The sequence below is a fragment of the Phalacrocorax aristotelis genome, chromosome 5, assembly GCF_949628215.1.
Source record: "Phalacrocorax aristotelis chromosome 5, bGulAri2.1, whole genome shotgun sequence".
Taxonomy (NCBI): domain Eukaryota; kingdom Metazoa; phylum Chordata; class Aves; order Suliformes; family Phalacrocoracidae; genus Phalacrocorax; species Phalacrocorax aristotelis.
In genome coordinates, this window is record NC_134280.1 from 14,955,391 (window position 1) to 15,027,479 (window position 72,089).

A 72,089-nucleotide genomic window follows, 5' to 3' on the forward strand; every position below is an offset into this window, starting at 1 on the left:
ACCAGGATAAACTCTGTAGGTTCAAGCCTATGAGACAGATTATTCCCTGGTGAAACCTTCTGGAAAACGTGATGCAATTTAGAAAATATGTTACAATGTCTTTAGACACATTTCCTACACTAATCAGCTAGTCACTAGTTACTAACTAGTGATGGTAACATTAGTGACTAACCAATAGTCACTAAAGTAACCATCGCTTACAGAGTAAGAAGGACTAGATAAAGTTTTCCCGAACTTAGCATGAGCCAGAGCGCAGGAGAGAACTGTGCAGGACATTGCCCACATCCCTGAAATTGTCAAAGGGCAAGACAAAGGCTGCTCACTGACAGTGGTAATGAATGTTTAAAACCAATAGTTTCCTTGTGTCTCTCCCAGATCCAAATGAAAACAACAGCTCTGTAGAAAAAATACGAATCCCCCCATTTAGGGTTTTCGCTGCCTTTGAGTGTCAGGACAAGCACAAGCCCTCCTTTGGGCAGAGGTGGTGCTTCTTCCATGGCCACTTGCTAATTTTCCTGTAAGAGCTTCTAATGCGCTGGTCTGTAGGACACTTTGCAGGCTGCGGCAGCTCACAGGGGTGAAGGCAGGCTCGAAGGCTGTATTTGCGGGTCATTAGCCGCCGGGCAGGGCAGGGCAGGGCAGGGCAGGGGTGCGGCGGGGCAGGGTGGGGGTGCGGGGGGGCAGGGCAGGGGTGCGGCGGGGCGGCAGTGCGGCGGGGCAGGGTGGGGGTGCGGGGGGGCAGGGCAGGGGTGCGGCGGGGCGGCAGTGCGGCGGGGCGGGGCGGGGGTGCGGCGGGGCAGGGCCGGGGTGCGGCGGGGCGGGGGTGCGGGGCAGGGTGGGGGTGCGGGGGTGCGGCGGGGCGGGGGTGCGGCGGGGCACGGCAGGGCAGGGGTGCGGCGGGGCAGGGCGGGGGTGCGGCGGGGCGGCAGTGCGGCGGGGCGGGGCGGGGGTGCGGCGGGGCGGGGCCGGGGTGCGGCGGGGCGGGGGTGCCGCGGGGCGGGGCGGCAGTGCGGCGGGGCGGCAGTGCGGCGGGGCGGGGGTGCGGCGGGGCGGCAGGGCGGGGCGGGGGTGCGGCGGGGCGGCAGTGCGGCCGCAGCACCGCGCGATGGCACAACACGCACGGGAGTGCGGCTGCCGCCGCCGGCAGGGCAGCGCAGGCAGGGGAATCCACCTGCTTCCGTCCCCTGCTTCAGCCGCGGTTCGTCAGGCTACGGAGGGGAAAACGGTAATGAAAGAACAAGGAAATTTCAGTCTTCCTAACTGGGAGAGGAAGAATAGCACTAAAACTGTCGGAGAGGTGGGGAGCATCAGCTGCTACGGAGTGCGCAAGTGACCAACATGGATGTTCTGGATTTAAAAGCAGGACTGAAATCAGAAGTAGCAATTTTATTTCCTCTTCCATCAGGACAAATCCTGGGAGGCTGAATTGATCCCTGCCTCCGTCAGAACTCCTACTTGGGAGAGAACTTGCTAGCCAAATGACTGTTTGGTGGTTAAGGCAGGGGGGTTTGATTGACAGCTGGCACTCAATCAAGCATTATACTAATCCCATCAGTCTATCGAGAGGCAGACAGACAAAAAAGGCAGAGGGAAAGGTAGATATTACAGAAAGCTACACGCCAGTGACTCTAAGTTAGTAATTGGAAAATAACTAGCAAAAGATGTAGAACATTCAACCAGAAAGTCTTGAAATGCTCTTGCTTTTACTCATGGATTTTTTTACCTTGCAGAGAAGAAAGGTAGAAGGCATCTGTCACCGATGAGATTGACTTCTGGGCATAAGGCAACATCATCAGAAGAGTGATTTCACCTGCCTCCCCGCTAACCTTGAGATGACCAAATCACACTCAGTTTTCCTGACTTCTTATAGACAAGATCTGCACATCAAAGATGGCCTTGCTATCTAATTGTTAGGAAGCTAACAATTGTTAAAGATGATCAAGGTGAAATATTTAATACTAAGTAAAATGCAGGGTTGTTCATTCTGCCTAGTGTAACAAGCCATTCCTGAAGCTTCTAAACATTTAATGAAGTGTCTCTTCTCCTCCTTCATACTTTGCTTTCTGTGGAGGACAGCCTCCAGCAGGGAATGGAACTGGGAATGTCGAAATCAATGGTTTCTCAATAATTTCGATCTAATTAAACAGGTACAAGAGGTTGAGGCAAGTTCTGAAGAAAACTGGTGCTCTGATGACCCTACCTGCATCACACCTTGAAACTTCATACTCTCTCCTAGCCTCTGAGAGAAGCCAGTGCTGTTTTTGATCCTGATGCATGATCAAAGCACCATGAAGCCCAGTGTCACGCTCCCACAGTGACAAGGTGAGAGCTCCTGTTTGTAGGGTGCATCATTTTTTCAAAGAGCATAGTCTTCCTTCCTCATCCCCGTGGATTTACTGAGAGATCAGATAGGAACAGCATGCAATTTCTGCAAACGGCACTGTGACAGCAGGGGAGTCAACTCTCGTTGTTGCTGTAAATCTCAAAGCCTGTGTGTGTACCCAACTCACTGCTCCACTACCACTTTCCATATGTGAAGAACCAGCGTTGCATGCTCTCTCCCTGGGAAATGAGACTTGTTACTAGCAGTAACCTTTATCTCTGTGTAACATTAGAGCTGCCAGGAGAGGATGGCAACCCTTTCAATTCCTGTGCTTGCGCCTTCCCTTGGCAAAGCGTCAGTCAAACCTGGCATGTGCTCCTTCTGCTGCGGTTCTGGTGTACTTCACAGGAGGCACAGAATTACAAGGTTTACAGGATGATTTATCACTGCAGACAGTATTTTCATACATTACCTCCTGTATTCCTCTCCACTTAGTATGAAAGAGAGCAAAAGCTCCTATCTGCTTATGATGGACATGTGACTGATCCTCTCACCTTGCTTTCCTTAAATTCTTCAGTGACCTTGATTTCACACAGATCACTAAGGCTGTTATGTTTTCTGTTTCAAGGCTTGTCTGCCTGTGCCAGTCCTGAAAAGCTTTCAGCTCTGTCTCTTCCTTTTTACCAAGCACCAATCTATTTTTATGAAAATAAAAGTCCCTTTAAAGTAAATATTTTTATATATTTGTAAAAAATGTAACAGGGATTATATAATGCAGGTATTAGCAGGGGACTAAACTTTGCCATGCAGGAAGTTCCTTTTACATTTCTGTGCAGATGACAACTCTTTGTCAAGCTGTATTGTAATCGGACCTTCATCCTGAATCTGAAATTTGCTCCATCCAAAGTACAATTAATTCTTAAGTTCTTGAGCCCCTCATATCATACTCACGTTTTCATTCTATTGAAAGGGTTGAAAACTCATCCAAATTACTTCAGTTCTGTAAAGCTTGGCCTGTCTAATGCGGCTGGCTCAGATTCTGAAACAGGACAACATTCTAAAATTTTGGGTTGATAAGAAAGCTTTAAATAAAGTTACAGTAAATTGATAGCATGCTTATTTCCACTGCATCTAATGTTTGTCTATATACAGAGTGAAAACTACTGTTGGTAGGAAAGGCAGAGTCCAGCTGTGCAACGGGACGCCCATTGCTGTGTGATGGATGGACACTTCAGGTGTTCCACCTCCATGTTGCAGAAAGTCTTGTGTGGGCTGTCAGATATGACTCTTAGGGTTATGACGATCTTGCAGAAAAAAATCAGAGCTTCTGTGAAAGATTCTCTCCCCGCCCCCCGAAAGCCCTGGGAACAGCATTTCAATGGACTTGGTTAAAAAGTACACATTCTGATTTGTCCTTTCTGACACACGCCACATTAAGGACCTGTCCCTGGGAATGATGTTTCATTATGAGATTCCCACCTTTTGAAGCTAAAACTCAAATGCAAGTAGCTGATACAATGAATGTTCCCGAGCAAGAACATAATAATAGAAAAAACAAACATTAGAGATCCAGATGAACTCATACTACTCATGCTGTGGGTTTTGAGCCTTGAAATATTTTGTTATTTTAAAGCCCCCACTCTTGAGCCAAATAAGCTTCAACTTTCACTTGTTTTTAAAGTTCATTTTACACAGCTGTAAAGAGAAGCTGTAAGAATGTGACCAAATACAGCCTAGAAGTTACAAGACAAAGCAAAATGCAAATGGAAGGAAGCCAGAAAGGATTTGCTTTCAGAAACTACTTGTGTGATTTTAGTACGGCTGGAATTGGCAAAGCAGCTTCAAATATGGAGGTGCTGGCCAAGGCACTATGAACATGTGCTTTCCAAATAGTCATGTCTTGGAGAGGAGATTCCTCACGGACCGGCATGGGAGGACTCTGTCTGGAAGGCAACAGCTCTGTTGGAAAGTTGATGCCTTGGCAAGCAAATGGCCAATCTAACCTGATTTCCACATCTCCAGAGGCCAACCAGGGATTTGCTTTGGCCCCACCAAGTGAAGGAGCAAGTGGGTTTTTCACTTTGACATCTCCAGCAGCAGGACTCCAAGGACCACACAGGTCCAGCTCAGTGCATTTCCCTCCCATACACATGGGCAAAGGTTTCTTCTTTCCCTTCTTTGACTCTCCCAGAACAGAGTCTCCGGGATAAAATCAAACCAAATATGGTTACTGGGACTGCTGCTTTCTGACTAACAAAGAAAATCCAAGCTAGAAGAAATTCTTTCCTCTGTCACTTCAAACTACACAGACTATCACTTCTAGAAAGCTTTGGTGGCAAATGAGGAACAAAAAACCCACCTGTCACAGAAAGTAACCAAGAAGGGAGAATAGTTCAGTGTACAAGTTTACCATGTTGATGGGTTAAGAAAGGACCATCCCTTTTTTTGGCACCATAGGCTGATTTTCTGTTAGCTCAACAGGAGGCCTGTCAGGAAAACTGTTAAGATGGACAGCAAATAAAAATACCCAATCTTATTTTTAAATCTCCTGAGTTTCAGGACCTGATTCACAACATGTATTTGCCTGCAGTTGGTCACGCTTTATTCTGACACATCTCTGGGTCTGATCTCCTTCCCCTGCTCACTTTGGAAGTTGGGTCTCTGCCTGCAGGCTAGGCTCAGGTGCCCTTAGTCCCTATCTTTACGCTTCCTTTCCCTGCCATAAAATTGTCCACTCTAGTCCTGGAGAATGTAAGCAAGATGTGGCAAAGGCCTGCAGTATCAGACATTAAAATTTAAATAAGGATGTCACCGTTGCAGCACATGGCAATTCGGCACCTAAGCAGAGCGGGAGCAAGAGGTACAAGTAGGGCTGAAAATAGCCCCCGGTCACTGGATCACATTGAATCTGAGGCATCATACACAGAAATCTTTCACGCCATTGCTGTAAGAGTCTGCCTCCTTCCCACCTGCTACAGCGTGAAGTATCTCAGCAGAGCTTTACTGGCAATGAATATTACCATGTTGTTTTGAGCCTCAGGCCAGTGCTGTAAAGGTCAATGTAAATAGCTTCTTAGTTACCCCTCAAAGACTTCGATAAAGCACTTCAATAATGAAGTTGCTCTCATTTGTAGCCTCTTCCCTTAGAAATTCAGGCCCATGTACCAGCCTGCTGTAGAACAGAAATGTCACTGACACCTGGCAAAACTGATGAGCTCTTCATGATTCTGAATCAATTCTGTGTTGTATCATGGCAACCTTCACCGATAAACCCGCAGCCCCCCTTCCCCTTCCCTCTAAAAAAAAGGAAAAGGAATTTGGCTTAAAAGTTTATAATATCTGTGTTTCTTGGGAAAAATAATCCCCTCCTTTACAGCATAAGGGAAATGCAGCAAGATCAGAGATAGCTGTGTCTGTAAGGGAAGGCCAAGAGATACATGCCATGTATTGCTGTGCCGAGTTAGAGCTTCCTCTTGAATAGCTGTGTGGTTTTTTTAAAGCTTCAGTGGTGGAATTTCTGTATTTATGATCTGATCGGTGACTATGACCCATTAAACTAATACCCAGCGTTGCTCACTGGAAGAAACCTGGGAAGTTAGCCACAAAGCTGTTTAAAAAGAACTGTTGTAAAGGCTCAGACAAGTCACTACTCAGTGACTACTCAGTCACTACTCAGCATCTTTTGTCCCCCTCTTCCTGAATCTTACTGCAAAGCGTGAGGAGTGGGGAAAGGCTTTAAGGCTGCCTGACTGAGGGAATGCCACATTGGAGATGCTTCAGGTTTTTGTTCGTATTCAAACTAATCGACCTCAAGCCCAACACAGATGTTTAATGCTTGACGTTTTATAACCAGGGACTGAAATACAGGAACTATGTTTATCTAGGATCAGCTCTTTTGAAATAAGCAACTGATCTGTTTTTATGATGTGGAATGGGAAGAACTCTAAGGAGATGCTGTTGCGCTTGGAGATTTGGGTACCTTGTATAGAAGGCTGGTAGGTATTAATGTGGATAGATACTTATCAGTTCTAGCTGCAAAACTGGCTATTTTATATCACTGGTTATTCCTGCTTTTAGCTGCAAAGATTTATTGGAAGACGTATCTTTTTCAAGGTATTTTAGATATTGCCAATTCTAATGCATGCCAGAAAACAGAACAGCAGATATATGGAAAATAAAAAATAACATCAAAAGCAGAAAACCATATTAGTGCAAGATTAAAGGTGTTGCTTTAAATTTTAAAATGCTCAGGAAATGTGAAATATGCATAAACAGAAGAGTTAAAAGTGTTAGACAGTTAAAAAGAAACTGGTTTTGTCAACATTTGGACAAAAAAGGAACAAAATTTTAATGAAAATAAACTTCATCTTTCTGTAGCTCTATAGAATTAACTCTATCATGTCACACCTGCACAATACAGTCTCTACTAAATATAACCATCTCAGTGCAGTCTGCAAATGGATTAATATATTAGTCTGATAACACCCTCCTATGACCCCCCCAAAATGTGGAAATCCTAGTTGAAGACAACCTGTAGGGAAACTGTAAGGTAAAATCCATGTGCATTGGAGACCACAGATCTCCATGTTGAAGGGTCTTTAAACATCTAAGTCAACATCTGTAGATCAGAGGTTACTCCCTGGTGACTGTGCCCTGTTTGGAACTTGGGCCACCACCTCTCAGGTGACATCTCTATCTCATGGAGGCTGGAGTGTAGCAACTGAAGCAAAAAAGTAGATGTTTAATTCTGTGTAGTTTCCCTTTCAGTTTCCAGTCCTCCTCACTTTCTGATTCTTGTGCCCTTTAGGGATGAAACTAAAAAGCTTTCAAAATGCTTCCTAAACCTTTTTTTTTTTTAAATTTACATTTCAAAAGTTCATGGGAAGATGTTGACCTCACATAAAACTTGATAGTACTGAGGGATAAATCTGAAGACGACTAATTCCACAAAAGTTAATAATGAGATGAATTAGTCCTAAATCTCTGACAGTGATGCTAAAGTATGCTTCATTAATGTTATTGACTGTGATTAATGGAGTTAACAAAGCTAATGAGGTTTATTTACTTCAATGTATACACTATTTGTAGGCTTCCCAAACAGCAGCATGATGGTAATATCTAACAGCATTTGGTATGTGCAAAGTAATTAAAAATACATTTGAAATATCTTTTAAGAAAGAGAAGATGAATGATCTGGTTTAAGGAAAAAAAAGGAAGTAAATGAGAACAAATAGTGGAGCTGAGTAAATAATTCAGAATGAATAATTTATTTCATATATTTAGCCCTATTTTTTTTTGCTCATGGGATCCACAGAAGCAAAGAGATTTCCTCAAACCTATTTATCATACGAACTTGATAGCTTAAAGAAAGCCTATACAACAGTGGGACCAGAAGCACTGGAAGCTCAGGCTTCATTGTGAAGGTGTGAAAGGCTGGGGAAGTCAGATTGTGTTACTTATGTTCTCTCATTAGCTAAACATCCAAAGATTCCAGCACCAGTAATTCTCAACTTGGCAGATAAATGCCAAGTATTATCAGTATTTATTGTCAAGCCTAAAAAAGCCTCTCGCTGAGACTGGATCCTACTGCTCCAGGGTATTTGCAAATACATAACAGAAATACCATGTTTGTCCTCAAGGCTGTCTACACTGATAGGGTCAATCCTAGGATGCCTTCAAATCCTATATCCCGGTCTGCTCAAATATATCCAGTAAATCCCTTTTCTCTCCAGGCTCAATCCCTCTTTTGAATTCACGGTTCTGCTCAGTTGCTGCTGATGTACATTGCAGCATATCTGGAGCTTTCACCCATTCTTCAAGCCTCCAGCTCAGGCAGAACACTGCCAGCAATGACAGAAGTCTCTGTTCTGATTTCTGTTTTACACCTCATTTTCTAAATCTGCTACAACTAAGTTAAATGACACCTAGAAGAAAAAGCAAATAAATATGTAGACTGATCCTTTGAACAGCTCTTCAAGTCAACGTGAGATATACTTATGCAGTACTTAAGGCGGGGGGTGGGAAGCCCTAAAACACCAGGGAGAATAACCTCTAAATGAACCCTAAATACCAGCACAAACTCAGAGTCTACAGGCTAAAGCACTAACCTTCCCCTTCAAGGTGACCCTAGCGAGAGTCCTTGTGGTTATGGCAGTTTTCTCAGAGGAAATAAACTATGGGAGCAAAATTTTGGAAAAAAAAGACCAAAGCCTGCATGAAGCCGAGCACTTTTATTTGCTAGTGATCTTAGCGAACGTTCATGCTCTCAGCATCTCTTGGGCACCAGGCTCAATAGATGTACAGTGAAGGTAAACAAGGAAGCTCCCGTAAATACTCATCTGCAAAAACCTTGGAAATTCACTTGTTAAAAGTGCATGTGGGCATAAAATTGGACATATATGGCATGATGATGTAAGCGGTACGTGAGGAGGGTGAAAGTGAGTAATGGAAAAGGCATACTGCATTTGCTGTATGGTCTACATTTATAGCTGCAAATCATGATTACCAACAAATGATGAAGTGGTCTATTTGGAGAAAAGAAACTAGAACAAATGCAAAACAAAGACAACAACAAAAAAATCAAGGCTTCATTGCATCAAGATCTTTCTTGTTCCAGCTCACTCTACTCTAAACAATTACCTTCCAAACAAATATTAAGGCAGACATATTTCACTTTGGTTTGAATCAAGCAACTGCACTCAGCCGCCCGAGGTGGGTACTTTCCTTATAATATAAATCAGACCACATTGAAATCAATGGGAGAATTTCCTTGGCTTCAAAAAAGACAGGGCTGCTTGCCTGTTATTAAAGCAACTGCTCCATTTGCTCTGCACGTCTAAGCCTACCCCATCTCTACACTGTGGGAACATTGGTCAATTGACCTCAGATGCCAGGCTGCTTCTCTCCTTGTACATGACGTATCTTTTGTCAAGGGACAGTGCAAATCAATCATTTCTTCAGGTCATGTCACAGACTTTTGAAATTGTCCTGGGTAGCTATCAGTTCCCCTAATCCAACTAGTTCTTGCCTGGAGCACAATCAGCCTGAATAACAAAGGTGGTGTGAAAAATCTGTGCTGAATTTCCCCTCCCTATGGAAAACTGCATTTTAAATAAAATTCAGTCTTAGTTAAAAGTGTTTCTTTTGTGTGAAAACCTAAACATTTTCCCATAAGGAAACTTCTGAATTTGTATTTTGAGGTAGCTTACATAGTAAACTGAAACAGAATTACAAATTTCAAAATCAAGAGAGCTTTCTTCCCAGGTTTCAATAAGAATTTTTTTTTCCTGCTTGATCATTTGCATAGGTGACCCAGGGATATTCATGGTCTCAAGGAGCTCAGTGTCTACTAGGAGTTTTGCAAGTACCTGCAGAAGCACAGGTGGGACTGATGGGCTGTACTGCTGGGGAGGAGCTTGTGTGGGGAGGGATGATTCAGCCTCCCAGATTGAGGCACCTACATTTGGTGTTCTACATAAAAGTGTCTAGATGTGTACTAGGTGTCTGAGCTCTCACTGCAGTCAATGGGAATGGGATTCAAGTGCCAAACATCTCTAAAGTCTCCACATGCCGCTTCTGAAGGGCTTGGGTAGCCCAAATCCCTGGGTCATATCTGCCAGGCCCACGGGGTGTCTTAGATACCCTGGAGCATTTTGAATAATTCTACATTTTAGGGCTTTTGAACTCAGGCTGCAAGTAATCACATTGAAGATGATAGTAAAACAGACATCCTATATTTTATAGATTGCTTCACCTATATTACATACATTACTTCCGCTTGTAAAAATGGGTAAAATAGATTAACGTTACCAAATGCAATGCACATCTCCATCCCTGACTCCAGCCCAACTCCCAGACCTTCATGAACGATGGTAGTGTTTGGGCAGATTGTAAGAAGAATCAGCATTTCTAGAGGTTCACTGTGAGGTTTCTACAGTAATTTGGGATTGCAATGGCCTGGTATGCGATAAACCAATTACAATATGGTGGTACACAAAGACAAGACAGACAAAGAAACAAAGTGCAGGGAAGCTAAGCTGTGATTTTCCTCCCTTTTTGGCCCCTTTGGTATGTGTTCACTGTTAATCCACCCAAAGCATTATTAGATCTCCACCATCAGGTGTTTCTGACCTGGGCCACTGTGATGTCTTTTGCACTATCCGGAGGCCCTGCCATGCTCTACAGCCTGTTTACTTACAAGGTTTTTTTTTTTTCGGGTCCCTGGCCCTCTGCCCATTCTCCCTTTATAGCTTCTGCAGCAACAACATGTTGGAGGTCATTGTGAAAGGAACTGGTCAGAGCAGGGCATGTTTAATAACAGATTTCAGGAAAACAGGCTGAAGTTTTTAAAAAGCAATCCAAGATCTGATTGATTTATCTGGGTCTGTCAGTGAGCTTCTGCCTTCCATGAATTTTTGCTAAGACAGGCTTTGCACAATTTAAGGGACAGAGGCTGTAGGCAGCTACTGAGATTAGTAATGAGAGAAATTTCTTGGTCAGTACGTGCATTTTTTTCCTTACCCCCTTTTTTTTTTTTTTTTGAGGTTGAAGTAGAATGAGTCCCCTGGTCTCTGCTGATGGCAAAGGACAGCAAGATCACTCATGGCCCATTCCTGCAGAGCACCCGTGCCACCTGCAATAAGGCTTCCCATCATATTTCCCCAGTAAGAAACCTGGTACTTCTGGCACTGCCAACCCTGTTGTTTTCATGGGTACTTCAACAAAGTTTAACACTGAAATGCAGTATTTCATCTGGAGAAATGTGCAGCAAAACTTCGTGGTGGGTTGTGCAGATGCTTCAAGGAATTTACATGAGCTTAATCTCATTAAACTCTTACAAGATCCTACAAACTGCACCATGGGGGAACTTCTCTGCTGGCAGCCTTTTATATTAAAAACACATCTTTACAGAAAGCCTTTCATTTGAATCCTTAATCACATGAATGAGCTGACTTTTTTTTTTTTTTTTTAGCACTCAGACAGTATTGCAGCCTCTTGTCCATCCCTAGCCTTGGGGACCACACAGCTCAGCAGAGGCACAGTGCAGGACTCTAAAGTACAGCCTGTGCGTCTGTGCTGTCCTTGTTGGGAGGATGGGTTTTATGGCAATGTTAGCTTGTTGTAAGGAGTTGAAGGGACAGCACTGATTTCAGGAGGCAGGAAAGTGCTAACAAAAGCCCTTGAAATCCCCCCCCACCTTGAATGAAAATCTTGTCCACATTATTCCCCTTCTGTCACTTAAACTCCTCTACCTGCTCTAGTTGAACAGAAAGGAAAAAGCTGTCTTAGCATATAGTAAAAAGCGTTTTCTAATTGAATAGGAAAAATGGTGCCTTATTATGCTAAGTGAAGACCTTCTGGTTGGGTACAACCTTTTGCTCATTTTGCAAAGGGAGAAATGAATCCTCCAGGTGCATCTCAGTAGCACAGTGAAGCCTTAAAAGGTTTGGCACCTACTGCATGCAGATTTTCAGAGGGACTCAGAGATAAGCATCTTCCTTGCAATGCTTTTAGGTAAATACTCAGTAAAGCACTGGACTGCATCCAGACCTTAATTTGGCACTATGGTTGTGGCTGGTACATTCTGAGCTGGCTGTGATGGTTGATGCTGAGCTCTTGAAAATTTGGCCTTCTGTGACTTGCCCAAGGTCACAGTGGAGGTCAGTGGCAGAGATAAGAAGTAGACTCAGATCCTGAAACAATTTGATCCTGGCTATTAACCAAAAAATACATTCTCCTTCATTAGGCACATAGTGCTGAGCCCACAGGAGGCACCCAAGATAAAACCTGAAGCAAAAGATCCCTATTTTGGTCTGGTCATCTCTAGCAGAAAATGAATTGGGCGCATATATACAGAATCTTCTGTTTCTTCTTTAAGGTTTTGGCTGATTAAATGAAAGCCATGTGAGAAAACCTGCCTTAGGCCACATCATCTTTTAGATCTGTGGAAGGAAAAAACCCTTATAGGTTTTAATGAGCTCATGAGATTTTACCCTCTGTAACCATTAAATCCATCACTTTGCAACAATGAAGATAATTTACGATTGCCTCAATTGTTTCTTTTATTTATGGGACATTTTTAGTATGGAATTTAATCAAAGAGATTAAATGTCATACTACCTATTACCTTGCTGTTAAGATATTAATCCTATAGAAAGACATATCAAACTCCGGTTTAATCATAAAAAGAAAGAGGTATGATGGCAATGCAATTGCTTTAGGATTCATGATATTTTAACTTGTTTAATCAGGGCAGAAGTTGAGATGTCACTGCCTCTTGTAACATCCATGTTGTTTTTCAGAATTGGGAATGGATATGAAAATAAGCAGAGTTAGGTCTTGATTTAACAAAGTGCTTAGCATACACTTAACTTTAATGTGCTTGCCTTGACTTCAGTGAGACTTATGACAGTGTTTAAGAACTGTGTAAGGCAGGATTAAATCACCTGCTTAATTTTAAGCATCTGCTTAAGTGCCTCTTGGTAGGTAGGGCTTCAGTAAGCTAAGTTACATATTTGACAGGTTTGCCAGCTTAATAGTATAATTTCAAAGCTAAGAAAAAGGAATAAATATGCTGCCTATATTTATATCTCACTTTCTATACAAAATGGTTTCCCAAAGCCCTTTATGAACCATAAACTGAACTACATGTCAGCAATTGATTTCAAAGCCTTTCCTACAGTAAGAGCATAACACTGAGAAGAAACGTGATGAGAGAGAGCACAAAGACAAAAAGTTCAATATACACTTGTAGAGCTATTTTAAATTGAGGGGGAAATCTGAGAACACAGGAGCATAGGAACATGGTGCTAATTTGTAATTTTAATCTACTGATGCACTTTTTAAAAAGACCTGGGTCAGGTTTCTTCAGGAACAGTGTGCTATTTGCCATCACAGAAAGTAATCATCATCACTGTATTATTAGGAATAAAAACTCAGTGGTGACCATATCTGAGATGCACTTGACTTACAAGTACCATATTCTTTTCACTGAAAAGTGAGTAGACACTGTATTGTCCAAACCAGGAATGGGTAAGCCCAGTTGACAGGCATTTACTCTTTGTCACACCAGTGATGTACTTTATGGATAGTTCTAGTTTCCAAGTGCTCAGATTAGTCAATTTATTGTGGTTTTCCACAGCTGGCCAGACCTCCTTTTCAGAAGTTGTCAGGTAGGTCACAGTTTTCACCACATCTCCTCTCAGTTCTATCCTTTGCTTCTTCCCAGATAAGCACTCTTCATCTGTGCTGACCTAGACTCAGGCAAATGTGGCCTCCTGGAGACCATGCACAAAAAGCATTCAACAGCACCTTCAGAAAACAGGTCAAGTGGCAGCTGCCCAAAGTGTAACCTACAGATTAAAACTTTCCTGAAAGAACATGTAGCCAAAGTAAGCTTTGTATGTGTATAGGTTGTGCTAAATAGATAATTAGTTTTATAAATCCAGTCTGACAATACCAGCCAAGAACTCTTCCCCTAGGAAATCCTCAGGAGCCCCTCTCCACCCAACACTACACAGGTAGATTGACCTTGTGCTGAGACCTAGTAGTTAATGGGGTCAGAATTTTTTTTTAAGTGAAGGCCAAGAAGAATTATCAGTACCTACCCATGATATGTATTAATTTGTGAATCCCTCAAACTTCCCAGGGAGTAGGCAGGAGGATTTGAAAGGTTTTCAGATGAAAACAAGACTGATGTACCACATCTGTAACACATTACCATCTGCTGAATGGCTGTCTACTGAGGATGACCTTGACATTGCTTGAGCCACTCCTGACATCAGCTAGGTTGAACCTGACTGGATTAGAGTCGAACAAGTAATGGACAAGTGCTCCCTGTTTGCAGTTCCCTTTGCTCCTCCCTGCACAGACTACAGAGAAAAGGTTTTCTAGGACAAAGCCCCAGCCACTGTCTAGCTTTACCCTGGCTTTCCAGCCTCATCCGGGCAAGGAGCACAGGGACTATCTTGCCATGTCATCCAGGAAATGCACAAAAAGCCTCAACAAACAACATCATCTGGCAACAATGAAATATTCAGACAGATTTGCAGATGACAGTGCCTGTGTCTGATGGGAGAATATTGTTTGGGAGAAGTCATTTGCACAAGCCAGTGAATGATTGATGTGAGGCGAATGAAAGATTGATGTGTGAAAATGCAAAGCACATCTGCCCTAATTGAAAGTCCTAGGCTCCCCAGGATTATGGCAGGGAAAAAAATTCATGCCTATGAGATTCACCCTGTCATCCTGTCCTCCAGAAATTTTCTAATCGCTCATCCTACCTCTTATTTTAATGCTGATAGCTCCTTGATGCCTTCATCAAGATTATCATGGAGTGACAAAACCGTGCATACATAAAGGACTTGGTAAGAAGTCAGGTTGGAAGCAGAGTAGTTCTGGAAGAGGAAAGCAGCGAAGTGAGGGAAACTGATAACAAAATCCAGGGCTTCTGGTTTGTCCTTTAGCACTCAACTCACTAGACAGTGTCACAGATGTCATACAAACCAAAACACCAGAATGGATTTACGACCAACAATTGATTACATAGAGGCAGGAGAAGCTTACTATACTCTCTTATGTGCTTTGCTTCCCCTGCTCTTAATGCTTAGGAAACTCAGAAAATTCTAAGAAATAATTTGAAAATCATGCCTATGCATGATCTGTGCAATTCAGACATGCCAAAATGGCATCAGATAGGTTGTTCCTGTGGAATTCTTTGCAAGGCCAGAAAGATATAGTTCAGGGACTTATCAGATAAAAAGAAGCCCAACATAGGCTTCCTTTTGCAAATCAAAAGGCTTTAAAATTTTGGAGGTTTAGTTGCACAGAGCTTGCAAGCTTCACAGTCAGATCCCACTGACAACATATCCAGGACATGACCAATTGAAGCCCCCTCTGAACAGCTGTGTTGCCTTTTACAGCCAAATCATGCCCAGTACATGCCTTCTGGTACACACTAACACATAACAACACATTAAACAACAGTGTGTTCTTGGTCTCCTTTTCTTGCCACAGTCTGAACATCTCCCTTCAGTGCTTCCACTTCCACTCACTGACCTCCTCTAACAGACACCAGCATCAAGTGCCCTTTTCAGCACACACACAGTCTGGCACCTTCGAGGCCAGGAGCACCATTGGGAAACACAAGTGAACCTGCCCTAAAGCATGAAGTTACAAGCATTAACTCTCAGCCAGGGTACACTGGTAGTTCACACCATTCCTTGCATCCAGAAGCTAACTAAAGAGAGTGGAATGTATTTAAAACATTTTAAATCTCATTGTTTTCCTTCTAACTCTGCTGGTGGCACAGAGCACCAGCAACTAAGTAGTTAATGATACTGCAATAATGGGCACAAACTGAATCACTAGAAAGCTTCAGTCTCACCCTGGAATGGATTTGCTACTATTATCAATATTTTCTTCTCCTCAGAGCTATAGGATTATAGATGGCAAGAGACATGGTTCTAAATCCTGGAAGGGACCTATCCATCCACAAAGAAGAAGTGCATGGAGTCTGGACTTCCCTCAACCTTGCAGACTAAGACAGACAGCAATAAAAAATCAAGTCAGAAATAATTGCATACATGATTTTTTGTAAAGTAGTCAGTAATCTCAAATAATTAGCTTTTGGAAAACTACTGGGAGACTTTCCCGATATCATTATGCAATTTCCAGTAATGCCTGAGCGCTCTGTTTGAACCCTCCCTCCCCAGAGCAGACTCTGCACAAGCACACAACAAAAGCATAGAACAAAAAAATTTCTGGTCCCAGTGATCTTTCACTGGACAAGCTTTGTCAGACTGGATCCAAATTTTAAATCAGTTTTTCCCCAAAGAAGCCCATACACCACACCCAATGTTTCAAAACAAAGTAAATGCCTTATGGCAATTCTTCATTTTTGTTCTGCTAGCAAACTAAAAATAAAGGGCGTAGGAGGTCGCAAGGCAATGGGAGAAGGTTTAAACATCTTTAATTTATCTGTAACATGCACATTATACTGTGATCCAGGGAAAAAGTTTCTATTCAGGTTGCATTAGGGTGACGTAGCTGTCATTGAACTGGTTGATTTGGGCACCGAGCAAGTACTGATTATATTCTTGCAGTTCAGCAGAAGTACCATTTATTTGCATGGTCAAATAATAGAAAGTGACTTTATCCCTTCCCTGACCCTGCTTTGAGCAAGGGGATTGGACCAGAGTCCTCCAGGGTCCCTTTCCAACTTCAGTGACACCATCCCATCCATAGTAAATGCTCTGTCTCCAGTCTCTAAAATAGGCTTTCCCTTCCAAGCATCCTCTGGAGCCCCCATAGCTCGGCTTCTGTCTCAAGACAGCTCAGCCTTTGATTTTCCTGTGCTTCCGGTCTCTAATTTCACAGGTTAAAACCAGAGCGTTTATTTTCAATGCCACTGTTTTTGAAGGGGCTTTAGAGTGCCTGAGGTGTTGCTGCTGCAAAAGCTACGATTGTGAAAAGAAAAAACAAACCGACTTTGGGGAAATGGGAGCTATCCTTGTTCTCCCATTGAGGACAGCAGTTCTGTTTTAGGACTATATTATCTGTTGCTTTTTACACAGCAACAAAAGGAGGACTGTCATTGTAGCATCTGCTCCTGATATTGGACTGTTATAAAGTGTAAATCCAAGCTGAGTACGCTATAAATTGTATTATATCATTGCTCCTCCTGACCCTATAGTCAGCCAAGTTTCCTATTACACAAAGACCCTATATTCAGGATTTTATAACCTGGCTATAAAAGTTTAGTCTAAGCTGAAAGTTGGCATAAAATACCATAACTCCAAAGAGAATGTTTTTTGCAAACTTGATAATAGCTTGTAATACACCTCAACAATATTTTTCATCAAAAGAATATGGAGTGTTTAAAAATCACTTCACCTCCCATAGAAGCAGTTACCAGTGGAATTGCCATAATAGGTTGGGTCAAACAGTGCTTCTAGTTAATCTGCAAAGGAAAGGCTGGGCTTTGGTGCTTGGTTTGTTAAACTGAGAGGAAAGAATCAGACTTTTTTCTTTTTTGGCAGTAGACTGTCACAGTCATTATAAACTACTTTTAAAGATTTTTAAGTTCCGAGCTGGTTCTAACTTTAGCTATCAATACTTCAAGAAACAGAAGCTGTAAATTAAGGAAAAAATATATTTGTATTTTTAAAACACACTGTGTACGAAGTAGAGAAAGGTTTTAATTGAATTTTCCCCTTTTCCTACTTGCAAGCTTCCAGCCTTTAAGTTTCATCTCAGTTCAAACATTTAGGTCAAATCTGTTTCCTCCCCCTTCTTGATTTTTAGCTCAGTTGATTTGATCACCTAAATCCCTTATTATTGTTTGTCCCCTTTTTCTGCACAGATTAACATAACTTGAAGCACCAGCAGATGAATACAGGAATTCCAATGTTAACCCATAAAAAACAGACACCACCCAATTTCTTCTCAACAAAAATAGGTTATTGGGAGCATTTGCCATAATAAAAATCAAAATATCCTCAATACATGACCGAGGGTGAATGACAGCCTGTCCTGTTGCTCTGGATGCGAATGTCCAGTGTCCCTAACAGTGTCACATTAAATAACTCAAGGCACAAAGTGGGCTCAGATTGGGGTAAATCTAACCCAGGCCAGCTTTGGGGGCTTATATTGGAGTGAGACATTATTTCAGTGCTAATCACTTTGGTTTTGATTACTTAATTTTGAAATTCTCACCCCAAAGCTCCTGTGATGGAAATACTCCTTGAAGAAAACCGTCCAGGACATAAAGCTGTGATCATTCAAGGGAGAAGGATGCTCAGGGACACCAGCTTTCCCTGTCTCTTGCTTACACACGTGCCTCTTGTGGAAGGAAGCAAAAGCTGTATGTACAGCTGACAAGATAATCTACCATAAAAGCTTCCTAACTTGATAAACATCCTCCTCTCCCAGGAGGATACATTGTTTCTTTGCTGTTTTGGACTAATGAGTGTTGATTGTGATACAGATCTTAACATGACCTAGTCACCAGCCAGGTAAAACTCTTGTCAATTTTTTTCTGTACACATGGAAGAGGCAGAATTAAAACCTTCCTGAGACCTAATGATCCACGAGGTAAATGGGAGGAAAGGGGAGGAGGAGTGATTAATGTCCCACTGTTTAGCATCACCTCATTCTTTACAGAGAAACACCTCTTAGCATACAAGTTTTATAGATTATGTTGTCATCCAACACCTCAGTATGCACATCCCCGGTGCCTGTGGTGAAATCTAAGGTTTCCTGTTCAGTAAAAATCTCCTAAGTTTTACTCCCTGCAGCATCCAGAGCTGTTTCACATAGTATTTCCACCTGGGCTGACGCAGCTCCATGCAGGCTCCAGGCTGGCAACACAGCAAGACAAGCAGGAGAAACCTCCGAAAGATATTTGAACAACCTCCTCTGAGCTGTGTTAGGAGGACGTGAGTTAGGCTTCCCCAAACCTGCTCTTCAATGCTGGGGGATATAGATGGCTCAGCAGCACTGAAGAAAGGCCCTACCTTATGGGGCAGTCCAGCTGTCTCTCCTTATGCGTGAAGTATACAGTCTGCTACAGTCTCTGATAGTCTGCAAGGCTGACAAGGGCTGGTAGCCATTTGACATATAAAGTATGCAAAGGGAAGTGAACTCATTGGTTCCTGACTCTTCAGTGCCTGCAAATACTTATTTTCCACTGAGTACTGCTATCTTTAGTCCCTTCCCAAGATAAAAAAATAAAAGGAACAAAGTTTGCAGCAAGTGGCATCATGTCCTGCAGCATAAGCTTTAAAACACACTGGGAACAGACTGCCTCTGAAGATTAAAATCCTTTGTTATTTACTTAAAATTCTTTGCTCTGGTGTTTTTCCTCCTCCATTAATCAAAATTATTTCTGAATGTCATCACAATCTTAAGGGCATACCTGCACTACTAAAGAGAACATAGTGCAGCTTTTTACCAGTTAGGAATGACTGGTGATCAATGGGGCAGAGTCTGGATGGAGGCCTGTCACTAGCAGTGTTCCCCAGGGGTCTGTGCTGGGTCCAGTCCTGTTCAATATATTCATCAATGACCTGGATGAAGGGATAGAGTGTAACCTCAGTGAGTTCACTGATGACACCAAGCTGGGAGGAGTGGCTGATACAACAGAAGGCTGTGCTGCCATCCAACGAGACCTGGGCCAAGGGGAACCTCATGAAATTCAAGACCAAGTGTAAGGTCCTGCAGCTAGGGAGGAACAACTCATGCACCAGTACAGACTGGGGGCTGACCTACTAGAAAGTGGCCCTGTTGAAAAGGATGTGGGAGTGCTGGTGCACAGCAATGTGCCCTTGTGGCCAAGAAGGCCAGCAGTATCCTGGGGTGCATTAAAAGGAGTGTGGCCAGCAGGTGGAGAGAGGTTATCCTCCCCCTCTACTCTGCCCTGGTGAGACCACATTTGGAGTACTGTGTCCAGTTTTGGGCCCCCCAGTTTAAGAAGGATGTGGAACTGCTTGAGCAAGTCTGGCAGAGAGCTACCAAGATGATCAGTGGACTGGAACATCTCCCATATGAGGACAGGCTGAGAGACTTGGGTTTGTTCAGCCTGGAGAAGAGAAGACTGAGGGGGGATTTCATCAATACCTTTAAGTATCTAAAGGGTGGGTGTCAAGATGATGGGACTAGGCTTTTTTCAATAGTGCCCAATGACAGGACATGGGGCAATGGGCACTAGTTGGAACACAGGAAGTTCCACCTCAATATGAGAAAAAAAAACTTTCCTGCAAGGGTGCCAGAGCAGTGGCACAGGCTGCCCAGGGAGGTTTGAGTCTCCTTTCCTGGATGTGTTCCTGTGCTCCCTGCTCAAGCAGGGGAGTGGGAAAGATGGTCTCTAGAGGTCCCTTCCAACCCCTACCATTCTGTGATTCTGTGACTGTACAGACACCACGAGCATGTGCCTTGCTTCTCAGGCCAGGCAAAATGAGAGGTGAACTCGGCTAAGCTGCTGTTAGCACTCTAACAACTCCAGGGGTGGCTTTGGGTACACCCAGAGATGGACTCCTGGGTCTGGTGTTTTAAAGCTCTTGCTTGGGACTCCACTGTGAAAGGAGTAGTAGCCCCCTTATCAGATCAAGCCCAGGAGTGGTCAGATGTGATGCAATGAAGTCATTAGACAAGAATCAAAGATGGATCTGCAGCAAGTGCAACCCACTGCTGTCCTTGGCTACCTGTCCTAACTGCATCCCAGTTAACTGCTGGCATAAGAGGTGGCTGTGCACACCCTTTCTTCTCTTTGTATACTTACCTGAGGGACGAGGAAGCCACAGGTAGTGCCACAGTTTCCTCCTGCCCATCCTGTGGGATGGCGACTGCTGAATGCGTTTTCCTCACTGCAGGCACACAAGGATGGGCTTTATTCTTTGCTCACTCCTTAGCAGTGGCTCCTCCACTGTTCTTTGTGCTGCCATAGTCAGTCCTTCCTCCCAATTTCTCTTTGTCCTGATATCAGGGAGCAGCAAGGGCAGGGTTGCTTTACAAGAGAATGCAAACTGGGCACTAAGGAAGAGCACAGCATTGGTGATAATACAGTCTACCAACAATCCCAAATAAAGCAAGATGATACATCAGGTGCAGAGGCCATCCAAGGAATCCACACAGGAGCAAAAGTAGACAGAGACAAGGCTATAGCATGGGTCCAAGGTCCATACATGGGGCTGGAGACAAGCTATCTGCAGCACAGGGCCAACTCTGTCTGGAAAGCAAGTTCTGCAGCAGGGCTGAAAACCAGCACATCCACAGCCTAGGTTAGAGGAGGGCTGAACCCCCTGGCCTGAGCTTAAATAGAGCCCTTGGGCCCAGGAGAAGGGTGTGGATGTGGGTCCCAGGTGAGGCTACTCAGGGTCATTAAGGCCTATTAATGTCCTGACACCTAATTACGTTTTTCACACTGCTGGGACTGCTTCTCCCTCTTCTGTGCACTGGGGTCCCAGCAGTAGCTAGGGCATGATGATGTTATTGCAATGCAAATGACAAAGCAGTTAATCTATGATGTGAATTAAATTCATGTCAGGTGTTACTTGATGGGTGCCCACACAACCTGCCAGGAGGAGTGTAGCTGCTAATTAGCACCCACGTTGGCTGTTGGGGTAAGGACGCCAAATATGTGAACAGAATATAGAGAATAAACTACCCATGCTGGGAAGCTGCAAGTTGACACAGTCTTTCCCATGCTAGGTTTTCTGTGGAATAACAACAGATATCATCAAAAGACTTGGGAACTCACAGGGCTGTAGCATTCCCAATACAGGGGACTCTGAAATAAGATTTTGGATTAAAAAAATAGTAAACTTTACCGGAAAAGGTACCTTAAGAGATAGGTGTAAACTATACAGTATCATTTAGAATTATTACAAAAAAAAAAGGCAATACAAGAAAAAAAAAAGGAAACAAACCTGTTTTGGTCATTTATACTGGGTAAATGTAAATTTGAGAGAACAAATGTTCTCTGTAAATGACCACAGACCATTAGTTCTCTGTTGCTCTGTAGCCTGATTCCACTGGCAATGCGGGTAGTTTCTAGGCTTCTAACTGTATTGATTTTCTTAGCAGAAAAAGCCCAAGGTTATCTAAACAGTTTAGTTTCTTGCTTCTTTGTGCTGAATTAATTATTTTCTTTCTGCCTGAATATAATACTCTATGTTGCACATATAGCTTCGATCCATAACCTGAGCAGAAATTGTCCTCAGAATCAGCTAACAATCAAGGCTGGTGTGTGCTTTGGTGATTAACAGATCAACACTCCCGTGACCAGAACAGATTTCCATAAAAGCCAGTCAGAGGGACAACGGGTCAATTACTGGTGGCGTCAGTGGGTGCATCTCCTGAATTTGGCCAAATTTATTTACTTCTTGAGCTGCATTCAGCCTTGCAGCACTAGCAAAAGGGACCCTTTGAAGGTATTTCCCACCAGGGCAGCTGACTGGTACTGACTTTGCTGAAATGCTTTCAGTGCTTTCATCCCAAAAGCAGAACAAAGGAGAAACAAGAGGAGTTTCCAGGTCAGGAACATAATAATTTGCATACTAGGTCATCACGTCTGTGTCAAATCCCTCTCGTACCTGAGATTTCAGAGGGAAGTAAAAATCTCCTACCAGGGCTGGTACATACAGACAACCTGGGTTGTCTCACCACATGCAGCACGATTCCCCTGTAGCTCAGGCAACCATAAATCATCGGCCAAGCTACTGCCTTGGAGAAGTCATTCAGGGCAGAGTAAATCTACTTCTCCAGGGAGGAGATGAGCTGGAGCAGCTGAGGATGGGGCATTCTTGTGGGCAGAAGGGTTTGAGACTCCTCAAACTCTGCTCAACATCTCTGGCCCTGCATCCCTCTTTTGTCTGGGCTGGAGCCAGAGCTGTTGGGAAAGCAGGTTTTGGAGCTGAACGTCTGATGGTACAGAGTACAGGGGGGGATTTGGCTGCTGAGCAAGGCACATAACCCTGAACAGCTCTTTTTCCTTGCCCCAGGAGGAGGCTGAGACCTTTTCAAGTCAGCTCCTGATATTCTATCTAGCTTCACTGTCCACTGCAAACTCCTCTCCTCCTCCCTGTGACCAGCAAGACTGTTGCATGCCATATGTGAAACACATAAATGGAGGGGATCAGTCATGCTTGGGTGCTGCTTGCCACCCCACTTCACATCTTGTGACCTGTGCCTGCTTAAACACCAGCAAGCAGCCACTCCGTTTCAACACATCCGGGCCACGTCTCCACTGCTGCTAGAGCCTGCTGTAATTACCATGGAAAAGCCCAGCTTGTGAAGGATCTCTCCCCATAGCCAAGGCCCTCAGAGGTGGCCTTTTTATGGACTAATAAACAGATTCTAGATTAATGACCACAGTCCTGCAAGACTGGGGAGAAATCACCACAGGCTGTGCAGGGTGAGATGGGGCAAGCTGTACTCTGGCTGCTGGGGGGAAGAGTTATTCTGCTTTCCATGTGTGTTATAATCAGGGAGATATTAAACCGGCTCTCTTCCAGCATTGTCACGGATGCTGCTCTGATCTGCTGCATTAAGTAATTTGTGCTTCTCCCCCAGAAAAGAATTTATTTCCTCTCTGTGCTGGTGTCAAAGCTAATATTAGCGAGTGTTACTGAACCATTTTACATCTGCTCTAACAGCAGCTGCTCCACAGGAGGGTGACTTGACAAGAGGACAGGGCAGAGGAGAAAAGTCACATTAGGCACTTAACAGAAGGGGTGGGAGGGAAGGGCTGGACACTGTGGGGCAGCAGGAGGGGGGTGTGCAGCTCTCAAGCACCGGGATGAGAAGGATATAAATACAATATAAAGAGCCCTTTTCCCATAGGCGTGTCTGAGCTATGTGAAATGCCTGATGTGGGAGGGGCCTGGCTGTGTAATTGTCACCAGGAGGCCTGCGAGGATAAGCCAAATTAGCTCTGCACAAAACCTGCCTGGGAAGCAGTCTGGCAAAGAAAAGAACAATTTGTGGATTTTCTTTTCACTTGCACTTGGAAAAAGCAAGCTCAGACCATCCTGATCCTGAGACAAATATATCAAAGTTCATGTTTGCGCTTCAGCAAAATATAGGGGGCCACCAGCAGCCAGCAGCTCTGCAACCAGATAGTCCTGCTCCTAAAGGGGGACGAACAAAACTGGGGAGCATCTCTTAGCTGGACATTAGGGTGAGACAGACCCCAGCTAGTACAATGTGGTGCAGGTCTGCATGGCACTTAGTGGGGTTGCAGATCTTTGCGCCAGGGACAGTCCCCACACTGCTGTTTCCCTCCATGGGGAAACCTGGTGCTGTGTTGGCCGATAGTGGGAACTCTACTGTTAACTTACTTCAGTGATATGAAGTGACTTTAAAGGGATATGGTTCTTGTGTTTTGTTCTTACCATATTTCAATAGCTCAGCAGGTAGGTGCAGATGAAATGGAAAGCCATTTGTCTACAAGCCAGGGATTAAACTGGGAAATTAAAGAGGTTAAGAGTGTAGCTATATTTTTTTTTGTCCACCCTAAACTGCCAGCCAGAGCTGGAGGCTGTAACGGCATCTCTGGCACAGGGAGGGGGCAGACCAGTGGAAAGCCACATGGTGGTCACTCTGCACCCAACCTCAGGAAGAGTTTCAGGTTTATCAAAAGCTCTAGAAGTTTTCTCTTCCCAAATATTAGGGATACGACAAACTTCCCTCTCACTTCAGTGTTCTGGCCCCTTACACAGGCCACTCACACTGTGGCTGCCAAGAGCAGAAAGGCCCCACTGGGGTACATGGGCTCCAACAGAAATTGCATTTTCTGCTCTATGAAGCTTTGAAATTTCAAAACAAGTTTTCCATCTCTGCAGAGATGACACCAAGAAACAATATGAAACTGGTAATATTAAACCCTGCATATAAGTGCATTTTACTCTTTTAAATCCCAGAAATATTCATCAGCAGAGCTGGATGTGTGCCCCTCGCCTTGCATGCAGACTCGGAGTCTGTCTTTTGGCGAGGATGCTGCAGGGGGTGCTGGAGATCGCAGTTTCCCTCCCACCCAGAAGCCAACAGCTCCACCGCCAACTCAAGCAGTATGTGCTGGAGACTTGTTTACATCTGAAAAGATTTATTTATGTTGTAAAACTATCTGCTGGTGAATAGATGAAAAGAAATATGTGAGGCAAACCATAATCATTTAATACTTATTCCGTTTATTTTCTATTCATTTAGCAGTGTTGGCATTCTCATCATAATTAAAGGGAGCTGGGTGGCTTTCTAATGCTTTTCCACATGTGTTTCTTCCTTCCCTTTGAAGGTGCTTGGCAGATTTAGGTCATACATTTTCTTCCTATCATGCAGCATGGGGAAGAGGGAAAAAAATTCCCAGCACCAATCTTTTCTAATACTTCTACATTAGTTCTATCCAGCAGAGGTTTGCTCTGCCTCAAGCTAAAGAAAATCTATTAGGCTTTTTAAAGAAGCAAGTCAAAGGGGATGCATCCAGGATAAGGTCACGCAAAGATGTGCACAGCAGAGAATGATAGTGCTCAATATCATTGCTTTGGCTGTCAGGAAAAGTTCACCCCATGGGATGCCAAACTCCACTTAAAGTTCCTCCTGTCTTCAAATGCCTCTGCAAGCTGCAGGTGAGCAGTTTGCACTTTTTCCTGGCACTCACCTGAGGTAGGTGGGAAACAAAAATTTGAGGACCAGATGTCCTGTCTCAGCAATGCGAACTGTGAAAGGGTTGATACTGGAGCCATCCAAAAGTCACTTTGCTGCTGTCTTGTGGGCCATTTTAGAGTATGCTTTATAGTGTACACATATTTAGCAGCTAATGTTTGTTCAAATTATTACAGGTAGCTTTTTACTTAAAAAACAACATGTGCAGATCACTGGGGCACATGTTTAATTTTAAGCAGATGATTTATGGTTAAGATGGGTGGTTAGACGTCTATCTTCACAGCCACTACTAGGGATTTTCGTTCGGAGTCTGAGATAGCAGCCGAGTCACTGAAGGTTTCTGCTACACATGGAGACAGTTGCATCCAGAACAGCTTCAGAAACTCAGATCCTTCAGAGCGTGACTCAGTCCACACAAGACACCACCACTTTGTGGAAGGTCCTATCTGTGCCAGCTGACGGTAGCAGGGCGTGAAGGTGACAACTCAGTTAGATGCCTCATGTCAGAGGGAATGAATCCAGAAAGTGCTGCCGAACTGCATCCCGCCTGCTTTTTTTGTCTGGCAGCTGATGCAGTTGTGAGTTCAGCGTCAACCTCAGCATGTCTCTCTGATGCTATCACAGGCAGGTACCAGTGGCTGCTCTTGCCTTAGTTTTGGTAGACCCGTAAGAAGAGAAACAGTCCTTTTGTCTGTCTGGGGAATGAAGAAAAGACAGAAGGGGGAGATGGGAATGCATACCTTTCTGCCATTTCTCCTTGGTGCACTCCAATCCAGCTCCACAGCAGGTCAGGGCAATGCCACTTTCAAAACACCCCCAGCTTTGGCAAGCGATACCTTTGCTCCTACTCCTTTCCTTTGGCTGTCCCTTCCCTCTCCAAATCTTGGAGCCCTCACACAGCTGCTTTGTTGGATCTTTAACCTCCTTTTATTTCAGGTGCTGCCTATACGCTTCTAAAGCACTGCAGCGAGAGAGGAATGGGGAAAACTGGTTTCATTTTGAAATCCTGGTCTGTAAATGCCTTTTACATAGCAGCATGCCAGGAGAGAAAATAGAACTCCAAAGAGGCAGGATATGTTTTAGAAGTGATTCCACTTTCCCCAGTTCAACAGCTCTAGAAGGTTGGAGCAAGAGGGTGCTGGGGGGGGGATAACCCTTGGTGACATAATGCTGCCTGGCATTTTACAGTCAGCATCAGTTTGGACACCAGGTTGGATTATACAGTGAACACTGCATGGCCACTATGGACTGAAAAATTAAAGGCAGTGGCCAAGAATACCATAAGCAGTGGTGACTGAGGGGTCTGGCACCAGTAATTTAAAATACCACAAAGTGGGATTTCCAAAACCTGAATCCCTGAAGTGCTCAAGTTACCAGGAAGGGTTTACAGTTGCTGTTGGCTGGCCAGCCCTGACCGCTGACTCTAAACACCCTGCCAACCTTCTGCCCTCATTGGAGTCACCAGCCATGGCTTGGGGAGACATGGAGAACTGCTCTGAGATGCACACAGGGCCCATGTCTCATGCAGCCTGACTGCAGCCATGCTGCCACTGCCCTGCTGTCCTTATTTCAGCTGCTGAGCTCTGCTAATTGTTCTCCAGAGGAGTCCGATGGCAATGGGGTGTGCTTTGCTAAGATAACGGCAGTTATACTAGCTGGGAGCAAATGACAAGGGCTATCAATCCTCATGCTTCAGGGCACAAACTGAATACCATTTCAGGCTAGGAATAAGCCTGTGCAAACTGTTCTCGACAAAAACAAAAGCATGCAAAATTCACTTGCTTCCTTATAAATTCTCAAACCCAGATTGGCCCTGTCAAGATGATTGAGATTTTGGGGCACAGGAAGGAAGTTAAGCTGAATCCCATCATAGTAGAATCCCCTGAGTCCTTAGTTTCCCTGTGTTTCCTGTGCCTTGGCTTCGGGAATGGCTGCAGAGGAGAATGGGTTTTGGTTTGCAAACCTGGCATTGCCTGGGAGCGAAACTGGGGTGTGGGGGACGAACTCTGTGTGGTTAGCAATGGAAGAGTCAAAATATCGACTGGCAGTGCTTCTGCCCCTCTCACTTCTCCAGCTTGGCTCATAAAATAAAAATTTTTCATTGAATCATGTCAATGGCAGAGGGTATCCTAATTGCCTCTGCTTCCACCCAGCAGTTCTTATTCCAAGCTGACATCTCCCAGCAGCTGATTCCAGTGTTGCTTAATCTAATAAACTACAGAGAAATCCCAGTACCTTTTAAAAATCTTTTCTTTGGAGATAGCTGTATCTGATTCTCTAATAAGATTCTATTAAGGGAAGCCTCTGCTGTGCTTTGTTAAGAAATTGATGCAATTTGATTTTTATTACATGAACAGAGTAACATGGATAGTAGTTGTCTCTGATACAGACAGTCAGTGCAAAAAGTATTGTGCTACCTCATGCAAACCCAGATAAAGTAATTAACTTTATATTAAAAAAAATCTCTGCTGAGATCTGTTCTGCATAATTCAACACCTTGTGCCAGTTAAAGACAACTTCTTTGGAAAACGGTTTAGGCTGTAATTTTATATGTCTTCAGATTTGTGTGTGAATATATGCAGCTTTGTGAATGTTTTGATGGGTGTAATATTTCTTGTAGAGTTTATACATTTATTTGCTTTATTCATCAAGTGAGACTTTGTAGAAGAGCTCCTGGATCAGGCCTAAATGTCAGACGATGTCCCTGGTAGGGACAGAAGAATTCCTGCCCAAGATAAGAAAACTCGACACCAGGATCCCCCCCTCTGCCCTCCTCCCTTCCCACCTTCCCTTCCCAACCCCTCAAAACTGACCTGGGGTTTGGCTGCCAGGGTCACGGTGGGTAAATTGACACAAGGACTCTGGTGATTCATTGGGGTGTTCCTTGGTGCCTTTCTGAGTTGCAGGATAAAATTCAGGAGAAATTTGGAAATACCAAAGTGAGCTGAGGACCAGTTGGGATCCAGCTGAGGCCCACTGAGGACATCCAGACCCTTTCTATGGTGGCCACACAGCTCCTGTGTGTTATTGCCTCTGAGGGGATGGATCCTTCAGGCCCATGCGGGCAGCAGGGTGAGTCTGGCACTGCATGTGCGTAGCTAACCCGCTCCCCACCACTTGTGGGGAACAGAGCCTGGGTGGATGAGAAGAGTCCTGAGAGAAACTTTCAGGGTAAGTGAAAGTTGCCTGTCACCATTTGAAAGCCCATCCCAGTGCAGCAAACAGCTCATGCTGCTCCCCTGTGAGACAGGTAACTGTTATCCTTAGTGCTGCTCTGACTTTAATTTGTGGGAGGGCTCAAAACAGCTGAAAAATATACAGTCAGACCAAGGCATTTCTTGTTATCCTGGGATGCAGCAAATCAGGGTGGTTACTTGATCGATGTGGCTTCCCCAGAAGATGTAGTGAGGATGGCTGTGATAAATACGGACAGTCCAGTATTGGCAACAGTAAAAAAAAATCTATGGCGTGGATGGATTAGGCCAACACTAAGATATTAGGTGGCGTGCAATCAACTATTAAATAGGCTAAATACCATGAACAGTAGGTCTAAGCTTTTAAAGGAGAAATTGCCAAATAAAGGTCAAAGTGAGAAGTAAAGACAGTTTCTTCTCAACAGCCTGTCTACTTACCTGGGCTGATAAGCTGCACATGAGGGTGACTCAGTTAAGAGGATAATAATTAACAGTCCTTCAAAGCAGGCAAACTCAGTCACTGAGCCAGTCAGGAGTCTCATTCCCCCTTTCATATCCTCAGCCATGCAAGTGCTATAAAGTCACTTATGCCAGTGTTAGAAAGCTATGGTAGAACTGCAGCTGTTGTTTTAGCTGACAATTCTTGAAGCAGTTTGAATTGACTCAGTTAACATCTGGAGGCTGCCCTGCTGGGCTTTGGTGTGGTGGCTCCCTGTGCCACAGATGAGGACTCCGAGACTCAGATTTCTATCCCAGCTTTTGGGCTTTCAACACTTGGAATTTTTCCCCCTCTTCTATCTGTGTCTATATAATCTATATCTACATCCATATCTTTATTCATATCTTTTTGCTCCTATATCTATCTAGATATAGCTAGACTATCGTTAAGATTTTTCCTAGGATTAATTATTCTATTATCGTAATATTGCTAAGTGGCCCTAATTAAATAAGATCCAAATCATACAGTAGTTTCCATTACAATTGTCTACAGTTTGTTTGGGTATTTCTCAGACATTTGTCTCTCAGTCAGTAAATTTTACATCAAGCCCGTGACCACTGATTAATCCAGGGTGCACCTTTTCAGTTTACTTCCAAATTGCTTCAAAGAGGTTAAATGGGGCAGAGGCCAGCACATCCCTTCACCAGCTTTTCCTGGGCAGTTTGCACTGTACCCAGGATGCTTAGCACAGAGTATATGTATATACACACATGCTCACTTTAAATAAAAATTCTTATCTAAAGAAACTATATATTTAGACAAGTAAGACATGCAGTGGGTGGAACAAAATTACAGTCATCTTCACTCTAAGCAGGAGAAAAGAGGGAAAGATCTGAAGCACAAGTATTAAATAACATTAGAAAAGCTTTTTATAGCACAAAAATGATGTTGCTTTCAAAATTCTGGTAAAATAAAAATGGCACAGCGCCATAAGAGTAGAGGCATGTATATCTGTATTAAGGTACCTGTGGTAATAGATCTTACATCTGTCCAGAAGGACAATATATTACCCAGCTACAAAGAACTTTTACACTGAAACAATTTATAAAATAGTATTGATTTAACTCTTCCCGTAGAAAGTCACATCCCCTGCAAGTGAAACAATGAACAGGTAAAAATATTCTGAGTAGGTCAGAGTGGTCTGTAGGACAGCCTGAAACTATGTTTAGATCTTCCAGAGATGCAAGAAAGTGATAATTTCGCACTTCCATTTCTTTTTTTTTTCTACATCTTAATATTTAGGAAGAAATCTGCAGAAAAATCAATCCACTAGTGAGTCCATCTGGGAAATGATAAGGACTGTTAAAACTAATGTTATGCATTCTTTTAACCCATCTATATGATCCAAAGACAACTGGAAATCTCGCTCACAGAGGCTGCTTACCAGAATCTCATTATTTTCTTTTGCTGTTATTAATCAGTTTAGTAATCCCACAAAACAAGTGTGTTTGTTAGGCCAATAAAGGAAAAGTCATTGCCTATAAAACAGATGTAACTTCCCCCCTGCCCCACCAGGTTGCCTAATTCTTTTTACCTAATATATGCTGTTTGGATCAGGCCCAAGAGTTTTGTTAAATCTTAGCTTTTTTTTTTTTTTCTATTTTGCAAACCAGCCTGTCGGTCCCCATTAAACAGGAGGATGAACTTCTGCTTACAGCTATAGTTTGTAAATCAGTAAAACTAAGTGTTGCCTCTGGCTCTGCAGCAGACTATTTACACCTAGGATTTTTACTATATTTGTTAAACACTTCTGAGTTGTTTTTTTTTTTTTTAATAGAATAATTATTGTACTATGGTGCCTGGTGAGAATTAAGAGAAAGGTACACCTACTTCAATGTTATTTACTATTAGTCCTACACGTTTTTCCCTGTCTGTACTGGAATTTGGATTGCTTTATCTGTCCCAGTATAATAACCTGGTCCATGAGCATCCTGGCTAATGAAGATAGTCTGTTGTGGATTTGTGTCTTACATCCCTAGAGCTCTACCACCCTAATAGGTTGAGTGCTGAGATCCATAGATTTTTTAAAATAAAATTCATTAGACCATCTGTGAGGTCTCTTTTGCTATGTCAAAATTGCTTAAAATTCTTCATAGATTCAGAGTTGGAGGGGGAAAGGACACACTGTAGGATGTATAGACAGCATGATCACATTGCCTTTTCCTCCTTTGAGACCTGAGCAAAGCCAGAACAACATCTGCATGCAAATGGATGCAGAAAGGCTGAGTCCTGGGGCTGTATCCATGGGATTATGAGCTTAGAGATTCACTCGGCACAATCCTTCACTTCGTGAAGGTCAGAAAGTATGGCCATGGAAGGTCCTTCAGACCTAACAGTATCAAATAATCCATCAAATCTATCAATAATCCATTAAAAATCCCTTCATGTGAGTAAGAATCTAACCACTGAAGTGGTTGCCTTTGGATGCCAGCTTTGTGACCTCCTCTAGCAAGAAGGTAGTGTAAAGGGTTCTGTATTGCAGAGGGATGTTTCCAGGGTTACATATGAAAGTTATGTTAATTTTCCAAAGCACCTGGAAATCCTAGGAGGGAAATTGTTGAAGAAATGTAAAGCATCATTTTTATAACAAGCATTAGGAAACTGCCAAGGTTTTCTTGTCAAACAGGAATAGCAAGGTTTTGGTTCTGAACTTTCTAAAGTAGCCTTTAATAAGCAAATACTTTAAAATGCGAGGGGTATTGACTTACGAACATTTGTAATGCGCTTTCTGTCTGGGGAGAGCTGTAAGCTTCTTCATCCAAATGATGTGAAGAATAGTCTAAAGCCATAGATGGAATGCACCAGGGTAAGCTTTTTAATATGAGAAGCACCAATGAGCTTGTGAAACACATTTTTAATCTTTTTTTTTTTTTGAAAATGGATTAGTTGTCTTTTGTTATTTTTAAGCCTTTTCTAGAGATCAGCTGGTGGCACTGATAAATTATCCATGGAGCTAGACAATCTCTGCTAATTCCAAGCACCCTTTCCATCAGGGAGATTGGTCTGAATGGAATGTGTTACTTCTCATTGACATGATTTTATGAAAGATTTCCTTATGGTAATGTTCTTGCTTCACTTACAATGCATTACTTTAACATAACATGTCATGGAGATGGAAAAGAGTATATGCAGGGATGTGACACCAGGGATGTAATGCCGAAAAAAAAAATACATGTGACCTCCTACACAATGTGCATCCTGCTGCTGTCCCCTCCCCACACTCATTTATATGAGAACTGGTGTATTTTGAATGCTAATACAGAGCCAGATCTGGGTCTACCTTCTGTCCTGTTGTGGGAATCAGCTGGATTACCTCAGGTATTGCACCTTAGCAAGCAAACTTAGCACACAGCATTAAGAGAGTTATCAAGCCGTCACGATTATTTTAAGCACATTAGAATCAATTTTGACATCCCCATTAAAACATACCCCTTCTTTTACAAAGGGTGCCAATTTCTACTGTAAAATTGTTATTGTCAGAGCAGACCGTAATGCCAGATTATTAATAAATTCTGTCTCTAGCAACGGCTGATACAACCTGCAAACAGTGTGGGAGACCCCACAGTAGTTAATTATGGAGGAGGTTTCCCACAAAAGTTGTTTTAACCTCTGGTAGTTAGAGGCTGCACTAAAGCCTGAGGCATGTGGGTTTATATCCCTTTCAAGACTTCTGTATTTTATAAAATTCTTCTCAGAGGATTTTCTGGAGGCTAGAGATTTTCTTACCCAAAGGATGCCAATTCTTTCACCAATACAATGACATTATTGACTTTTGGGAAGAAGCTTCCCAGGACACCTGTGCAGCAATAAGAAAATTCCTTCCTTAGTGGAAACAGTTAATAAACTTTTCTTGCTTCCAGAGAAACAAAACATGAAGATATATAGTGTATACAAAGCACTCATGAAAGGGTTATTTTTAAGTTGCCAGAATATTAAAGATAACTAACTTTCATTTAATTTTACATGCTTCAGAAAATGTGATATATCATATGGCAGATCAATGAAATAATTTTTTTGGTGGTAAAAGGTCCTAGATTATTTTGGCTGATGCTGTTATCTGATGTTCTCCTCAGGGAAAGACTAGAGCTCTGAGCAACCTTAGATTTTTGTTTTTCTTTTAGGGAGTTCAGCTGAGCTGGAGCAGTAAAGATGAGTATTGACACAAGAAGTAATTTTGCGATGTTGTACAGCAGAAAAGGTAAGTCATATTTCCAAAGGTTGTGCTTAGATAACTCAGATTTGGCTTTGGATACTCATCAGCCTGTTCACAACCCAGTTGTATCTTGGTTTAATTAGCTCAGCAATTACTGTTACATGTGAGCATTTTTTTCATTACAACCAAGCTGCCAAACTAGACATCCTGCCACACAAAAGGGGATGATCTATGACAAGTTGTGGGGAAGGGAAGCAGCTCTGCCTCTTACTTTTCTTAGTAAGGAAAAGTAGAAAAACATCTATGCAAAAGATAGGTAGAGGTGCAAGCACGTCCCCATTAACATGCAGTGATCCTTGTGCATATGGACCTGAAGTAAGAAATGCCATTTTAAGAATGGGAAAAGAAAATGTGTTTTCCCAGATTCCAGCTACCAGTTTCTTGATCTGTTTCCCCACTTTTTTTCATACTTTACATTTCCCATAATTCCTGAAACCAAGCATACAAATGTACAGGTACTGCACATGATTTCATGGCAAATTGAAATTACAAATGTGTAGGTAATCTAGCAAGCTGAGGAAGCAACTAACCCTGCGAGGATTTGATATTAGAGCAAAACCAGTAGCAAATTGCACCTGGATTTTCCTCCATTATTCTGAACCCTTTAACTTGTAGGGCTACAATCCACTAGTCTGATAAAGCACAACCTGCACAACTTGACTCTAACACCACTGTTAGGCTCTTATCCACAAAGTGCATTGCCAATGTAAAACAAGGTATGAGTGCTAATTACTTTTGTTAAGGCTTATATTTTCACAGTAACTTAATATAGCTAATATCCAGGGTAATTTACCACATTACAAATACTTAGGTTCAGATTTGAAATTTTTCTTTATCATGCTAAAGCTGCTGGAATTATGTAAGGCCACATAATGCCCACTGTAGCGTTTAGACTCTTCCTCAAATGACTTGAACTGTGTCTCTTTGAAGTCCATAACACAAACAGTATCTGAGTGAGCTGCAACTTTTGTTCCCTGGTGCATTCAACTCTCTTTAAGAGCTGGCACAATATTCACTCTTTCTGTTTTTTCCTGATTTTTTTCAGTTGTAATGACTAGAAAATGGGATTCTCCCTCCTCTATATGGTAGGATTTTTGGCATTTCAGGGAATGACAGAGCAACACCTCACAAACCATGAAATGGCAACATTTTTCTTTGCTAGGACAGTGCTCAGAAGTTGCAATTCAGACCTATCATGTTCCTCCTCTTCTCTCATCACCAGGCTCCCAAGAGAGATTTCATTTTCCAGGGTAACTGGACCCACTGTGGGAGGCAGCTCATTGTGGGAGCTACATGGCCCTGGTAATGCGATGTCACCTCCCTCCACAAAGATGTGGATCAGTTAAAGGGAGGCCAGGAAAGTGGACAGAGAATGATCAGCGTTTTTAAAGGTATGAGCTGTGGGGACATAACCTGGTTTGGTTAGTCAGAAGGAAAAAAGCATGAAGATGAAGGCACAAGGACAGTCACTGCATATGTTAACTTAAATCTTTTCTCTATGTGTGCATAAAGCAAGAAGTATCAGGCTGACATGGCCATCAGGGATGTATTTCAGTTAGACCTAAAGGGACAAAAATCTGTTGTGGTAGAAACAAGTAGGGGACATTGGTTGACAGTTGGACTTGATGATTCTAGAGGTCTTTTCCAACCTTAATAGTTCTGATTCTATGATTTCATTGTCTTTATCACTGGAGTCCGTTAAGAACAGGTTGGTTTAATATAGGCTAGTTTAAAGCAAAAACATACTGAAATGGCTTTAGGATGGGAGAATAGACTTCTTGGGGTCCATTACTATGAATCTTTTGAGAAAAATTGACAGTTTAACAGCCCCTTTCTCCCCTGTCACTTAATGGAAAACTGAAACTTTTGAAGAAAGCTGAAATTTCCCAATAAGACTGGTTGTTCATTTTAGACTTTTAAAGCTTTTTTGTAGCCAATTTGAGGACCAAATGGACAAAATTAGTCCTACAAAGGATTTTTTTCAAAGTAACTTAGACCCTCATTCAGCACAGACCTTAGTTCTTAATGTACTTAAATTACTTTTCGTGGTGACACTGTTGTAGTATAAATACTGTTAAAGATGTAGTACTCTGTGTAGTACCACACAGAGATGCTCTGAAGTGCACAGCATCAGCCTTCGGTGAATTTAAGCCTAACGCAACCCTGGTTACTGCACTAGTACTAAAAGAATGTGTACATTTTTAATGGGAAAAATACTAACATTGGGATATGCTGTAGCTTTCCATTTGAAATAGATTTTCAGACAAAAGAAACATTTCAAATCCTCTGGATAAGGAAGAAGTATTACCTTCTTCAGTATGCATTGAGCATAAGAATCTTGCTAAAATTGCTAGTTCCAGTCTAAGAAAGAGCAGTATCTTATGGTGTTTGAGAGCCTCTGAAGCAAAAGAGATCAAACAGGCATGTTTGTGCTCTGGTCCAGCTGCAAGATCAGCATTTTTATTAACCTGTTTCCAGTAAGCACATTTAGAGAAGTTTCATAGAAAGTCCATATGGAATTGCATGGGCTTTGCAAATGGAGAAAAATGGGGAGGAGAAGGTGATGAAGAGAGCAATGAGTGGAGAGAAGGCAGAAATAAAAATTAAAGTAAGGATTTGTTGCATTTTAACTCACCACAGAGACATGTAACTACCTTGGAAATACCTGGGCCAACAGACATGGGAAGAAAACAGAAAAGAGAAGAGCAACTGGTTTCTGGACTGTTTGTGTAGCAGTCCCATTATGTAGCCTGCTTGTGCAGACCTCTTTACGAAATGTACGTACATTTGCAACACTTTAGTTGAATAATTTATCAATGGTTAATATTTCAAAAGAGTGAAGTAGAAAATCAGATAAAATTTTTATACCTACTATTAAAAGTCGAATGGAGCATTGAGAGACAATCCAAGCAATCATCCCTGCAAATCTATCTACTGAATCAGCCTGGCTTTGAGCAAAAAGGAAACCTTACACTTTATTTTGTGCTGGGTGTGAGTGTGTGTGCCAGTCTCACAGCAACAATGGCCTCTCCCAGTCATAAACTTCCAGCTGGTCACCAGCTCGTGGTCATTTTTAAAAAGACCCAAAAACCTGTCACCAGATCATCTTTTCTTAATAACTTAATATCTTTTGTTATTGCTGTGGTACTTGATATATCCAAGGCATGATCTTTCAGCCTGTGTAATGCTGAATCATGCAGATTAAGTCTCTGCTGCTACTAATATCAATGGCACCAGACTGATTTGTAACGTTTTTCTGCTTTCATAGGTCATGGGATGGTTGAGTGAAAAATCTCTATGTGGCCATCACCTTACATGGAAACTGATGCTCCTGACATAAAAAATATTAATACAAAAACAAGTTAAAAAGAAAGAAAGGAAAACATAGAAACCCCATAAACTGCTTAAAATGTTAACTCAAGCAATATTAAAAATAGATTTGAAGAAGTTTTAGAGGCTTTTTTTTGGTTTTCTTTTTTTTGCTGATTCAATAAAAATGGCAGGAGTAATATAATAACCAGTATGGTATTTGACAGCAGATTTAATGCAGTCTAGGTCCATTAAGGGAACATTCCTCTGCTTTTTTGAAAAAGGTCTTTCAATTTTCATTTTCAAGGGAAACTCAGTTCACTTTTTTCCAGTTTTACAGCTTAATGAACTGAGCCAAGCACAAGGTGGAGAGCAACTTGCTTAGGAAGTCAATAGACTCTTACTACAATAAGTCAAAGCAAACTTGTTGATTTTGGTGGGAACAGAAGCTGGGCAAAGACAAGACTATTGCTGCATGTATCTGTGGCTGAAGAGGAGCCCAGGTTTGTGAACTGGTAAGCAACCCACAGCCATGGTCAAACATTTTATATTAGGAAGCAACAGAAAGTAGAGTAATGAAAGAAGATAACTGATGGAATTGTATCTAAAAAAATTGGACCAAAGCTAAAAGGTTTTTGGCTTTATTCTCAAAAGGTATAGTAGAATCATAGAATGGTTTAGGTTGGAAGGGACCTTTAGAGTTCATCTAGTCCAACCCCCCTGCACTGAGCAGGGACATCTTCACCTAGATGAGGTTGCTCAGAGCCCCGTCCAACCTGACCTTGAATGTTTCCAGGGATGGGGCATCTACCACCTCTCTGGGAAACCTGTTCCTGTGTTTCACTACCCTCATAGTAAAAAATCATTTCCTTATTTCCAGTCTAAATCTACCCTTCTTTAGTTTAAAGCCATTACCCCTTGTCCTGTCATAAAAGGCCTTGCTAAAGAGATTGCTCCCATCCTTCCTATAGTCCCTCTTTAAGTACTGAAAGGCCACAATAAGGTCTCCCTCGAGCCTTCTCTTCTCCAGGCTGAACAACCCCAACTCTCTCAGCCTGTCCTTGTAGGAGAGGTGCTCCAGCCCTCGGATCATTTTGTGGCCCTCCTCTGGACCTGCTCCAACAGTTCCATGTCCTCCTTGTGCCGAGGGCTCCAGAGCTGGACGCAGCACTGCAGGGGGTCTCACCAGAGCAGAGTAGAGGGGCAGCATTCCTTCCCTTGACCTGCTGGATATGCTGCTTTTAATGCAGCCCAGGATATGGTTGGCCTTCTGGGCTGCAAGCATGCATCGTAGGCTCATGTCCAGCTTTTCATCCACCAGTATGCCCAAATCCTTCTCTGCAGGGCTGCTCTCAATCTTTTAATTCCCCAGCCTGGGCTGATACTGGGGGTTACCCTGAGCCAGGTGCAGGGTAGTACCTTTAAATTGTGAAAGGCTTTTGAGAACCTTTTTGTAGTATGCAGAAGTAAGCATACAGTGATCTGGATGGATTACATGCAAATGGATATTCACACCCCCTAACTTCAGGCATATTTGCTATGTAGTCAGTGGAGCCTTGCATTGTACAACTTAACACGCACAAGTCAGCTTTCTGTTTCTCTCCATTAGCAACAGAAGGAACCATGATCTGTTACTTGTACATGAAAGTTAGATGGTGTGACTGTGGCCTGCTGTCTAATACAGCGTGTGCATGGTGGAGAAACATTGTCTTCTCTTTTCTTCCATCCAAAGAAAGTTTTGTACATGTTATTTTCTGGAGTTAAAACTGCGATTTGTGGCTTTATCTAAATAGTAAGTAAGCAAACATATAGCCTTGTTATGTCACACAAGTGTGCCATCATTTATTTTCATGGAAGGGAGAAGAGGGGAAACACAACATTACATATCCTGAGTCTTTGAGAAGCCTTTGTGTCTCACAACATCCATACACCCAACAGCAATGCATCCTACAAGAATAACAAAGGAGATGGCTGAACTGCTGTCATACTGGTAACAACTAATTCCCTTTGTCCCTAACCAGTCTAAAAATATACACACTTATTCAGTAAAGAGATGATCTAAACCCCTTCGATATTAATGGCTCTGTTTCTATTGACTGAAGTAACTTTTGGATTAGGCCATGAAGATTTTTATTTTTGCATGCTGCTTGCTTAACTGGTCAAACAGCATTTATTATTACAGGCCTGTGAGGGAAAATGTGCCATCTTCTCACTAGAGCATTTACTAAGTTCAATCTCTCGTGTTTAATTATTTACTAGTGATGTGTTTTAATCGTCCAAAACCAAGGATACCAGAGAGCTCCATCTGAAATATAATATCACACAGAGAATATTTACTTAAAAGAACCAGATTCCATAAACTTTAGAATAGCAGTCAAAGCTTATAGCTATTAGAAGGAAAAGAAGAATTATAAGTACACCAAATTGTTACCAATTTAACATTCATCATTATTTTACGTTGTTCACATTTCTAATGTTATTTGAAAAAAATTAGTTTATTAATTGTTAATGCCAACTATGCCATTAAAAAAAATCTGTGATTTGAGTGAATGTTTTTACTGAAGCTTGAAGGATATCTTCCAGTCTCCTTACTTAAAATATTTATGCATTATAGACTGCTAGAGAAAAAGAGGTTCTCATATTCTTTTAGGATTAAGAAATTTTTCACAAAAGGACAATAAGAAAGAAAGGCTTGGTTTTTTTTTTTTTTCCTAGACTTAGCTAAGAATAATATAAAAATGTTACAGTGGCAAATCCTCAAATGGTAAAGTAATATGAAGTTACATTGTTGTCATTAAGAAATGGGATTAGCTCCTGGGATATTGTTAATTTGAACAACAAGATAAGAGTATTTCCCAGAAAGTAAAAAGACGTGTCTGTGTGTGTGCGTGTGTGCTGCCCACAGCCAGCTGGTACCTATCAATTCCACTGGACTCAATATCTTGCCTCTGGGATAGGGGACTCAGTGTGGTCTTGCTTCAGTGATATACCAAGGGGTGGGAGAATGAAGTCGAAGGAACTCAAAGGTTTTGTCACCTTTAAAAGGGTGGTTCAGCTCCATTCATATGCCTATTCTGGATCCTGAAGATGAAAGGGCTCCCTCCACAGAAAAAAGCTACCCAAGGAAGGTGTCAGCCACAGCAGAGGACCCTTTTGACCTCTCTGTGGAGATACCTTGAGCCAAGAGGTCCTCAAGGATCCAATGAGGAGAAGGCACAGTGGCAGGGTCACCCCCAGGGTAGAAAGCATGGGGTTGCAAGAGGTCTTTCACGGCTGGGTCCTGTCACACCACACAGCTGATGGGGCTCGAGGCTGGTCCTTGCCTGGAGGCTTTAAGCTGCGGGTAAAATGCATAATCAACCTCAACAGCTCTGCCTGAGGATGCAACAGCGTCACTGTAGCTGATGTTTGGGGTCAATGCAAGATCCTCTCCCTTCTCTTCACATGTGTTAAGCAACCACCTTGACACACAGACCAGGTAAGAAGATAAAGCCAGGCCCATAAAGAGTCCTACTCAGGGATTTCTGGAGCTCAGAACACAGCCTTTTGCCTGTTGGGTACATTCGGCTTCTTGACACATATAGTTCAACTTATTTGTAGTTAAAGATTCATTTTTTTTCTCTTGATAAGACTCCCAGTTCAATTTTCCATTTAGACATTTTGTATAATTAATGTTTTGCTGCTGGGTTTTAAATTTTTTTTAATAAGCTCTGCAACTGTTGACATAATTTAGCAATGTACAAATTGCATGTAACAAATTGTCCTAGGACAGATGTATGACAGAAGACCTCCTTTGAAGGAGTGACCTTTCTGCAGTAAATAACAATGTTGTCTTTCCTTCCCTTAGCACTAATTTACTGTTCATGTAGCAACAAGTTGCAATTATAAAACATAAATGTCTAAACTTTTTAGGGAGCAGTTCCGGAATGTTGAAAAGTCAGACTGTTGACCATTGTTGTGTGTGTTGCTCACTATTCCTTGAGGTGTGGAGTACCCTCATTTAATCACACTACTTACAGTGACACCAAAGTGTATATGTGTAACAAGTAACACTGCATGGTGTTCAGAGAATATTAAATCCCACAATTTTGGAGGGAGGAGAGCAGCGATCTTTCTCTCTTCTGGGGTTTTTGTCTCACCTCCTTTTTCTTATGGTGTTTATTTATCCCTAGTAAGACTAACCAATGGCTAGAAAGACTTTCCTACAATACTGATTCTCAGGCAGGGCCTTGAAAAACCTGACTGGATTCTCATTTATATATTAAAGCTCTGTTGCACTGCCAGAAGTGTGTAAATCACAGTAAGACCCATCTTTGACTACTAGTTTTGATGTAAATTGCTGCACATAAGCAAGAAATGAACTAAAGACTACAAAGCAGCCTTTAAAGAACATTCTCTGAAAGACATTTTCAATTTTATGTTATTCAGAAAACACACGTCCCTTTTACCAAATCCCCAGCTGTTACAACTGATACAGTAGTCTGGGAAAGAAGGCAGATGATAGTTTCTATGCTATTAGCATCCTTAGGTATTTAGAACTTGGCAGAGAAATTTGCATGTGAGGCTCTACGTTGGCATCATCTACACCTCAAGCTGTATGCGTGTTCCTGAACATTTGATTTCACCACATGTTGCCAGGGTTGGAGATGACAGTGAGGGAGGTCATGCTTAGACTATTAAACTTGAATTTCTTCTTCTCTCCTTTTGATCGGGTGGTGAAAGGCACTTCAGTAGAAGATGGTCTCCCCAGAGCTCTGGATACACAGATTCATCCTTTGTATACTGTGCTGGTAGTAATTTGGCTGCAGTTCCATCCACTGTTGCCAGTGGAAAAACTTTACACGCTTTCCACAAACCTGGGGAAGATATTAGTACAGTTTGGAAGAGATTGCTAGGACACACTGCTCAGAGCCAAATTCAGTTCTTGGTATGTTCAAGGCACTGGCTGTGAAGAATAAGAAACCACATGCATAGACAACAGGGGAGAAGAAAATGTTAGCTGTAAGCTAAAGGAAAAAGAGGCAAAGAGCTTCTTCCAAACAATGAAAGAAAACAGAGTAGCGAAAGGGAAACCTTGTCTGCCGGCTGTGGTGTAACAGTTGGAGGAGGCAAAGATGAAGTCTTACAAGTTTCTCCACCACACACAGAGAAGCTTTGTTGCTGCCAATGCATTTTCAGCTAATTCCAGGTTTTCTGTGCACAACTGAAAATTTTCTTTGTCCTAGGCTCATGAGTACAGCATCCCTCTCCTTACCTCCTAGCGGTTCCACCTTCTCCCTGGCTCCCTTTGCATAGGCACTGAGTGCTATCCATTAGCATCCTTCCCTCAGACCTTATAATGGTGATTTCTTGTTGCTGGCCTCACATCAGCGGCTTTCCTTCTGGCTCTTCACAGCCCTCTGCACTTTATAGGAAGGGATTACTAGCCCTATCCATTATTAGAAGCTAATAGCAATATTCTTAACCCATGTCACTATTAGACATAAGATTAAAACCCAAGAGACTATACCATCTGGCTAATAATGGACACAGTATTTACATTGTGAATGAAATAAATTCTGAACAGTGGTAAAAATTCTAGACATTAATACCCTAACACTGTGCAAACCCCAGTCGGCAAGTGCAGGAAGGGTAGGAGGAGGTCAGGGCGAGTGACCAGACCAGCCATGAGTTAGGTGAATGTCTCCTGGGTACATCAGCTTTCCAATTTCATTGATTCCACTGTCTGAATGCAGAAATGCTGTAGCATGGAAAGGACAAACTTCAAACTGCCCAGCTCCAAAATTATCACTGTAGGTATGCCCCTGCATATTCTTCTGCTTCTGCAACAGCCAGAAATGTCACTGATAACTTCACTAGCAATGCTGGGAACCTCCTGTGTCCCACCAGGATACCAGTCCCAGTCAGAGAGGTGTTACTTCCCTTCATGAAGTTAATCTAGAAGTTTTACCATTCCTTATTCTTTGGTAGATGTCTCCTACGGTCTGGATGAAAGTTCTTAGTGGTACAGCTCCAGGAAGATAGAGATGCCTCTCCACCTGACGGAGTCCCCTCTCTATCTCAGCCTGCACCCAGCCTTCTTATGCACTCCACAGCATCCAGGAGAGGAGGTCACAAAGCCAGTACGCTGAATGGGGAAGGGGGGCCCTCCCACCCAGATTGCCTGAAAAAAGCAGCCTGAGTACTTCTGTAGGGCTCGCTCAGACTCTCCTGTTGACTCTGTTTCACTATTCATGGAAAAAGAAATGAGCATAAGGATGAATCCCTGCCTCAGGTATTAGGGTACTGGCCAGTTTTGAGAACTAGTAACCTTTGGAGGGTTCAATGAATTTTAGGCATCTACTAGCTTGGACAAGTACAGCACAGGGCACTTATGTATCCTTATGGGCTAAAGCCTTAACTATGCAGCTTTGACAAGAGGTAGGAAGTTCAGTGTACCTTGCAGTAGAAAGCCATGGAACTCTGACTTTCAGAGAGCTCACAGACCCACAGAGGTGACTTGGGTGGAAGCAGAATTAAGGTCTAGTTCCCTGTTTGCAAAATGGGCGTTAAAGGCTTATGGGGAAAACCCCACTAATGGTTACAAAGAGTTCAGACTAAAAAGGAGCTATGCATGTATCTGGCACAAATAAACCTGATTCGTGAATCTGTTTTAATATGTGCTCCCAAAGAAAGAGCTCATGGTCTCAACATTTTCTGTGCAGTGATGGGTGTTCTTGGGGAATAACATGACAGAGTACACAAAACTACCAAAGCTGAAGATTAAAAAAAAAGGCATCACCACTATTAGATTAATAAGTGCAAGGAAAGTCTCCTAGAAACTTCAGTGGTCTTTTTAACTTTAGTGGACCTTGAAACAGACCTTTTGCCTTTTTGGTGTTCTGGGACAGTCTAGTTTAGAGTCTTAAGCAATGTGTTTCAACCATTACCTAAAAATGTGTCTACAAGTCTTGTGATATTGTCAGAGCCAACATCCCCACTACCAGAATTTTATCTGGCAACAAGCTTGGACTTTCCAGTCCAGAACTGCAGAAGCCCTAATTATTGGAGCAATCAGATTTGAGTTAAATATAAGTATCAGTTACAATTAAGTTTACATTTTTTTTGAACTTTTGGCAGTTGTGGAACTAAACTGGCAGGTCCCTCAGCTTGAATTTGTTCACTTTTGGTTTGCCTGGAAGTCTGAAATGGTTCACGTGGGTCTCCACTAAGCCCTTGCTTAGACAGACCTAGTTTGCCAAAGTCCTAAATTAGGTTCCACTGCCAACTTCTTCCACTCATCCACTTTTTACAATGTTGAGATGGTGCAGCTATTTAATATTAAACTTAAAGGCAAACAATTTGTATTCATTTCTCAAAGGAGAAGGAAGAATAAGCAAATGTTCTATTACGATTGTGTGCATTTATATTTGATAAAAATGGTTGCAATTTATATGCAAATTAAGGGTGACTCAGCTTCCTGGCAATTTGTCAGTAGGACCCTCAGCATCACAAACCATTTATGCCCTTACCTAAGCAGCCGTGGGCCCATCTGGTTGTAAACACATTCAAGCAAGGTACAAGCCTGGCTTACCACCTCCCCCCAACTCACTGGATCATCTTTCCTGAAGATGTTTTCTTTTACAGTCCTGCTTTTCATAACCTCATATTTCCAATAAAGGCCCAGTGGTAAACATGTCTCTGCTTTAAAGCACAGATCTCCACGGCTTTATTGCTATACTCACAATGAATTTGGGATTGAAAGCCTCTTCTTGGTCCACATAAGAGCTGCTGGTATTACTAGATCCCTCAACCCTCTACAGCCCTGGAAGATGGCACCAGAGACATGTGTACCGCTTCCCTGATCTATTGGAAACTGCACCTTGGCCACCATCTGGATTTACTTGTTTTTTCTTTTTTTTTTCCTGTTGGTTTCCTGCCCTTAACCTACTGCTTCCTTTACCCCTCCCATTTTTCTGTCTGCCTTCAAAAAAAAAGAACCAAAAAATGAGGAGCACAATATTTGTCTTGTTCTTTTCTCCCTGATCTTCCTGCCATCTTAGCTGGGCACCTCGTAAGTTGTTTGGGAAAAGAACCATTTCTAATGTCTACATGCCCTTCTTTAATGATCACTTTGGGTAGGTACATTTAGGGGTATAAAGACAGGATATCGCATACTTCCACAGCCATCTGTCTGATGCTGATGTACTTTAACATGTGGACACCGTGAAGAGGAGCAGACTACCCTACCGGCAAAATGGAGACTTGTGCTAGGCAGGTGACCCACACATGGGCTCAGGAAGGGCTCTCAAGAGGTGTTGCAGAGAAAAAAGCAGTCTTGGCAGCCAAAAAAACCCAGGAAAAAAGACAGATGAGGCCAGCTCCAGGGAAGCCCTAAAGTGAGAGTCAGTAATGCAATACTGTCAGTAACAAATAACGCATCTAAACAATCCACAAAGCAGATGTACAAGGCACAGTAATAACAGAGCTCTTCTCTAGACTAGATTTAATTTTGTTAAGGGATGGCTGGAATTAACTCTGGTTAGATAATGCATTTGTAAATGCTAGTATACACAGTCTGCAAACATTTATTCCAGGAGACGGATGTTTGTGGCTTACTGAACTGGCTGCCTAACACAAGTTTACTGGCAATCAATTATAGCAGTGACATACTGCAACGGGGGGAACCCAAACCACCCGTGACTTGGTTTGCTATTTGTGATTGTTAATGGATTAAAAAGTGAGCTCTTAAAGACAAGATGAAAAAATATATATGTGTTTTAGACTCGTTATTTAGTGGCCTTTGTATTCCCAATAGCTTACAAGCACAGGTAGAAGGAATCTTTGCTTTGTACAGATGAGGAAATCAGAGCAGGAAATTACTTTTTATTATTGGCATTGTTATGCCAAAAATAAGGGTCACTGAAAAAGCCAGTGGGCATTTTCCAGATCACCTTATCTTTCCAAGGAAGAAAAAAGGCTGTTAATGAAAGAGAAATTAAAAAAATAAATCAACATATATAAGGAACCTTGTAAAAAATATAATTATAGCATGTCATTTATGATGGGAATGAAAGTTTGCAGCTGTAGAATTCAGTAGCAGTGGTGCGAACATTTCAAAGTCAGCTGCAAGGTATTATTTATTGGGTTGTTTCATTTGAATTAAACTCACTTTAAAGTTCCAGAAAGAGCGCTCACACCTACATTTTTCATCCAGGGTTTTGCAATTCTGGATGACATTCTCCTTCTCTCCTCTCCTCTCCACCCTCTCAGAGATGAGAGACTAATCCTATATAGAGCTGCCATAGATGTAATTGAACCCCAGGGTGCCGGAGCAGTACTGCTTTGACATGAATTCCATATAAAAGTGTTTCTGTTACTCTACATTTATTCTGTCTGTGGAATTTAGTGGTCATTTACAATATTGATTGATTACTATCTATCTTCCTTGCTATTCTGCTTTGCGTTCCACTTCAGATGGGCAGAATTAATCACTGACAATGCTTGCAGTCTTAAAGTTATATCCTGAAGCCACATTGTTTTAGGCATATATTCTTGTAATGCATTGTTTTTAAAAATTACATTTTTCCTAGGATCCAAGCAGTCAAACTCAAGGACCTCTGGATAAACCAAAAAACACCCTAAAAAGCATCAATAAAAAAAAATCCACATTAAAATTTAGTTAATCTGAACTGATTTTTTTCTCATAAATTAAAAAAAAAATCAATTCAGGTGTATCTTAAATGGAGCTGCTTCTATCCTGAACTTGTCTGTTGTAATTTTACAAATTGAAATGATTGACCTAAAAATCCTGGGAAAAACAAATTTTGGTGGCTTGTTTCAGCTGAAAAATTCACCATGATTTATGATTAACTTCACCCTCACAGATGTACTTTAGGCGTATTTTGACAAGCCAGTCTAAAGCAACTCAAGCTATTAGAAATCATTTAACAATTTCTTATAGATATCATGCAGATTCTTTAGAAAGGCAGACCATATGGATTTGCTCTGTCACTGCAAAATCATCTTGGCTGATCAGTGGCCCTCGCTTGTTCTACAAAACCTGCATGCATTACTACACATGCTGGTAGTAACATGTACTATGGACTTGACCCAAAGCCCATCAGAACCAAGAGCTTCCACTAAGCTCAGTGAGATTCAGATCAGGCTAATAATTGCTCATACTTGTGTAGTAGTAACAAGAAAGGTGAGTTGATGGACTAATTGCCGCCACTGATAACAAAATTCTGCAATGTCCTGCTCTTCATCTTTCTGTCGCATTTTATTCCTTCTGGGCTCATTTCTCTTTCCACTGTGGAGGGTTTCTGGCTGGGAACGAATGATGGTAAACAGGTAAGCTGCTTAATGTAAGGAAACTCCCTTTTCTAACCTGTCCCATTACATTTCTCTGTGCCTTTAATCTGTACACATTGCATGGGGTTAATGGCAAAACTGCCCTTGGCTTCAGCAGAGATAGGGTTTTACCCTTCAATGGTGAAACGGTTTTCTCCTGATGCGTTCCCATGCACAAAGGCTCTGTTTGTGAGACAGAGAGACCTGAGACTTTGGTGTTGCCAAAATAGAGGAATAAAAAGTAGTTTGTGATCAAAGCAGCAAATAAATCTCCTTTACCAGGCTCTGTCTGAACCCTTAAATTCTTTACAAGGTCTTGTTCTAACTTGCCAATGTGCAAATAAACTGGATACTCCAAACAAAGGTTAGAAAGGGTTGAAAAACAAAGCCTGGGGAGGTAGGAGAGCTCCGGGGTATCGTCATTCATGTTGAAATTCAATCAACAGCAGTGATGTTTAGCTGCCAAACACTTCAATTATATTCCTGAAAAGCAGTACCACTGCAAGGATAAGATATGACTTGTCTTGGCCAGAAGAATTTCATGGTGTATTTTATCCCTGAAAAAGCAGGTAAACATCTCTGAAGTGTGCATTTTGCACCAATGAGCGGTTAAGAGAATATGACTGGCAAAACTGCAGTATGTGCTTTGTGCTATTAAGCCAGACAGCCAGTTGACTGTGTGCCCCAGGGCCAGTTTCTAAGCTGTTTCTACCAAAGTGGAAACCAAAATTCAGTTTAATTTCATTTGACTTCTAAGAACTGATGTGCACATAATTTGGCAAGAGCTAATTTGTTGGTGAGCAACTTTTAACATTTCACATTAGATTAGAATAGGTGTTGTGTTTTTGGCTGGGAGAGAGTTAATGTTCTTCCTAGTAGCTGGTATAGTGCTATGTTTTGGATTTAGGATGAAATAATGTTGATAACACACTGATATTTGAGTTGTTGCTAAACAGTGCTTACACCAAATCAAGGACTTTTCAGTTTCCTGTGCTCTGCCAACTGAGAAGGCTGGAGATGGACAAGAAACTGGGAGGTGGCACATCCAGGACAGCTGACCCAAACTGGCCAAAGGGATATTCCATACCTTATCACAGAATCACAGAATGGCAGGGGTTGGAAGGGACAGCTGGAGATAGTATTGTCCACCCCCCCTGCTTGAGCAGGCACACCCAGAGCAGGGGGCACAGGAACGTGTCCAGGTGGGTTTTGAATATTTCCAGAGAAGGAGGCTCCACAACCTCCCTGGGCAGCCTGTGCCACTGCTCTGGCACCCTCACAGGAAATAAGTTTTTCCTCATATTTGGCTGGAATTTCCTGTGTTCCACCTTGTGACCATTTCCCCTTGTCCTGTTGTTGGGCACCACTGAAGAGAGTCCAGTCCCATCCTCTTGACGCCCATCCTTTAGATATTTATGAGCATTGATGAAATCCCCCCTCAGTCTTCTCTTCTCTAGGCTAAACAAACCCATATGATGTCATGCTCAGTATAGAAACTATGGCTGGCCAGGGGGCCACTGCTTGGGGACTGGCTGGGCATTGGTTGGTGGGTTGTGAGCAGTTGCGTTGTGCATCACTTGCTTTGTATATTCTGTTGTTGTTGTTATTATTATTATTATTGTTATATTGCACATACTAAACTGTTCTTATCTCAGCCCATGAATTTTCTCACTTTTACTTTTCCAATTCTCTCCCCCACCTCACTGGGGGGAAGTGTGGCGGCTCTGTGATGCTCAGTTGCCGGCTGGGGTTAAACCACAACAACGGGATACACTCTAGAGGTTTCGGATGATTATTCACTAAACAAACAAACAAACAAACATCTGTAGCATCTAGAGCTGAACTGTTTCAGAGGTAATTAAAGTTAAGAGAAACAAAGAATTAGAAGACGATTGCTGGTGGAGGTGAAACAAATACACGGGGCATGTAAGTAAGTGCAATTTCATGTAGTTTTGTATTGATTCTCCATACAGTTTGGCAGACAGACCTGTAATATAATTATCTCAGTTTACACTCTTTTTGTGGTGTGCCCCAACGGTCATTCCAAGAATTGAAGATGGTTGGAGGGAGTTTGGAAAGCACCTGCCCAACATATGAACATATGTTGCATTGACTTAAGTGGAACTGTGTTCCTGAGTCTCTTATGTGCTCCTAAAATTTAATATATTATGGTAATTTATTATATCACCTGAAGTTACCAGAAGTGCCAAAGGCTCTAAAGTCACCTGTACATTAATCATTGAACTAGTCTATTAGTCCTCCCATCCCCACTGTGTTAACTCATGTGTTCCTGAATCTCTCATAAGAGTCTTTGTCATCTCACTATAGGAATTATTTTACTCAATGGCTTTTCTCCACAAAGCCCATCATCAGTCTCACCACCATGCTGCCTCTAGCTCCTGTGGCTGCCTGATGTCTGCCTCAGTTATTTTCATCAAAGTGGTTTACTTTTGTAAATTTAATCTTTCCTTTTTTATTGTGTTGAAATGGTAATTCCCAAAGTCTCAAATGTCTTTTTGATCACATTCCAGGCCTTCTGGTCATCTTAATCCTCTTTATCTTCTCAATTGTTTTTGACAGTGCCTCCATAGAGATATGTTTTCAAGTCTTTTGAGATTCTTCCAATCTCTCAATGTGCCCCCCATAGTAAGAGTTCTCCCACTCACTCAAACTTGTTCAGTTGCCATTTTCATGGAAATGATTCCGATCTCTTTTCACTTCTAGCCTGTCTGCAGCCATACCTCCTTTCTTTCACATTGCAGGTTGGTCCCTGTCATATGGCTCAGGATCAAACAAAAGTACCAAGCCCCAATTTTTCCTGCAAACCTCCTTTCACTGTCCATGACCTCAAAGATTTAATGTTTTTGGCCAGTTCCTACTTCAGTTTTCCCATGACCAAATCTTAGATCAAAGAGTATGTGCATGTGCATGTGTGTGTGCACTTGAGCTTTCTCTACATGGGTGAGAACTAGATGACAATTTCTGTGAAGCAACCGAAATACTGTTTTTCTGCAGTTGTTTTCAGATACTGATTTACCAACTCTGGAAAATACAAGAGAAAAATTCAGAAGGGAGAGACAGATCAACAACTCAGGGGAGAAGAACTGATTACATAAACAATTTAGACTTTTCTCTTTCCTTTGATTTTTGCAAGCTTATTTTTACCTGTGTTTTATTACAAAAGCCTTTCCCATTACTTGGCTGTTTGTATAGCTTAGATTCAATATATGAAATCTGCAGCCTCTCTTCATAGATAACATCATTGACAGCTCAATATATTTTTCCCCTTTGGTGGAAAAATGAAATGAGGCAAACTTTGGAGTTAATGAAGAAACACAATGGATATTGAACAATGAACCGCTTTTATAAATTAAAAGTTTTTCTTGCAGGAAGGAGAATGGCGTACACACAATTCTTGACTCATTTTAAATGGTCATAGGACTTTCTTGAGAACTCCCATAAGATGTTATTCAAAGCCTCAGTAGCAGTGATTTAATGTGCTTTTATGAAGTCAGGCTGCCTATGCTGAGGCAGTGAAGCCTGATCTGATCACTATAGTTTACTGTTACAGTAAGAAAAGAGTATTTTTATATATACGTGATTTTCCAGCCATAGAATAACACCAGGTTATCTGTGCTTGAAGAATTACAGTGACCTTCGGGTCAATGGGATCAGTAGGAAGTCACAATGGCAGGATGATTATGTTATCTCTAAATTGTTTTTCATAGATGAGCATCATTTGGCTGCACGTCTACTAGAAAAGATAAACCCACAAAGCTGCTACCAAGCCTCTCAGTCATTGCTGGTGTGGAAAATAGTAGGCCAATGCTTGCTGAGCAATTTTTAAGACTTGGCTTTGATCCCAACATAAGTTCTCTCTGCTACATTGCACATCTCCAGTTTAAGATCAAGTCTGTTTTATTTTCATTTTTCCCTTTCGACTTATGCTATGTTGCTGCTCAGCCCTCATGACCTTTGACAGGTGAGCACCACAAGACTCAGTGCAGTGTCTGTGACAGCTTTTGGAGGACATTCTAAGGGGACATGAACTGAGATGCTGATGACATCCTTTTCCAATGCATTTACTGCAGCCTTCCGGGATCTGGGCTTTTGGCAAAACTTGGACTAACTTCAGTATAGTTGTGATTTCCTCCAGGGGTTCTATGGAGTTTGGAAAAATCCTCAGAGAAGAATAATTATCTCATGGAAATACTGAAATGATTGTCTTTGGGTATAAGAAATGCTTTAAAGACAGGACATAAACTGCCATCTCCATTCCCAACCCCAGGTGACTACTCTCAGACAGGTAAAATGAACTAGAGTTTTGAGGTCACGCTGAGTTCATTACTTGAGCCTTGGTCAGGGGCTACAGTCAAAAAGCTCTTCTCTTTTTGCCCCTTGGATCTACATTTTTTGCACAAAGCCACGGCCACAGTAATTACTGCAGATGTAGTCCTGAAACTGAATATTTTTGATGCTCTCAGCCTCACTCATTGCTAAAGAAAAAATTCAAGCAGCACATAGCTCTGCAACCCTTCCTCTAGACTATAGGTAAAGGCTAACCTGCCTTTGCACCAAGACAATTTTCTACTCCCTAGCCAGTGAATCCTCAACATTAAATGGCTTTGCACTGACAGCGCCCTGTAAAAGGAAGACATTGCAGAAAGCAATCAGTCCCAAAGTATACTAAGAATTGGTGTCACAAACTGCCACAGGAAGACCTTCATGATGTTAAACAAATACTGTTTTTCTGAAAAGTAAAACCAAACAACGCTGTAATGCTATAACTTATTGAGCATACATGCCATCATGTTATTTATTAACACGTGTCCTGTTATACAGCATGGTGCAGCATTAACCAGGACACCTCTGACACTTCTAGTGTCCTGCATAATAGTCTTAAGATTGTGGCCCTGGTGAAGTGTCTTTTGTTGGATGTTTATTCATGCCTAATACCATCCTTAGATGTAACATCCCTTCCCGAGCACTGGCAGCAGCATTAACCAGGGCTGAATGAAACGGGCTCAGAAAGTGCCCAAGTTTTTGGGATGCTTTTTGGACCCTCCCAGTCCCAAATGGATTGAGAAGTCCCTTGGGCACTTATTCTACTGTCTCCTGATGTTGGGCTCAGTGTAAATGTGACCTAACCAGCCATTTCTGCTTGTTTCCCTGCATGGATCTGCAAAATAAGTGCATAGATATTTTTGTTAGTAAACCTTATGTTTAGAAGTACTGAGGGCACACTGTTGTCATGGATCTATCAGTTCAATTTAACCACTCATTGAGCAGAGATTATATTTTCTAGAAAAGGTACAGGCAGAAGCAGGTGGTTAATCTGCATGTGAAGTGGCTCAAATTGTTGGCTGTTTCCACTCCTTGCTTCTAGGACTCAGGAATTTAGAAAAAGAACACTGACACTGAAAACCTTATGACTGTAAAGAGCCTGGGGCTTTGTGCCTGCATTTTAACTTTGCAATAGGCAGAATTTTAGAGGAAATTGCTAAGGGCTATTGGCCATGTAAGTATGGAGAGAGAGAAAAAGCAAGAAAGTGAGAAAAAGTGCAGTCAACCATGTATCCTTCCCCAACAGGAGAATTTTTGGGTCAATTTCTGAAGCAAAAGCTAAACTCTAAAAGTACTCTAGTTATTCTTAAGTGACCCAGTACAGTGAGTGGCCCTCCCAGAAGCATCTAGCTTTGCTAATTCAGTCAAAATCTACACAGATAGGAGTTTCTCTATTGATTCAAGATACTTTTTCTTTTAAGACTTTCAGCCATTTTCACCTTTATGTTTTCTTATTTTCTGCTTGTGGTTTTAATCTGAAAGGTCAGTCCTGTGAGAGGATGCTTAATTGAGAATAGCATTGAGATAATGAAAGAGGCCATTTGTCACATGTCTTGTCGCATGCTTGCTGCTTCCCTTGACGTGCTTTCCTAGGGAGGAGACAGGCTGCCCTTCTTTCATGTTATTCCAGCTCTGCTCATGCTACAAATGACAGGCCCGTTTTACATTGTAGAAGAAGCAGAACAACCCCTTGATGTTGCTTGAAGTCATGCCCAAGCCTGAGCAGTGCATCACACTGAGAGTTGCTTGTGTGCAGGGGCTTGCAGCAGTAGTTCTGTCACAGCTGGCAATGGCACTGTGGGGTGAGTTAATAAAACCTAGATACCTCTGGCTTTGATATCCCCCAGATATTCTGTTTCCTCCCCAAAACTGTAGATTGCCCTGATAGTGGAATCTAAATGCAGTTGCTTTTCATGACACCAGATGAAGGAGTATTGTTGGGTGGCAAAATAAGTGCAGGACAGAGGAAGGTCAAAGAAAAGCTTTGCATTGCATTATTTACATCAGTGCTGGGAAAAAAGCCTTGTGGGCTGAGAAGGGGTAAGTGGAGATTAAAGGTGTGCATTAAAGCTTCTTGAAATCAATGAGTAGGATTCCATTGACTCCTGTGAGCTCCAGATCAGATTTGAACAACCATCACATAGCCACTTCGCTCATGTGGATTCTCCTTCTCTTTTTAAAAAACCCCACAGTATCGTATACAGCAGTTCTGGAAGAAGTATCAGAGATTTTACAATTCTTCTCCACGCTTACTTCCCTTATAGTGGTTTTTTTTATTTCTCCTCTTGCTTATTGATTTTTCTCATTGTGTCCAAACGAATACGGATTTCATCACAAGGTTTTATCAGCTGGAAAAAATAACAGGCACCCAAAAAGGGAAAGATTTGTTTTGTGAAATAGTCTTCTAATTAAGTGTGTGATGGAACAGAAATACACAGAGTTCTCTTGGGAACATATCATTATAGATACTGAAGACTTGAGTGTGGGTATCTTCATTTCCCTTTAGGATCCTTATAGCTTAACTGTGCACTAGCTGGTGCCAGTGTTGCTTAGCTGCAAACCCTCTCTTAGCTGGAAAGGTTCATACCAGAATTCGGGATGAGTGCAACACTGGGATACCAATAGGAAATGAGCTTGCTGGAGCTGCTGAACTTTTGGCAATAGACTAAATCAAATTCTCTTTCTACATGTGGGGTAGCAGGAAAAAAATCCAACACGAAGACCAGCCCCTTGCTGTTAGGCAGAACTTTTCATAGCAGAATTTTGAAGTCTTTTAGAAAGAAATCTGATTTTTCCACTGGGAAGCCAATGCAGAGAGCAATGATACAACTGAGCCTGAGTCCAGACAATGATCTGACTCAGTGGGTCTGAGATTATAACTCAGACCTCTCCAGTTTCAGGGCAGACACCTTAGGCCACTCTGCAGTGAAAATGAAACAGTAGGCAGTGATCATGTGGAGACTGAGAAATTATTTCTGGGTGTCTCAGTATTACTCATATGTATATGTATATGTGTGTGTATATAATATGTGTGTGTGTGTATAAAAAAAAGCTATTACCTATGAGTAACACTGAACAAATAGTCTTCAGACATGTATTTTCCATTACGGCCATTCTCGGGCAGAATTGTCTCTATGTGAGCTGCCCTGCTGTGCTCGTGAAAGGTCCTGGGCCGCATCCTACTGAAGTCAGTAAGATTTTGGAATTGACCATGCCGGTGCCTGTCTGACTAATTTAATTTAACACATGAGATACTTTCTGAAAAATCATAGGGAAACCACATTCCTTTCTCCCTTTACAGCCAGAGACTCTCAGTTGGTGTCTCCAATACAGAAAGAAGAAGCTAAGAGAAGGCACTCTATATAAATGCTCACAACGCATCTTGCCTTTTCCTGAATAGCTGAATATGGTAAAAGTAGCAGTAGTCAATGGCTTACTGCATCATAAACTAATTCTTGACACCTCCACTGACAGAACAAATGAAGATTAAGTTCCTTTGGAGAATCATGATTTTCATTAAATTTATGAACTTCAGGACCAATAAATTCTAATCTCTAATGTCTCTACATTATTCCAAAGCTTCTTGATGGGATAGAGCCCTTATAAGCAGGTGATGAAGTGATTACATTAGATAAATTGGGAATAGGACAATGATCTCCTGCACACCAGCTATAGCAGGGCTCTTGTGGACTGGATTATCCTCTGGATGCACAAAAAGGGTCAGTAGCAGGTAAATTAAATGATAGACTGCCAGAGGAGTTAATAACTATAACTCCCAGCTCAGATGCACCGTCCTCTAAAGGAGCAGCCTGGTGCACTCATTAGTTACTTGACTTCTTTCCAAAATCCCCAGCAGAGACAGCGTCACCACATGGTCAAACGAAGGGCAAAAGGGTGAGATGGGAGATTAGCGTAGCTCACTTTGGCAGTTGAATTTCTCTGATAGGGAAAAAAAAAATTCTGAAAAAAAGAATATTTAACTGCAAGCCTCTGTGGTCTTTTAGAACTGAATCCATGCATTGCTGCCTGCAGCAGTTCAGGAAGCCCCTACATCTCCTAAAAAGCATGATGTGGGCAGCTCCCTGGGCAGAGACTGTCTCAGGATGGGACTATAGAAGGCTGTTTGCAAAGCTTCCCTGGAAACTTAGGACAAAGGATGTGTAAATGAAAAGAAACAATCCATCGTTTTGCCGATCTGTAGATGCGAGCTAATTACTCATAGCAAACTTCTCGTTCTCTACAATCAGTTTCTATAAAAATGACTCCTGAAAGTCTGGCTTTTCTTATTTTTTTTTTTTTTTGCCTTGCTTTTACCTCAAGAAAAATAAAGGATCATTTTACTTGCTTTTAGTGTGTATCCATTTATGCACTTAAACAGCTTTATCCTGCCTCCATTGAAGTTAATAAGAGACCTTATTTACAAACTAAAACTCTTGGACTGATAGCCATAACTTTTGATCATTTATTCTGTCCTTTTCCTGGACACTGTTCTTGCATGGTCTTTCCACAAAAAAAGTTATGCTTTTAAGGATCTTGCTCAAAACCCTTTGGACTAGCTGAGCAGAGACACATGCATTAAGCTCAGTTAAGCCCAGGTGACCGTAGAAGCAGTGACCACAGGCAAGGGGCAGGATGAAGCTGTACAGACCACACTGCAAATGCAGAGAAATGACTCTGAAACCAGTGGTATGTGAAAGACTTGGAAATGGAGAGACGCTTTCTACTCCGGAGCCCTAGGTGGCTCTGTTAGAGAACAGAGTCCACAAATGATCTGAGGTGATAAAAAAGTTTCCATTAAAAAGCAGGTGGGGAAAACAACATATAACACAGGGAGAAAGTGTGATAGCAGTAAAGACAGCATCATATTATTCAGCAACCTGCCACATTTAGGGTATTAAGCTCCAAACACACTGTAAGCCTTGTCTTGAACACAGCAATACATTGAAGTAGTATGCCTGCTATTCGCAGGAATATGAGAGTCTTTCTGTTCCTTTTATACTTGCATAGCTTTTGAAGCAGCAAAGTAATGTGAATTTGCTTGGGCATTGCTGATTCAGAAAGAAAAGCATTCTGTAACAAATAAGGGTTCCTGCAACACCTTGGATTTTCTCTAGTGGTGCCTCATTTAGTCACTGCCCAAAACCACCTTCAATTGCTTCAAGAGGGAATTGCCTGCTGGATCAAAGCAGTGGTCCACCTAATCCTGTGGCCTGTCTGTAATGGTGACTGGCTGCTTCAGAGAAAAGAGGGAGGAAACTCTTCAATAGGCAGTTACAGGAATAGTTTCCCCAGGGAGCTGATAAGATCACAGCCAGAGCTTCTAGGACTGCTGGTGAGATGAAAATAAATACAATTAAAAAGACATCAGGATTATCAAGGTAAATGGAAGAACCGTAGCTTAGACATAGTGTGGGAGAGAGAATGTAGGAGGAAAGAACAATACTGGAGACACACGGGGAGAGATGTGCTACCAGGGGGCATTTTAGTAGTGTGAATACTCCTTTTAGCATTGTTATCAGGACAACAGATGGTAAACCATCAGCAGAACATGAAGAAATCAAGTACATTCACAGCTCAACTGAGGCTGTGTCTGTAGTAGTTTTCTGTTACCAAATACTGGAAATTAACAGTGCCAAAGCATACTGGTACCTATTTCTCTTCTCCCCTTTCTCCTTTGTCTGCGTAGATTGTTATTACATGTAAATTAATTTCACTCAGGTGAGTGTCACTACCTAGAGATGGAGGGATCAAGGCCCTGCACTATGCTGGAATTACTGGAAAGGACCAGACAATAACCAAGCACATGAGTTTATCTTTGTAGATAAACAATACACGATCATGCTTGACAAACCTGATAGCCTTCTACGACAAAGTAACCTGCTCGGCTGATGTGGGGTGAGTGGTGGAAATTGTCTACCTGGAGTTCTCCAAGGCTTTCAATATGTTTTCCCACAGCCTCCTCTTAGAGAAACTGGTGTGTTACAGTCTAGACAAGTGATCTGTGCGGTGGGTGGGGAACTGGCTGACAGGCCACACCCAGAGGATGGTGGTAAATAGCTCCTTTTCCAGCTGGCCACCTGTCACAGGTGGGGTCCCCCAGGGATCAATATTGTGCCCAATGCTGTTTAATATCTTCATAAGTGATCTGGATGATGGGATCAAGTGTAGCCTGATGAAGTTTGCTGATGATACCAAACTGAGTGGGGAAGTGGACACTTCAGAAGTGAGAGACATGGTGCAGGCAGACCTGGATAGACTGGAAGAGTGGGCTAACAAGAACCTTATGAAGTTCAACAAGGAGAAGTGTAAGGTCTTGCACCTGGGAAAACATAATCCAGGAGTGCAGCACAGACTGGGAACTACCCAGCTGAGGAGCAGCTCTGTGGAAAGGGACCTGGGGGTCTTGGTGCTCAAAAAGTTCAATATGAGCAAACAGTGTGCTGCTGCGGCCAAGAAGGCCAACAGGGTGCTGGGTTGCATCAAAAAGGGCATCACCAGCAGAGATAAAGGAGTCATTATCCCACTCTACTCAGTGCTTGTCAGGCAACACCTGGAATACTGTGTTCAGTTTTGGTCCCCACTATACAAAAGAGATGTAGGCAGGCTGCAAGGGGTCCAGAGGAGGGCCACAAAGATGGTCAAAGGACTGGGAGGCCTGCCAAATGAGGAAAGGCTGAGAGAATCGGGTTTGTTCATCCTTGAGAAAAGAAGGCTTAGGGGAGACCTTATCGTTGTGTTCCAGTATTTAAAAGGTGGCTAAAAGAAGGTGGAGACTCCCTTTTTACAAGGAGTTGCATGGAAAAGATGAGGGGTAATGGGTACAGTTAACTGCTGGGAAGATTCAGACTACACACAAAAGGACCGTTTTTCTCAATGAGAACAATCAGCCATTGCAATAATCTCCCCAGGGAAGTGGTGGATTCCCCAACATTGGACACTTCAGCTAGACAGGGAGCTGGGCCATCATGTCTAGACTATGCTTTTGCCAAGAAAGTTTGGACCAGGTGATCCTTGAGGTCCCTTCCAACCTGGTATTCTAGGATTCTAACACAAATTAGGGAGACCTGCAAATGTCTGCATTTTGTTTGGATTGCTCCTGAGCCCATTATCTGTGACTAGCAAATGTTGAAGACTGGGGCAATCTTAGTTTCTCTGAGAAGCTTGTGGACCAGGTCTTCAATTCACACGTGGCAGACGAGATCTCATGTGTCTTGCCCTATTGAGGACCATGGCAGTCTCTTTACATTTCTACCATGTTGGTGCACAACTGAAACATGATCCCCAAAAGAAGAATTTTTAATTTTTGAACCTGTAGATCAACATCAGTAGAATTTTTGGTAGCTCTTCCTATATAACATGAAAGTATAAGAATCTATAATTTATAAAACCCCTAAATAATACGGCATATAATTTTTAGGTCTATTATCTTTTTATAATGGGAATGCCAAATCTACATGTTCTTTAAATTGGACTTGACAGGATTCATGTCTACATCTGAATTTAATTTTGTCTGTATTGTGAGGTACCCTGAAGCTATTTTGGCAGAAAACACTGTGCCCATAGAATGATAAGCTCATATGGCTGGAAGGCACCTCAAAGGTAATCTATTTCCTCTCTCTCCCAAAGCCAGCACTTATACCTCTTGTGTTGCTACCAGCTGCCTCTTAAAACCTTCAGTAATGAGCACTCCCTGGCCTTCCCTGGGAAATCAACTCCAGGGCAGCACACTCCCTGCGTTTATAAACATTTCCCTAACATCTGAAATCCCACAGTGTGCCTATGCCTAATGGTTCTTCTTGGCTAGGTACCACTGAAGACACAGGGATGTACATGGAATTAGGCAGTCTGAAGATGGCTCTGTACTGCCAAAATTATCCTAATAAAATAGCTGATAAATTCAAAGAGATTAATGGACTTTTTAATGGTAATTTACATGCATAGAGACTGTACTGTCTGGACACAGAGGACGTAAGTCCAGATTCAATATCTTGTGAACTCTGGGAGCAGTTCAAATTACATCTGATATGACCACATAACCATATTTAGAGAACTCTATACGGAGGTTAATATATGAACAGCTCTGGCTCAACACATACTTAAAATAAAGTACATTTTAAAGTGATTATTTGCCCTACAATGAACATTTGCTTCAGGTAGACAAAAATGCCCTGAAATTCAGCCATTCTCTGTGTACATTCTCATTTTGCTGTTGCCATTCCATAATTTTCTTCACTGGTTCTCAATGCTCCTACATAATCTGGTTTCCAAACGGTGTGGAAAATGTTGTACCCATACTTTCTTCTTGGCCTTTCAAGAAAGTGTGTTAGCATTTCTGGGAATTTTCTGTGCTACTGCTAGTGAAAAGTCAGATGTCCAGACCACAGCTGCAGTCCCAAGGAGCATCTCAGAAGCTGGCTTGGAGATGCAAGGCATCTCCTTCAAGACATGGTCACTTACTGTTACTGGAGAGGGAAAACCAGCAAGAAGTGCATGGTTGCTTTGTGTCCTCCAGCCTTCAGAAACAACTCTTTATATATTCATTTCAGCCCAGCCCCATTTCTTCTTCTCCAAGACAGAATAGTTCACATGCATTTCAGGGTTATGCTACAAATTGAATTTGGGAAAGGTTTTTCAAACCACATAGCCACTACACTTCAAAAGTTTAACAAAAACATCCGAATATGTGGCTCTTCCTAATCTAAGGTTTTTGTGCTCTTTAAGTCAGTAATACTCAAACATACGATTAAATAAATGAAGGTCCCATCACATCCCCTTCTATTTTGTAAGCCCTGAATCTAACTGCCTCATTTCCGAATCTGACTGGGAACCTTTCAAACGCACCTACAGCAGTCACTGCATCATTTGTTGGCATTATTAAAAGAATCTTCTCAAAATAGAAAAGCAAGCAATGGGGCATCGTGTTTCATAGAAGTAATCTTTATCTCAGAGATTTTACAATCCAATTTCCTTCATGCATTCTCTGCTCCACTGGGGCCTTTTATGTGAGGCATTCACTAGAATAACAGTACATTTCCATTTGTATCTCTTTTGTTGCACATAAAAGCTCAATTAGTATTCCAATTCACTGTCAGCCTGTACCTATTTAATGAACTTTTATCCACTTCCATGTTCCTTAAGTTTAATTAACTAAAACGGAGCTAGTATCTTAGCATTTATTAAATGCTTTTGGAATTAAAATATTCTTTCCTTGAAAGTTTTCATCAAAAGTCAGTAAGCAAAATCTCTGAGTCTAGTCAGAACATTCTAGCACTTAATCGTTGCTTTGCAGTTTAGCGTAGAACGCAGTAAAGTATTATGCCATAGTTTTAAGTTGTCCTGAAACTGGATTTTAACTCATATAATATTTCCCTTGGAGTTGAACCCCAAGGAGAATTCCTTTCAAAGATCTCAACTATTTAACAGGAATGATAACAGAAAAAATGATTCAGATAAATCAGTGGGGAATTTGTAGGAACCTCCTCCAAACGCAACGACTGAATCTTATTTCACTATTCTGCCTCTGAGTTCAGGAAACAAGTTGAACATCCAAATATGTATTTATTACTCTCAGTCTATGCACAACTTTATGTTCAGCAAAGGGAAGTTTGTAAATTTTTCTGGAAGCGTCTTGTGAGAATGATTTCAGTGTGATGATGCTTTTCTGAACATATTGCTGAGGTCTCAGGATTTGTGTGATGCTTCAACCTACCATGGCCTTTTGCAAAGTTCAAGCTAGTACGGGGAGACCTCAGGTGAGACACTATTTCTCTGAAGGCTCCCTTCTGTCTGTCACAGTGCATTATTTTGACTGAAACTGGCTTCTACTTATTAGATGAATGAGTTTATCTTTTACTTTGATCTTCCTTAAGGACCTCTTAGGACTGAACTCTGTGCCCACTGCTGGGCATTCACGACATTTGCCCTTAAGTGCCCCAGGCACTTTAAGTGCCTAGTCCAAGAAGTTAGTTTCCACTAGCTCCCTGTACAATCACTGTGTATAGAGGGATTCCTTCAGAGAGCTGTTCAAAGGAGCAGCCTAGGTTAGACACTGCAACCTCCCTCCTGGAGGAGGGAGCATCTCTCCATGGTTGGTACGCTTGGCCACCTAATTACAAAGGCAGACTCTGGGTCTAGGTAGGTAGTTTGCAGAGCTGCATGAAATGCTTTGTAACCCATAAAGATCAGGACAGGAATAAAAGGGCAGCTATCACAATTTCTTGTGAGGCATTGATAGAGGTGTTTGACCCTGGAACAGCTAACGATGAGAGAACGGGACTAACAGGAGCTGTGGAAAAGCACAGATGTTATGTTGACACTGTTATATGGCAATAATTTTCCACTCTGCTTAGTATTTCCTCTTTGTCATCTTAGATCTGCAACACGAGCTGTCCCATGGCTTTCTGTTTTCTCTGCTTTAAAACCATTTCTTACAATATAAGGCCATAAACAAATCTAAAATAGGATTTGAGCCACATGAATAAAGATATTTTTTGAATATGCGCCTGGATTTTTTATAATTTCTTTTGTTGCTCACATACTTTATTATTTCCCTTTCTACAAAAAAAATAAAGGAAGGTAGTCATCAGAGATGCCCAGTCACTACTTTCATGGGGAAAGGAAATGGTGATATGTCTAGTGGATTCACTGTCTGGAACCTGTGGGATGTGCACTGGAAAGACAATTTGCTGCCTTCTGTGTGTGTCTGGTTCCTCCCCCCAGTGGTAGCTGCAGTTAACTGGTGGTTCTCTTCTGTATGTGTGCGAAGATTTTCAAAGCTGCTCAGTAAGAATTATGTGCCTAAAACTTCCAGCAGATTCCAGTTCTGTAAATAAATATACAAGCTGGTTTTAAATTTACTTGTTTTAAAAGCATATGACACTGTGCTTGTGTTCTTTTCCCCTGAAGGACCTCTGTAGCCAGCATGTTACAGCAAAATCTGAGAAAAAAGAAGGAAGATATTTACACCTCTGGCAGTGAAAAAGAAGATGCTTTTTGCTGTGATTTATAGAAACCAACATTAATCTCTATTGCTTTATACTATACTCACAATAAACAGCTTTGGAGATTGATTAAAGACTCTGGCTGCAGCTTTCACTCAATTTCAACAGCTCTTTTTGCTCCATAAACTCAAAAGCAATAGAGATTACGCCTTAAACAAAGCCCATGATATCCATCTCTAGCAGCATTTACTATTTTCAGTGCTTTGCATTAGAAGTTAGACATGTGTATGTATGCATTTGTAATTTCAGGCTTTTAATACAGAGGCTCTTCCACAACAAATGGAACAACAGAATCCCATAAATACACGGTTCTGGACCTCTCTGTTCTTTCCTCCTCTTTCCCTATTCCTTGGCCTCAAGCTTGATTGCTGATAATGGACATATTACCCATTGCAGATGTTTTTTAAAATCATACATGGAAGAAAAAGCAGCTCTCTCCAGTCTCAGCAACATGTCCTTCACCTCCAAAGGCAGCAGAGAATGGTTATATTACTTTGGTACTTACTATGCCAGCATCACTAATTACATTAGAATTTTTAGAAGTTTTTGCCTCCATTCCTTCTCCTGTTCTCTGTTACTGACTCCATCCTTAATCTCCCTTTTCTTTGTCTTTAGCCCCTTTTAAAAAGGCACTTCTCTACTCATTTTAAGAATTAACTCACCTTCTGTTTCTCTTGTCTTTAGCCATGCCACCTGCTCCTTACACCCTGCTCTCCATTCTGCCCCTTGCCTGCCCTGTGTTCTTGTCTTCTCCTGGCCAAATTCAACCTCTTTTTTGACTTTGGCACTTCGTTCTTTTTTGTTATCACAAACACTGTATTCCAAGTTCCTCTGGCTCTACCTGAGAAATGTCTTCATCTTTGGTCCTACCTTTTTATCTCCTATCCAGACTTCTTCAGAAGCCCACTCCACAGTTCTCCAGTGCAGTCTTATGCCCTTAGATAACTATAATCCTGTCTTTTCTGGCCTTTCACCTACGGTTCTTTGATCCCTTTAATAGATACTTCCAATGAAGAACGAGCACTTCTTGGCTGAAGTGTTAATGTATTTACATCCTCCTCTGCCTTCCTGTTGCACTCCTACTAACTCATCTCATTGACTATGTCTCTGTCCCAGCATTGTGAAAGTGCTTAATGACTCTGCACTACCGATTCACAAGTTTGTGCCTGTATTTATCTGACAAGGTGCTCCCATCCCAATGACTGCATGCTAGGCTTCCTACAATCCCACAAGCCTCTTCGACCATCCCTAGAACCCCTGAGAAGAACAACCTTCTTCCTGAGCTGATATATGACTAGGATCCATTTAATTTCTTCTCTTAGAATCTGCTTCCATCTTTTACCCACTCAAAATTAGCCAAGCTAGTTAGAGAAATTCAAGCCCAGGCTACACAACAGCCCTTACTGAATGACTATTAAGATGTTTGTTACCTTTCCACTGTGTTGTTAGGCACTGATTACATGACACTGACTACCTTACAAACTCTTGAGGGCTGGTTATGACTATCTGGACTTCCCTAGGACAGATTCAAGTACTTTAAAAAAACAACAATGTAGAACAAACCAGAATGAGTAAAGTTCAAAGTTGAAACAGAGGAAATCTAAACCTTTTTTTCAAAACCAGCCATAATGTTTGAAGAAATAAGAGCTTTTACTCCATACCTGGACCTTATCTCCATAAAAGAATGAGTGAAAACTTAACACTTGAATATCCTTGACTGTCAGGGAAGTTGGTGGTAAATTTGGCAGATTCTAGGTTAGAACCTCTCTAGGGAAGATCACTAATAAATAAAAGAGAAATCTGAATTTCTTTACTTGAACCTGTCTACCTAGTCTTTTAAAATGGAAGCTGTTGGTATTAGAAATTTAAGGTTCTAGTGCAAGAAAGTTCAGTGTGATGCCTGGAAGTCCCCTGAGCAGGGGTAAATTGAAAACATCTACAGGCTGGTGGAATTGACTTTTGTATAAAGTGTCTACTGCTGTTATTCTTTGTCTGACTTCTTTCTGAAGGACAGTATATAGCAGAAAAATATTTTCTGTTACATGTCTGCTGAACAACTTCCCACTTAGAAATATGGCACAGGCAAGCTGATACAACTTTTTGAGCAACTGCACCAACTCCTTCAATGCAGAATACAAAACCACAAAAGAACAGTTGTATCACCACTATTGACATTACACATGGTGTTTTGATATCTGTCTGTAAAATGTGTACTGATGTTTTCTACACCAGACAAGCTACTTTAGCCTTGGGACTCTCCACTCTGAATCTTTAGAAAACTCACAGAAAGGAAGGGGTAATACAGCAGGAGTAATGTTGCAGAAATCTAGGGTTTTCAGGACTTGACCCTCAACGAATGGAAAGTGTTGGATGACTGGAATACAGATAAATTTGTCTTGTGATAGAATTGCTTGATAAATCAGAACAATGTGTGGATGGATGCTTCAGGTATCAGTATGGGTTGAAACAGAGACCTCCAGAAACCTATCATGACTGTACCCAAGCTAGGAGGAGTCTATTAACTTCTGCTGCTTGTAGGGTCCCTAGAGCTGGATGCTAGCAAAAAGAACGATAATGCCTGTGAAGCTGCTGTATTACATAAAGGTAGTGAGGGAGTAGGATGTTTCTATCTATTAAATATTAAAACCACAGATAACTTAATAAGAAAAAGCCAGTTCCAATCAGGCAGTTGTGAGATACAGAGATGTACTACAGTTTAGAACTAGCAGGAGGGGGCATTCCCATCACTGTACTTTGTAGGTGCATATTGGAAGAAAGCCTTTTCCATTGCGCCTTTCAAAATAATCTATTCTATTAGATATGATATGTGTTCTTGAATGTGAGCAAGAATATAACATTCTGCAGAAAGAGAATATGTGATTAAAAAAGGCAGGTATGAACCACCTCCTTCCCAGAACAAACCCAGACAAAAGAAGCTGAAGGCAGTTTGCATACGAGCTTTCCAGGGACATGAGCAACAGCCTGCATGGATGAGCACAGTGTCTGCATCCTGCTCATACCTGCAAAAGGACATTTGTTAATTAAATAAACCCCCAGTGCACAGAGCTCTGTTTGATTATTATCAATGTGCTAATTTTGTCATTAGGAAAAATAAACAGCACATCTTTGCCACCTGCCAGATTTTGCACATTCAGACTGGTCCTTTCTAACTGCACTGGTTGCCTGGCAGGTGGGCTCCCGCTTGGCTCTTCCTCCCACAGCTTGTTCCACTCCAAAAGTGAATCAGGGTCACACAGCTGCAGCAAATTGAGTTACAGTTATCCAATAAAGCCCTAGTTAAAGGGTAACCATCTAGAAAGATGGTGAGGCTGATGAATTTGGATGAACTTGCATGTGTAGGGAAGAGCATGGAAGATGTCCAGGTTTTGCAGTTTATTTACAACAAAAGAGTATGGACCAGATTCCTCAACTGGGATAAATCTGTCCTGCTTTATTATTTCAGTGGTGCTCTGAAATGAAAGGGACAGCCCTCAGAGATCTTATCCCTGCCACAAAATGAAGTGTAGCTCCGTAGATAAAATTTGAGCTTAGATCTCCAGAGATCTGGGGGTTGCTTCTGGATCTAGCACTGACCTGTTTTGTGGTCCCAGCCATGCCAGTGCTTGTTTATTATTTGTGCTGAGGCAGTGTAGTACTGAGGCTCAAGGCCCATTTGGCCAGGCACTGTGCAAGCATCTGATGAAATGACTCCCCTGCCCAAATGTGCAGAGGGAAATGAACTAGCAGTGATCTCTGCACTGCTGTGTTTTGCAGGCTCTGTGGATCAGACTTTATGCAGTGCAGGAAGCCTGGCTATGCTATTTGTGGTGTAAATCCTGTCCTACACCCATTCTGGATTATCGTCAGGCACTAGACACTTGGTTTTCGAGGCAGCTGCATTTTTCCCATTGAGTGCACCTCTTGGAATCACATGAAGGGCTAAAGTAACATATTCCAAGTAGGCACCTGAAGTAATAGACTTCTTCCCTTGGTGAATGCAAATAATTAACATAAATTAGAGCTACGCACGTGCATTAAGAGCAGACTCCAGCACTCTGGGGAAATTTTATATTCAATTAAGTGACAAAAATACTTTAAATGCTGATAGCTCTGAAAACAAAGGGCACTTCTGTGCCAAGATACCTGACTTTCTTTTAACCAAGTCTGCTCAGAAATTAAAGGCAAGACCATCATATACAGACAGTGTTGCCCACTGAGCCAGACCTTTCAACACCATTAATTAGCTTGGTGCAGCTTAGAGCTAGGTTGTACTTTTATACATCTAGTAGTGTTTCTGCACATCACTGTACTGTACTATGAAGATGCACTGGACCACTCACTGAGAGTTTGGAAATCCCTCAGTACTTGGTAGTGCCATAAGATATGGCCAACAGCATTGATGGTTTCAATGGCAGAAAAAATGCAGGTACAGAAAATAAATTGTATTACAGTTGTGTTCCTAGAAGCTCTTCCCCAGCAGGGAAGTATAAACTTCAAACTCACATTAAGGTTTTTTTTCATTACGAAGTCCTGCATTTAGAAATTAGGAAATGCCAGAACAGGACAGCCTTGTAACCTAAACTCAGCTGCCTGGTGCTTGTGCATTTTGATAGGCTCTTCATGTCCATAGCCACATTCTCTTATTTCTTTGAGCACCTGCCTGATTGGCAAGCAGGATGGCTGAGGCTCAGAGGACATGCAGATGTTTGACATTTCTTATTAGTTTTGTCATTCCGCAAGTGCCCCTTTGCATTATTTGTTATGGCTTCACTGAAGCTCTTGAAGCAGAATCTTAAGGCAGAAACCTCTCCCTTATGGACTCTTTCCTGATGCTCTTGCTGTGCGAGCTTCCTTCCAGACAGTCTGGTGTTCCCAAGACTATGGTGAGGTACTTAGATTCTTTCTTTATAATGTATCCTGAATGTCATTTATCTTCCTCATAAAGTGCTTTGAGATTGTGTTGCTCAGTGGATCACTTGGCTGTAGCCTATTTCAGCAGAGCCACAGCCATCCCATGGCCCATTCCTGGTTTATATATAGGTTTATATTGCTTGGTAGAGCATCAGCAGCAGTTGCCTGGTCAAACTATGAAAAGCCTATTGATCAGAAGTAAAATGGACCTTTTTCCAGTAGACACAAGGCTTGCTTTTCAGGTGGGGAGAACTTAACAGCAAATCAAACAGAGATTGTAATCTGTTGACAGCATCGTTTTACATTAAGACAATGTTAGGAGAGAGGATTTCTTGATGCCTCGGTTAGTCTCTGTTTAAGGTTGTGCCCTTATTTAATTTGTCTGTCTCTTCTCTTACAGTAGTTAATTTGCAGCACTGAATCATGGTGCAAAGAGGACCTCAGCAGAAAAAGGCACTTGTTAATGCCAGGGTGGATTTTAAGCAAGGCTGGCTAAGTCAGAAGGGGAGTACCTCGTATGGAACATCTTTGCACTGACAAAGGGAAGAAATAGGTATTTTCTGTGTTCAATTACTCCAGATTGGAAGAAATCTGTAATGTCAGAGTGCCTGTCCCAAGTGTGGCTGGCCTCATTGCAAATGCCGTGGCGGTGGTGCCAGGGAGGTGGATTGTCCTGCCTCCCTGGCTGGCAGCCGTTATGCACCGCCAGCTCTCGTGGAGCCATTTCACCTTGGCACGCCGCATCCCACAGGAGCTGGCATGCCACCTTGCGAGCTGGCAGCTAGCCACCTCCACAGATGGGCAGGAGTGGTGGTGGGCCAGGGGATACACGTGCACGTCAAATCGCCTTCCCTCCTGCCATGGTGCAAAGCCTGACAAACAGGGCTGTCAGTAATGAAAGCTGCCACTGCTGAAGATTTTCTCTCATTATTTGCAGTTCATGGTGTTGGTAAGGTTATTTTCAAGTCAAGCAGTTTTTCAACAATGTAAGTTTATGCAGATCATTAGAACAGTAGCTTGTCACATGCTTTATATTCATGGAAACTTCAGAGAGCACTTTTTAAAGCCCATGCAATCTGGATTTAATTTGCATTTTAATTAATATTTCAAATGAATTCCTTGGTCTCGTTTATTTATTTATTTGAGCCTTCGAGAGCAAAGACCCTATCAAAGTCCTGAAATTAGGAGGACTGGGATTTCTTTGAGCACAGCTTTTATTTGGCCATACTGTCCAAGATACCTCTGGCTAATTTTTAGTATTCAACTGAATTAGCTGCTCTGTAGTTTAGAGTCAAGCTTGTAATTTGCTTTATGGCACAGGCTACAACAAACTCACTTTGCAGGAAAGAGAGAAATATTTGAATTCCCTGTTAGGAGGGATACAGTTTAAAATGGAGTTTTAGATACATGAAATTAAAGAAAAGGGAAAAAATTTCAATCTGGCAGAAATAGTGAGGTCACATATAGATCTTTTGGAAAAATTGGAGGTTACTTTTCAGGAAAACATTCAAGTACATGCTTAGTCTTTTATTGGGTAAAGTGATTAAGCACGTAATTCAGATTGGACAGTTCTTTACCTTTCAGAAGTTAAACAAAACAAACCAAACTAAAAATGAAATTAAATTCTATCCGAGCAACCAAAATTTCAGATACATTTGAAATTTATTGCAAGAAAATGTAGTTTTTCAACTGTCCCAAACTGAGATGTCATTGTTGCTAACAACATCTAATAATAAATACTCAGGGTGAAATCTGGGTTCTTTATATTGGAATCATAAAAGCTATGTTGGTTGGCTGTATGCCTGTTATAGATGGTGAAACAGTGAATACCATGATGCATAGCAAAGGGCTGCCTTCATGTATTCGGTGCAGAAATAATAGCACTGAAGTTTAACAGCGCTTACTACCTGAAGATTTCAAGGCAAATAGGCAGGAAATCAGCAATTAGGGAAATTAACTTTATTATCCCTGTATTGGAGTCAGAGAAACTGAGGCAGGAGACAAAGCATCAACAGTTTTAAAATCAGCAGCTGTCTAGCAGCAAAGCTGGAAAGAAGACATCCATCAGTTCAGCGTTGATAAGCACATCCCTGGCAGAAAGCCAGCCCATTTTCTTGATCAGGAAAGCTGCAGGGTGATGAGGAAAGAGATGAAACTCCACTGGTGTCAGGGTAGGCAGCTCCAGGAGTGCAGCAGGGTGGCTTCTCATACAGATGGATGTCTCCAGCATTTGTGGCTACTGCCAAACACACCGACTGCTCTGAAACCTTTCCCTATTGTATTTGGGATTAGGAATTTAGTGAACACACTTCACATTGTTTTGCTTTTTGACATCTTTGGCTTTCCAAACTTGCATGCATTTATGAAGGACGTTGTTCAAACTTTTATCCATTTTCCAAATGAGTTTGTAATCCTCTGCTCCAATTTTTAAGCTTCATACTTCTGAAAGTGCCACATTGCAAATGTGTAACTCTTAGAATAATCTGCCATAAATTAGATTATAAGAAATATGTTCAAGTACCATAGACTTCATGTTTGCAAAGCCAATAAAACTCACCTCAGTTAAACTATTTTCTCTGTCCAAAACAAACCAACTACTGAACCACCTCCCCAAATGTTGACTGCATTTAAACCAAATTCTTTTCCAGAAGATTTTAATTTGGTCATCTATTTTTCAATAGTTGAAGGATCAAGATTGACATTTGGCTTTCAGTTTTCTCTCTTAAAATCTGCTAAGAACATTTGCAGGTAGCTCACTCTGGCAAGCACATCCCATAAATACTCTCAAAGTGTGAATGCTCTCAGGGACTGTGAGGAAGAACAGGACTCCAACTTCCTCTTTTAGAATTAATGCCACCAACAAAGCACAAAATTCAGACTTCTGTAATTGTAAGAGATGCTAATTTATAAAGTAACTTAGCATGAGATTATGGCATAGGGAGATTTTTCCTCTTGAAATCAGTTCAGTTTTATCAGCTGTATGCATGCATGGTTTCTTTCTCTCTTCCTTTGTTTTTCTTTTTTTCCCCTCATTCACCACTGTAACTAACACCAGCTAATACCCACCAGAATCATAAGGAAATCCACCTTGACTAAAAGGAGAAATAGGCAAAATGAGGAAACGTGAGCTGCTGCCCTTGAGCAGTGGCAAACCAACAGCAAAACACAGGACAGGGCAGAGAGAGAGTGGGAATCAGTACAGCTCATGATGGTGCTCGGAGCAATTTCCACCATGAAAGCAGTTCTGTTCAACCTCATACTAAAATAACAAGAATTATGAGGCAATTGATTGGGATACAGAGTGTCTAGACAGAGGAGGATTACCTTTTCCACTAACTTTCCCTCTGATCCTGAAGTTTTCAGCGTCGCTTCCTCCCTTCTGCAGCTGTGAAGTGGGGATTTGAAGGAACATCCATTGCCTTTCTTGCCAGTTTATAGTCAGTCATTCAGCATGTTTCATGTTAGCAACTCCCAACACCTTCATCCTCAAACTATGCAGAGGCAGTAGAATTGGACCTCACCCGTAGCCATTACAAGACACTTCAAATTAGGCCTCTTTTAAACTGTGGAAACCACAAGCATGTTAAAGAACACATACACAAAAAGTGGAAAACATTTTGCTTTGGTACACAAAACAGAATGAAATGGGTAATATGTCACTCTTCCTGTGTTCTGAAAATAATCAGATTATTGCACTAATAGATTCTTGGCAGGCAGTTATATTTTCCCCATATAGATTTTTTTTTTCTCTGTGTTTCTCCAACATGTCACTCATTTTTCATATTCATTTATACTTCAATGTAAACAAAGTGCCATAAATTAATTCCTTGTACAGTTAAATTTTCTGGTAAAATATAGATGATTGAATGCGTCATGTTCATGCATTTCAATTAAGAGCCTTCAGTTACTTTCAAAACCCTTGGTACTTCTCAAACGCTGCACTATTTCCATTCAGCAGTAAGGGAAACTCAGCAAATTATATGTCTGAGGGTGTTAAACTGGGGTCCTAACAGACCCTGCTTCTTCAGGTAGCCCCAGTGAGACTTGAGAGGACTGTGCGGAGGCTCACAGATGGAGCTGATGAGGACCTTCAGGCAAAAACATCATGGGACAGAAAAATAAGATTTTCATTTACCAGTGTGTGCAGTTTTCAAAACAACCCTTTATGAACTTTGTATAAACTCCAGAAAGATTTTTGTAGTACTGGGTTAAGGAGATATAGGAGACATGAATCAGGGAGGACTTTGGTGCTGGCAGGAGAGCGAGGTGGACAGTGCAGGTGTGACTCCTTCAAAATTGCAATGTGTTGCTGGCAAGTCAGGTGTCATGGCTTGAGAAAAGTTGGTGCAGAGTGGTCAGGAGCATACTGCAGGACCTTGAGCAAAATTTGCTTTCATTCTTGGTCCTTGTTTCTGCTGCTGGTTTCAGTTTTGCCTATTAAGATCTGAAGACATTTGGGACTGAAATTGTCTGTTAGTGTGTGACAATATATGCCCCATGGTACAACAGAGTTCTTGCGTGTATGAGGGTGCTAGTATAATACATATATTTTGTGGTAGCACCTATCCCTGAAAGTCAAAGGAGAAGAAATTTTGTCTCTGAAAATCACATGAAGAATTATAGTTACTAATCTAGAGAATGAGGCAAATCTTTACCTAGTGACTTTCATGGGAACTGAATCAGGCTCCACCCCTCCTTTTTTAATTAAGGCTGTTTATAAAGTTTAATTATTTTGTGCTATGGATATCATTACAGCTGCAAGGAGTTATGGACCAGGACTACAGGAAGCTGCATACATGCTTCTGTC

At 41.9% G+C, this 72,089-nt stretch overlaps 1 long non-coding RNA gene across 1 annotated transcript; it reads left to right on the top strand.

The window, feature by feature from the left end:
- The first annotated feature begins 34,391 nt into the window (after nt 1-34,391).
- Nucleotides 34,392-36,090, top strand: LOC142057074 (uncharacterized). The gene is made up of 3 exons (XR_012660529.1): nt 34,392-34,471; nt 34,609-34,777; nt 36,027-36,090. It is a non-coding gene; the product is annotated as an uncharacterized LOC142057074 (long non-coding RNA).
- The last annotated feature ends 35,999 nt before the right edge of the window (nt 36,091-72,089 follow it).